We start from the raw sequence: 72089 nt of genomic DNA on the forward strand, positions 1-72089 counted from the left end.
GCGTGCTGGCGAGATTGGGAACGCCGACGTGTCCACCTCGACGCGTCGCGGCGAGGAGCGGAACGCCGACGCGTCCTCCTCGACTAGTGGCGGCGAGGAACGGAACGGCGACGCGTCGCGTCGCGGCGAGGAGCGGAACGCCGACGCGTCCTCCTCGACTAGTGGCGGCGAGGAACGGAACGGCGACGCGTCGCGTAGCGGCGAGGAGCGGAACACCGACGCGTCCTCCTCGACTAGTGGCGGCGAGGAACGGAACGGTGACGCGCGACCGTCCGCGTGGTGCAGCGAGGGGTCCTAGGGCTTGGGAGGGACGATGCCGTGGTGGTCGACGTGAGAGGGAGGGGGAGGAGATAGCGATGAACGTGAACGTGAGGGAGAGGAGATAGCGATGTCGTGGGAGGCGCAGTATTTATAGCGAGCAATGGCACACCTACGTAAGATATGGACTGAGCTGCGCTGACTTAACTGCAGGTCCAATTGCGTCACTGACATGTGGGCTAGACCCCTGTTGGGCCCATATGTCAGTGACCCAATGCACCTGCAGTTAAGTAACAGCTACGTGGGCATATTTGTTGGAGTAAATTACGGGGGAGCGAAGGGGTGGAAATATTGCTGGTCACAACGGATTGGACGAGCGTGGGGGGAGGAGAGTCATGCATGCAGATTTTTTCACACGGGGTGGAGTGGTGGGACCGCCGGAGGGAGAAGGAGAGTTTGGCAGGCATATTGTTTCCACACATGGAGAGGAAAAGATTTGGAGACGAACGGGCTTCCTGCAGGTATGGGGAACGGTGCATAATAAGTCATCTTGCATGCCGGGCTAGGTATAGTCTCAAGTCATTAAAAACATACACGCCCCACACATGTTCATATTTCAAGGTGCACTAAATTATTGCATGCGATGATTAAGGCTGGCCATAATGGTGGTATCTTAGCTGGTATCATGCACACGGGAATAGCAAACATGCTGATGTGGCAAAGAATTAAAGAAGAGAGGGGGGTTAGAGTAACTAGTGTTCATGCATGCATTGGTAAACACATTTTTTTGTGAAGAACGACATCACTAGTTGAGTACTTTTGCAAACTTCAAAAACTATTCCACCGCCTCTACTATCTTGCTAAGAGTAGGTGAAATTTTTGAATCGAGCCCTTTAAACTAGAAGGAGGTAGTGGTACTCTAAGGCCGGTCATAGTGGGGAGTAACTTAGACTAGTAACATGCATATGTTACTAGTCTATGTTACTACCTATATAGTGCATAGTATCCTAGATTAGTATCATAGGTGGTCTCATTTATTGCCATGCATGACACATAGTAGCATCACATTTATTATGTTATGGTATCTACCTATGTTACTATAACCATCTCTCTCTTCTTTAATTGCCTACCACATTAGCATGTTTGCGAGTCCCAAGTGCATGATACTACTTATGTTACCCCCACTATGGCCAGCCTAATAGCTAACCTTGTTGTGATGACAAGATAGGACATGGCACGCACCTGGACGGAGGAACTAGTCTGCATTGTGCATTTAAGTTTTGTCTGAAGTCAATGTACCTCTACTTTCACCAGACTTATAGAAAAATGTGTCAACATTCACAATGTCAAATCAATATTTTTACACTCATTATAAAACGTAGTTCTTATACTCATTATAATCAGTATTGTAGATATTGATATTTTTAGTATAAATTTGGCCGTGGGATTTCATTGATGCCTGTCAAAGCGTGGAGGAAGCGGAGCTTAGGGCTTGCATTGCCGGTCTCTACATAGGTATTTCTCTTCATAATCCTGTAATTTTAGAGACTGATTGCGCTTTTGTGGTAGCGTCTCTTGCATCGGGGGACTATGATAGGTCTGCTATGCGTGACCTGAAGATGAAAGCGTTGAGCATCTCGAAGTTGATCAACAATCTTCAATTGTCAAAGATTAGCCGTTCGGCCAATAAGGTGGCACACTTAATCGCTAAGTATAGCTTTGACAATAGATTAGATGGTATTCTTGTAAATAACGTACCGCCCTATGTGGTGAATATTGTATCGAATGAGTGTACTGGTGTGGCTGGTTAATTAATATAATGTGGTGTTCAAAAAAAGTATAAATTTGGTCAAACACTTTGCAAACGGTTGACGGGAGTAAAAGGACCAGAGGGAGTATCATGCATGCGGAGTAGGCAAAAAAAATTGCTTGTCTAAAAAAAGGCAAAAAAATTGCTCATTTATAGCCGGTCGAAGTCTCAAAGAGCGCGACCGCGCGAGGGAGGCGAAGGTCGTGGGAGGCGCGACGTTTGACGGAATTAAGTGAAGTTACATCCGCGCGCCGGCATGGCGTGCGAACAGGCAGAAGCTATAACGTCAGGCCTACGATATGGGTCTAGTAGACATGACATCTAGTGGGTCCCGCATAGTTCTCGAGAACTCTTTGGGGGCTTGCAGCCATTTATCCACCGGGCAAGCCAGCAACCCCACGCCGTTCGCACGCCCTACTCGTCCCCGTCTTCTACCTTACAATAGTTCGCTCCCAGTCATCCCGTTCTTTCACATTAGTTCGCTCCCAGTTTTTTTGCGGGGTACAACAGTTCAACTTCTCCTAACCCTCCTCCAAAATCCATGGCCTCCCAAATCTCCATGGTCGCCGCTGAGTACCAGGTTAGAGCCATCACCGGCGATCAGTTCATTGTCATCTACACACGTGGATCCGAGACGGTGAAAGCATGGCTTGCTCGCTTCCTACGCATGTTTAACAGTTCAACGGATGAGTGGGTCGCTGGGCTAGATGTTGAGTACACCACAGTCCTGGGACGAGAGAAGGATCTAAAGGACGAAGAGAGGAAGAAGCCCGCCGTGATCCAGGTTTGCATACATAACGTTTGCTTGGTCTACCACATATGCCATGCCGACGTTGAGTGCCAGGATTTAAGAACTTCCTCAAGGACAAAAGAGTGAAATTCGTTACTGTAGGCTTTAAGAACGACAGGGATGTCCTGCGTCGAATAGGTCTCGTTGTAGGCCAGCCCTTCGATCTCCAGAAGGCAAGCCTGGTGTCCTCCTCTCAACCTTCAATGCTGACCCTGGCAGCAGCCATGATTGATCCTTCATACGCTAAACTGAAGAAACCTCATCACGAGTTTCATCATGCATGGGAGTCGAAGACATTAGATGAAGATCACATCCTGTACGCAGCAATGGATGCCTACCTTTGTTTAAATATCTACAAGGGTTGGATGAAGAAGCAGAGCCCAGTGTCCGGTTCAAGCAAAGAAGCGTCGGCGAAGAGGAAGAGGAAGAGGCACGAGGACAAAGTCGAGGACGTGGACTCGGACTCCGAGTATGTGGCAGTGCCGTCGCTCATGCTGGTTCTACTACAGTGTCAAGCGGACTAGTTGCCTAGTTTATTTTCAAGGGTGTGTTGTGCTGAGGCCCCAGCAGAACTATGTTTATGTTCTTTCTCGTTATTTGAACTCTTTAGTACGTACAGTAGTACTAGTACTATGTCTTACTACTGTTCTTCTTGCAGTTGGTACTACTGCTCATATCTTCGTGTTCCTACTGTACTTAATACGTTCGTACTAGTAGTATAATTTGGGTCAGTCGATTTGTGAAAGAAGTTCGACGGAGCGAAGGAAGAAGACGGCAGAAGAGGTGGAAGAAGCCCTTCTAGCCATCCATGTTGCATCAAACGGCTCACATGAGTCGACTGACCCAAATTGCTCCTTCAGATTGCAGGATCCACGTGGCATTCAAGGTCTCGAAGGTAGATTCTGCGTCCGCACCCGGTTTGCGGGCTCGACGCGCGCGCGACCGGCTTCCGCCGCGACAGCCACCATGTGCGCCTCCTCCGCGCGGGCGAAGACGACAATGGCACGCTAGTTCCTCCTCGCCGGCGTGCTGGAGCACGCGCGCGTCCTCCTCTTCGTACGCTGCGTGCATAGACGCGGCTCCACCAACTGCTCGCGTGCTTGGCAGCGCGGCGGCATCGCGAGGAGGGACTGCAGATGACGTGAGCGGGCGAGCCTTCGGCTTCGTGGCACAGGGATGGCGGCGACACGGCGGTGATGGGCGAGAAATTGTTGGCCGGAGCAGGCGGGCACCGGCATGCGCAACGGCGGCGGCGGCATATCGATGAGTGCGCGTGTGGGAGCTTACTTTAGTTTTATATATAAGGTTGGTCAAACTTAAAAGAAAACCGTACTAGTACACGTAAACATTAGACTTAGGCAGTGCTTTTATTAGTTAGTACCACAGCCACGATACGGAATCCTGTGCAAGCGCGTGAACTGCGGCCGCGCGGTCGATCGAACGGTGCGTCACCGTGTCGCGCTCGAAGGACATCCACCGAACCTTTTTGTGTGTGTGAAAACAATTCTCGAATATTACTCAACTTTTTTTTTCCTGTGAAAGTTCTTGACGCTGCAATATTTCCATATATTTGAATTTAGCTCCAGTTCGTGTTTATTTGGATTTGGACGTTTTAGGTGCGCCCTAGTTTTTTAATACTGATTTTGTGTGTGTGACTGAGAGAACGTGTGTATGTGTCCATATGTGTGTTGTGGCGGAAGGGCAATGTGGAGACTGTGTGCGTGTGATACAGACATAGAAAGGTGTGAATGTGCAAATGATCATGCATGAGTGAGACATAGACAGGTGCCGATACGTTGTGTATACATGAGAGAACGGTATTCTAGTTTACTTGTGTGTGTGTGTGAGAGAGAGAGAGAGGGAGAGAGAGAGACAGAGAGAGGAGCATCCGTAACACAACAACCATCTCTCTCGATTCGTTCGTCCCTCACACGGTCGCATGCAACACATGCATCAACGCGCACATTTTGACACCCTCACCCGGCCCATGCCCACCTCAAGGCCCGCACAATCTCTTCGTGAATACCCATTTCTCTCCTTAGGTTTGTTTTCTCTCAATATCTGACACACACACACACAGAGACACACACACACACACTCCCCCGAGCACACAATTCATCCCCATCCAAGGTTATACGGCGACCACTCTCGCTTGTGCTTCTTTGCACCCCAACATGCACAACACCTCAATCTTCAAAGAGGGCATCGAGCAGATCAAAGACGGCGACCACACCGTGCTAGAGAATGCGGGGTCATTTGGAAGCAGGGTGATGTGACGACGGCTGACTGACTCCTCCCCCCACCCTCTCTCTCTTGCACAAAATTACCAATCCCTCTCTCCCCCGCACAAAATTGTCAATCCCTCAACCCACGAGATCCTTCCCCTCTCGTCCATGTTTTTCCAGCTCCCTCATCAAACATGTTGTCTCTTCTCCTTCCACGTACAGAATCCAGATGCACACGCATCTCATGTATATTACATGTATCCATCTTTCTCACAGACCTAACTTCTTCCTCTCTCTTTCTCTCTCTATCTCTCTCTCTCTGTCTCGTTAGGTTCGTCTCCTACTCTCTCGTCCACATACATACAATCTTTCCCGCCCTATCTGCTCCATCTTCAAAAGCTCTCTCTGCACGTTTCATTCACACATTGGGATATGTCAAAATGTTGCTTCTATAATGGCTGATGTAGAGTTATGGTTGTTTTTGTTGCATCCTACAAAGTAATAACTATGAAATGCATTTAGATTCTCATTTGACTGGGATTATGTGAGTTTGAGCATGTTGTGAAGTACTATAGACCTTGTATACATCTTGGGATTCGACAATGATTGTAACTATTGAATTGTATAGACCATTACATTCGAAGTCAATAGCCTAATATATTTATTTCACAATTTCAACAAATGATTAGTTCACTACAAACTAAGAAAACAAATGTGTACTCCCTCCGTTTTTATTTAAGTCCGCGTATTAGCATTGGTCAAAGTCAAGTTTTGTAAGCTCTCAGAAAGCTTATAACAAAAAATATTAACATATACAATAACAAATAAATACCATTAGATTCATTATTGAATGTACTTTCACATCATACATATTTGTTATGGTAAATGTTTATATTTTTCTATAAACTTGGTCAAACTTTAGGAAGTTTGACTTTGGTCAAACCTAATATGCAGAGTTTACTACTACTACTCACTAGTTGCTTAGCCGAATCACTCAACACGCCACACGGGGAGTCCAATGTCACAAAATTTTGAGGTCGGCGGGTAAATCTCCCGCGACCCTGATTCGAGCAGTGGGAAGTTACCATCATAGCCTTCGGAACAGGCCTACGGATGACGCTTGGTAGGGGGCTGTTTTCGTAACTTCAGGTTCACCCTACCCAGCCAACCCCACCCCGGCACCCAGAGTAGTACACCTGAATACTCCCCATTTTCTATCCCCACCGCAAAATAGACTTCTCCACGGCACCGCAGCCTTCGTGCTCCTCCCCTTTACATCGGCGCACTCATCCACCGCAGCGCATCTGCCTCATCGACGACCTCGTACGCCGCATTGGAGCCGGTCCACCGTCGTCGTCGTACACGGAGCCTCTTCCCCGGCATCGTCTTCCACGGTCTCGGATCTGCTTCCCGGAAGCTGACGCCAAGCGCAGAAGTACCACCGTTGTGGACAATGAACTGACTCCCGTTACCGACCATGACTCACAGAGGCCGCCGCGACCATCGTTCTCCTTCTCGATTGGTAATGTGTGTATTGAATCACTTAGCAGTACATGTGCAGTTCCAATTTTGTTCATACCTACCCTTCAAATTTCCTGGGTGCTATTGTTCCCGTAAAAGTAATTGGTTATAGCCTCCATTGTCCAACAGAATATCAGCTTGTAATTGTGCGTCGCTCCTGTATCGCGCTAGTAGAGAAGAGAGTAGAGATAGCAGAGACGTCGGGAAAGGATCGCGCGCGCGCGGGAAAAAGCGACCGGGCGTGCGCTAGTTTTGGCGCGCGGCGTCCGGCGCGCTTTATAAAATCCAACGCCCTCCCACCGCTCTGTGCCTTGACAACGCTCTCTCCCTGCTCTGTGCCTCGCCACCACTCTCTCCCCGCTCTTTTTCGCCTCGCCGCCGCCGCGCCACCATGCCGCCGCGTCGGCGGGAAACTTGGGGATACCGCGGCGTCCGCGCGCGCCCCTCCTGCGGCTTCTCCGCCGAGATCCGGTTCTGCGGGATGCGCCTCGGCCTCGGCAATTTCGACACCGCCAACGAGGCCGCCCGCGCGTACGACGCGGCGGTGTGGCGCCTCCGGTGGCCTCATAGAACATTGAACTTCCCCAACGTGCCGACGCGGGAGCGGGCGCAGGAGCTCGCGCCTCTGCCGCGGCTTAGGGCGCTATGGCGCCAACACTTCCCGCAGGACATCATCAACGAGCGCGAGTTCTATGCGCAAAGGAGGGTGAAGAGGGATAAGAGGAGGGCGGAGCGAGCCGCCTATCGCGAGGACAAGCGTAGGCGAAAAGCGGACGCTCAATTCAACATGAGGCTAGGAGCAGCGTCGCCCTGGGAATCCGACGATGATCGGTATCTTCACGCCTACAGTCAGACGTCGGAGGATGACATCACCGAGGAGGAGTCGGACGACGAGGAGTAGTTGAATTATCTTTTTTTTATCTATCTATGCTGAGAACTATCCTCTACTCTCTAGTATCTACTTCTCGATCTCAGCACTGTAAACGCTTTTTTAAAGCGCCGCGCGTTGCGATTCTGTTGGAGATGCTCTAACATGGCAGACGAGTGCTTTAATGTTGCCCACAAGATGCGCGAGTATTACTAGTAGTATATTTTTCTTGCCATGTTGAGATTTTAAAACCACGAGTGCGAACATGCAGAGGAGCAATGAAGACCAAACACGGGATATTCGGGACATCTTCAAGGAGCGTGGCAAGTTAAAGAGGAGCTGCACCGAACCTGTAAAACGAGCTTTGGTAAGTAACACCCTTTCAATTACTTTCGTGTAGCCTCGTGTTCTTCGATGTGTATATGTTGTAGTTTCTGTTTCTCTTAAGCGTGGTGTTCTTCGATGTGTAATAAGAAGAGTCTTAATCGTCCTAATGCTTTCGTTTTTAGCTTGATGTAGGAAGTGGGTGTGCTCAGCTTGTAGTCTGTTTTTATTTATTTTCCTTTTGAATTCACTTCTCCGAGTTTTGTTTATCTGGCTTCTACTAAATGGATCTAGGTTGCTCTGAGTATTGATCTAAAAAAGAAGTAACTTCATGTCAGGATGCAGTTCCTGCGAGGAGGGAAGTATGGTCAACCTCGAGATCATGTTTCCAAAATGAGGCTGGATTACACACAAGGTGCCAGTTCCCTAATGATGCTGGATTAGACACAAGGTGCAAATTCCCAGATGATGCTGGATTACACACAAGCCAGGTGGAGTCGTCAGCTGTTCGTGTCCTCATGGCATTCGTAAAGGCTGAAAGAAAGTGTGCAGCAGCCCTTGAGAATGTAGCTGAGTTCCTGAAGAATCGAAAAGAGCAATCACATGCTCTCTTCACCCAAGCCAAAGAAGAGATGGAAGAAGCCAGAAATAAGCTAGCAGAGTAGGCTAGGCGTCTCCTGCTATCTAAAACTGTTGTCAATACAAAATTTCCTTCATAATAGCTAGGTTCAAATGTTTATCCAGTTAGCATGCCTGTTGTGATGTCCGTGTATCTACTGATGTGGCACAAAATGTTTTTTTTGGGGTCATGTAATAACAGCAATTACTTTCCAAACAATAACAGACGAAGCATTGGACATGGTATAGTTCACGCGCAAGCCCGACATTCCAAGTTCAACTTCCACATCAAACTCATGTTCAGAGATATCTGCACATTCATACATAATGTCCACAACCATGATTCACCTCAAAGCCAAAAAAATGTGAGGAGGGTTATAAATAAAGAAAATCCTCTACTAGTTCCTGCTACCAGTGCGAGCACAACAAGTCAAGACCATGCGTAAATTAATTATATTTTAGTCATTTTTTGTGTTCAAAAATGCCTGTCGGCTCGCAGAAGGACGTGTTGCCGGCACACGCGCGGATTCAATGAAGGCAGGCGGGGCAATCTTAAGCTGGTTGCACGCGGCGAGGAGGCGTGCTCAGCCGGGCCTGCAGCGAGTGCGGCCCTCTTGGCCGGCGCGCCGGTTCAATGCCTGCGCTATGAGAGGTCGCGTCCGTGTCAGAGCAATCACTCCCTCCAATCCTTTTTTGTTTGGGTATAACAAAATCTCGTTTTCCATTCACATTTTACAAGTAAAATTCGTGGACAAACTTTGACCCAACGTACGATGGGGAGTAGTAAATCAGAATGGAGGTAGTAGTTTTTTAATCAAAGAAGGGTTTCCCCTTCTGATTTTCATTACTGAAAACCAGCATCTAAATCTAAACCATAGTATTTTCCCTAGAACTACCAGGTTCAACATCTCGCAACATAAACCCATACAACCTCCATCGCAAAAAAACCATACAACCATATGCCAAGGAGGTACGTAGTACTATGAATTCCATTTTCGCTCCATACCAATCGTTCTAAAAACTACTTACTACTTATAACGCACCATTGAAAATTGGAACTCTTAACCCCGCTAAAAAAACGATATTTTAAACGTGGCTACTCGATCTGTGGCAACTGGCGAGCCACCGCGCTCCAAGTCGTTCACCTGTGGTCCCGACCATCAACTCCTACGGATCAAATTATCACGCGAGCTGACTATTCCTACAAAGGTGCTCCACCACGTACCCGGTACCCGCGAATGTAGCAATCGTGCACCTAGGGTTTAGGGTTTATTTGTTAACGTCGCCTTTACGTAACACTCATGTGTGCGAGACAGCGAGAGGCCGACTGCGTGCGTGCGCCTCTTCTCTTCGTATATGTACTCCACCGTTTGTCTGGTGTCCAAAAAATTATAATAACTACTAGCAATGTGCCAATGCGTTGCCACATGATCAAAGTAGATTAATACATATTCACCGATTTGATAGAAAAAAGTCTAGTTTTGAAATACGTATATCACTAAAAATATGTTATGTTTCACTCAAAATATATTCCTTTGGCGGTTTTGATGAGATAAGGGAGGAATGTTGTTGGTTTCAAGATTCGAGAAGTGGTATATGTCTAATTTCTACTCTTACTAGCAAGATGCCCGTGCGTTGCATGGAACATCAAGATCTTGTGGGAGAAAAGGATGAACGAGGGAAGGCTTTATCTGCAAATGTGGTGAAGAGTGCGGGTAAATTGCCATATTTTCCTTCCTATCCGTCAGATATAGATCGGACGACCTACATTGCAGGATGGCAGGCCCATCATCATCACCAACTCTATTTTTTATCCCTACTCTTATAAAAAGCATTGTCGGTGATGATCATGTGCCTGCCATCCTGTAATATAGGCCGTCTGATCTATATGTGACGGATAGGAAGGAAACTATGGCAATTTTGCAAAAAGATACCCACACCCCTCTCCACATTTGCAAATAAGGCCTTCCCTCGTTCATCTTTTTCCCCCACAAGATAAACTACTCATACAAATGCATCTTGATGTTCCGTGCAACGCATGGGCATCTTGCTAGTTGTTGCAAAAAGCCCATGTGTGTGTGAGAGAGAGGGAGAGTGGAGGAGGATGGAGTGCATGTGTGACAAAGACACAAGGAGTGTGTGTGCGATAGGTATCAGCTTAAAATGAGGCGATAGTGTGTGTGTGCACGACCGAGAGGGCGTGTCTCAAGAAGGGAAGAAAAATCTACATAGATACAAGGAGCGGGAGAGAGACATGTATGCGATGGTGGAAGCACGAGTGTGTGGGTGTATAAACCTATCTAGAGGCTAGCTAGTCGATCAATGTTTGTGAGAGAAATGCGAGTCGGGGTGCGAAAGCGAGAGTTTTGTGTGTGTGAGAGAGAGACGGTAGTCGGGAAGGGGAGTGGAAGCAGGAGTTGTGTGTGTGTGTCTGTGAGAGAGAGAGAGGAGACGCTAGTCGGGGTTGTCTGATCGGTAAACAAATGAATAATGTCAGTCTGGGATGGAGACGAAAAGGAGACCACAACCAATATTGTGTCTACATGAGAGAGAGAGTAATTTTAGTGGTATGAGTCATATGTAGAGACATATAGGGTGTGTGAGAGAATCCCATAGAAAGAAAGACAAAGTGAAAGACGAGTGGAGACTGTGTGTGTGGCGGTGAAAAAGAAAGCTTAGGTACCGAGTGATACCAGAGAACAATAAAGATGTGAGAGATAATGAAAACCATGTAATGTATAATGATAGGGAGAGTGTGACACTTCTCAAGGGAGACGTCGAGAGACCATGTTTGCGAGGATAGGAGAAACATGAAGTGAGCGTGCGGGTGAGCTGGAGAAAAGAGAGTGATAGCTACCTGAAGGAGCATGCATGCGAGAGAGATGGGCGTGAAAGGAGTGAACAAAAAAGGGATTCAAATATTTGAATTCGAGATGATGATACATGTAATCCATACTCGAACCAAAATTGATCTATCAAACATGCATACTCATATGAATTCACGCACATCTATGTTATTTAATATGTAGATATTACTGATCCATACATTTTAGTAGATCATAATTTGGTTAAATTTTTTCGAATTCAACCTTAAGATTTCGAGATCGTTGTATTTGTAAATCATATTATACATATAAAGGAGCAGAATTCTTTGTTGTGCTTTTGAAAGTATATATAAAAAAATGATGTATATAGAATGTAATTCCAATTGAAAATGGATCCCGCCCGAAAAAAATAGAATACAAACGGGATTCGAATTGAGTTGGCACGGTAAACGTGCACTCTGCAAAATTTGAACGAAGCGGGGAAAGTCACAGTAACCGCCCGAAACCAAAATCTGCGAGATGGAAATCACTACTGCCTATCCCTGCCATGCAAAGCCTATCTGCTGGATTTCTATAGGTTTCGATAGGGGTAGGTTTGTAATTTCACCCAAACGTGACATAACCGCCTCTCACCCGGATTCATACACGGTGGGCGCCAAAACACAGTGTGTCCTCGGTTGAAATCGACTCCCTCCCCGATTCATATTCATACACGGTGGGCGCCAAAAACAAACTCTCGTCGGCAAATATTTGGTGTATGCGAGATTACCGTCCTATCCCCAACCGACTAATGTTGCTGTGATGTAGTAGAAATTTGAAACGGGGGCTAAGTTTGTAAATTTCCTCGCATTTCAGATAAGCGCGCCCTGAATACATGGTTCCTCCTTCCTCTCTACCTCCCTTTTCCCAATTCGTACTCCGTGGGCACCAAAACACCCTCTCCACCCCACCCTCCTCCGTCCGCCGCCGTCCGCCACCCCATCCACCGCCGTCCTCCTCCACCATGCCGGAGCTGATACCCCGACGCCGCCGTCCATTACAAGAGTTGACCTCTCTCATCCACGGCTTCGGACCGGGATCCTTGCATCCCGTCCTCTCGCTTCATCCCCGCCGTCGTCCACCTTGCCATCGCCGCTCCTACGACCGTCTCGTCCACCGCGCCCCGCCGCCACCGTCTACCCTCCTAGATCTGCTTCCATGCCGCCGATGGCCATCGCTACCGCAGCACCGTCAAATTCTCAGCAGATGCGTACACGGCGCCGCACCAGAGGCGGTACTCTTTCGTATCTTCTCAACTTAGTTATCGCAGCAAGAAAATAGATCGCCACTGCTTTACTCTGATTTCTTGTCTTGGTTGCGAAGTTGCCTTTGTCCGGTTTGCACCTTCAGATCCGCCATGGCACGCTCAACACTATACTCCCAATGCTCATGGTTTTCCCCTTTTATATTCCACACTAGTTAAATCACAGTAGACTAAATTTCAAAATTGGGTCAGTCGATTTTTCAGAGCTCGTCGGAGTTCGCCGGTGCGATCGAAGGGGCTCGGGTGGTTGTGGGGCCTCGCCGAACGAAGAAAACTCGACGCGGGTGGGGGTTGGGGCGGGGGTGGGGGTGGGGGGTGGGGTGGCGGAGGAACACAGGCGGTGGGGGCCGGTGGTCCGGCCGGCGGCCCGTGCGGTGTTCTGTATGGGAAGAATCAGAGACGAGGAAGAAGAAGGGTTAGGAGACGTAGGATCTTCATCCAACCGCCTGAAATGGTCGAGAGACAGTTGGGAGTTGCATTCATAATGCGCTCTGGTTCATCATGTGTGTGTTGGAAATATGCCCTAGAGGCAATAATAAAATGGTTATTATTGTATTTCCTTGTTCATGATAATTGTCTGTTGTTCATGCTATAATTGTATTAAATGGAAACCGTAATACACGTCTGAATACATAGACCACAACATATCCCTAGTGAGCCTCTAGTTGACTAGCTCGTTGATCAATAGATAGTCATGGTTTCCTGACTATGGACATTGGATGTCATTGATAACGGGATCACATCATTAGGAGAATGATGTGATGGACAAGACCCAATCCTAAGCATAACACAAGATCGTGTAGTTCGTTTGCTAGAGCTTTTCTAATGTCAAGTATCATTTCCTTAGACCATGAGATTGTGCAACTCCCGGATACCGTAGGAATGCTTTGGGTGTACCAAACGTCACAACGTAACTGGGTGGCTATAAAGGTGCACTACAGGTATCTCCGAAAGTGTCTGTTGGGTTGGCACGAATCGAGACTGGGATTTGTCACTCCGTATGACGGAGAGGTATCTCTGGGCCCACTCGGTAATGCATCATCATAATGAGCTCAATGTGACTAAGGAGTTAGCCATGGGATCTTGCGTTACGGTACGAGTAAAGTGACTTGCCGGTAACGAGATTGAACAAGGTATTGGGATACCGACGATCGAATCTCGGGCAAGTAACGTACCGATTGACAAAGGGAATTGTATACAGGATTGATTGAATCCTCGACATCGTGGTTCATCCGATGAGATCTTCGTGGAACATGTGGGAGCCAACATGGGTATCCAGATCCCGCTGTTGGTTATTGATCGGAGAGTCGTCTCGGTCATGTCTGCATGTCTCCCGAACACGTAGGGTCTACACACTTAAGGTTCGGTGACGCTAGAGTTGTAGAGATATTAGTATGCGGTTAACTGAAAGTTGTTCGGAGTCCCGGATGAGATCCCGGATGTCACGAGGAGTTCCGGAATGGTCCGGAGGTAAAGATTTATATATGGGAAGTCCTATTTTGGCCACCGGAAAATGTTCGGGATTTTTCGGTATTGTACCGGGAAGGTTCTAGAAGGTTCCGAAGTGGGGCCCACCTGCATGGGGGGACCCTCATGAACGTGGGTAGTGGGGGCAAGGCCCCACACCCCTGGTCAAGGCGCACCAAGATCCCACCTTAGAAGGAATAAGATCATATCCCGAAGGGATAAGATCAAGATCCCTAAAAAAGGGGGATAACAATCGGTGGGGAAGGGAAATGATGGGATTTCTTTCCCCCACCTTTGCCAATGCCCCAATGGACTTGGAGGGCAAGAAACCAGCCCCCTCCACCCCTATATATAGTGGGGAGGCGCATGGGAGCAGCACCCCAAGCCCTGGCGCCTCCCTCCCTCCCGTGACACCTCTTCCTCCCCGCTTGCGCTTGGCGACGCCCTGCCGGTATCCCGCTACTTCCACCACCACGCCGTCGTGCTGCTGGATCTCCATCAACTTCTCCTCCCCCTTGCTGGATCAAGAAGGAGGAGACGTCCCCGCTCCGTATGTGTGTTGAACGGGGAGGTGCCGTCTGTTCGGCGCTAGGATCATCGGTGATTTGGATCACGACGAGTACGACTCCATCAACCCCGTTCTCTTGAACGCTTCCGCGCGCGATCTACAAGGGTATGTAGATGCACTCCCCTCTCTCTCGTTGCTAGATGACTCCATAGATTGATCTTGGTGATACGTAGAAAATTTTAAATTTCTGCTACGTTCCCCAACAGTGGCATCATGAGCCAGGTCTATGCGTAGATTCTATGCACGAGTAGAACACAAAGTAGTTGTGGGCGATGATTTGTTCAATTTGCTTGCCGTTACTAGTCTTATCTTGATTCGGCGGCATTGTGGGATGAAGCGGCCCGGACCGACCTTACACGTACTCTTACGTGAGACAGGTTCCACCGACTGACATGCACTTGATGCATAAGGTGGCTAGCGGGTGTCTGTCTCTCCCACTTTAGTCGGATCGGATTCGATGAAGAGGGTCCTTATGAAGGGTAAATAGCAATTGGCATATCACCGTTGTGGCTTTTGCGTAGGTAAGAAACGTTCTTGCTAGAAACCCATAGCAGCCACGTAAAACATGCAACAACAATTAGAGGACGTCTAACTTGTTTTTGCAGGGTATGCTATGTGATGTGATATGGCCAAAAGGATGTGATGAATTATATATGTGATGTATGAGATTGATCATGTTCTTGTAATAGGAATCATGACTTGCATGTCGATGAGTATGACAACCGGCAGGAGCCATAGGAGTTGTCTTAATTTATTGTATGACCTGCGTGTCAATGAAAATTGCCATGTAATTACTTTACTTTATTGCTAACCGTTAGCCATAGTAGTAGAAGTAATAGTTGGCGAGACAACTTCATGAAGACACGATGATGGAGATCATGGTGTCATGCCGGTGACGAAGGTGATCATGCCGCGCCTCGAAGATGGTGATCAAAAGGCGCAAGATGATATTGGCCATATCATGTCACTTTATGGTTTGCATGTGATGTTTGTCATGTTTACATCTTATTTGCTTAGAACGACGGTAGCATAAATAAGATGATCCCTCACTAAAATTTCAAGAGATGTGTTCCCCCTAACTGTGCACCGTTGCGAAGGTTCGTTGTTTCGAAGCACCACGTGATGATCGGGTGTGATAGATTCTAACGTTCGCATACAACGGGTGTTGACGAGCCTAGCATGTACAGACATGGCCTCGGAACACAAGCAAAACACTTAGGTTGACTTGACGAGCCTAGCATGTACAGACATGGCCTCGGAACACAAGAGACCGAAAGGTCGAACATGAGTCGTATAGTAGATACGATCAACATGGAGATGTTCACCGATGATGACTAGTCCGTCTCACGTGATGATCGGACACGGCCTAGTCGATTCGGATCATGTATCACTTAGATGACTAGAGGGATGTCTATCTAAGTGGGAGTTCATTAAATAATCAGATGAACTTAATTATCATGAACATAGTCAAAAGGTCTTTGCAAATAATGTCGTAGCTTACGCTTTAGTTCTACTAAGATATGTTCCTAGAGAAAATTTAGTTGAAAGTTGATAGTAGCAATTATGCGGACTGGGTCCGTAAACTGAGGATTGTCCTCATTGCTGCACAGAAGGCTTATGTCCTTAATACACCGCTCGGTGTGCTGAACCTCGAGCGTCATCTGTAGATGTTACGAAACATCTGACATACACGTTTTGATGACTACGTGATAGTTCAGTGTGTGATGCTAACGGTTTAAAATTGTGGCACCAAAGACGGTTTTGAAACGTCGCAGAACATATGAGATGTTCCAAAGACTGAAATTGGGATTTCAGACTAATGACCACGTCAAGAGGTATGAGACCTCTGACAAGTTTCTTAAGCCTGCAAACTAAGGGAGAAAAGCTCAATCGTTGAGCATGTGCTCAGATTGTCTGAGTACTACAATCACTTGAATCGAGTGGGAGTTAATCTTCCAGATGAGATAGTGATGGTTCTCCATAGTCACTGCCACCAAGCTATTAGAGCTTCGTGATGAACTATAACATATCAGGGATAGACATGATGATCCTTGAGCAACTCGCGATGTTTGACACCGCGAAAGTAGAAATCAAGAAGGAGCATCAATTGTTGATGGTTAGTAAAACCACTAGTTTCTGGAAGGGCAAGGGCAAGAAGGGATACTTCATGAAACGGCAAATCAGTTGCTGCTCTAGTGAAGAAACCCAAGGTTGAACCCAAACCCGAGACTAAGTGCTTCTGAGATGAGGGGAACGGTCACTGAAGCAGAACTACCCTAGATACTTCGTAGATGAGAAGGCTGGCAAGGTCGACAGAAGTATATTGGATATACATTATATTAATGTGTACTTTACTAGTACTCCTAGTAGCACCAGGGTACTAGATACCGGTTCGGTTGCTAAGTGTTAGTAACTCAAAATAAAAACTGCGGAATAAACGGAGACTAGCTAAAGGTGAGATGACGATATGTGTTGGAAGTGTTTCCAAGGTTGATGTGATCAAGCATCGCATGCTCCCTCTACCATCGAGATTGGGGTTAAACCTAAATAATAATTATTTGGTGTTTGCGTTGAGCATAGACATGATTGGATTATGTTTATCGCAATACGGTTATTCATTAAAGGAGAATAATGGTTACTCTGTCTATTTGAATAATACCTTCAATGGTCTTGCACCTAAAATGAATGGTTTATTGAATCTCGATCGTAGTGATACACATGTTCATGCCAAAAGATATAAGATAGTAATGATAGTACCACATACTTGTGGCACTGCCACTTGAGTCATATTGGTATAAAATGCATGAAGAAGCTCCATGTTGATGGATCTTTGGACTCACTCATTTTTGAAAAGATTGAGACATGCGAACCATGTCTATTAGTATATATGCATGAAGAAAGTCCATACAGATGGATCATTTGGACTCACTTGATTTTGAATCACTTGAGACATGCAAAACATACCACATGGGCAAGATGACTGAAAGGCCTCGTTTTCAGTAAGATGGAACAAGAGAGCAACTTGTTGGAAGTAATACATTTGATGTGTGTAGTCCAATGAGTGCTGAGGCACGCAGTGGATATCGTTATGTTCTTACTTCACAGATGATTTGAGTAGATGCTGAGAATATTTACTTGATGAAACACAAGTCTGAATTATTGAAAGGTTCAAGTAATTTCAGAGTGAAGTTGAAGATCGTCGTGACAAGAGGATAAAATGTCTGTGATATGATCATAGAGATGAATATCTGAGTTACGAGTTTGGCACACAATTAAGAAATTGTGGAAATTGTTTCACGACTAATACCGCCTGGAACACCATATTGCGATGGTGTGTCCGAACATCATAACTGCACCCTATTGGATATGGTGCATACCATGATGTCTCTTATCGAATTACAACTATCGTTTATGGGTTAGGCATTAGAGACAACCGCATTCACTTTAAATAGGGCACCACAAAATTCCGTTGAGACGACACCGTATGAACTATGGTTTAGAGAAACCTAAGCTGTCGTTTCTTAAAAGTTTGGGGCTGCGATGCTTATGTGAAAAAGTTTCAGGCTGATAAGCTCGAACCCAAAGCGGATAAATGCATCTTCATAGAATACCCAAAAGAGTTGGGTATACCTCCTATTTCAGATCTGGAAGCAAAAGTGATTGTTTCTAGAAACGGGTCCTTTCTCGAGGAATAGTTCCTCTCGAAAGAATTGAGTGGGAGGATGGTGGAGACTTGATGAGGTCATTGAACCGTCACTTCAACTAATGTGTAGCAGGGCACAGGAAGTTGTTCCTGTGGCACCTGCACCAATTGAAGTGGAAGCTTATGATAGTGATCATGAAACTTTAGATCAAGTCACTACCAAACCTCATAGGACGACAAGGATGCGTACTACTTCAGAGTGGTACGTAATCCTGTCTTGGAAGTCATGTTTCTAGACAACAATGAACCTACGAGCTATGGAGAAGCGATGGTGGGCCCGGATTCCGACGAATGGCTCGAGGCCATAAAATCCGAGAGGATCCATGTATGAAAACAAAGTATAGACTTTGAAAGAACTACTTGATGGTCGTAAGGCTATTAGGTACAGATGGATTTTAAAGGGAAGACAGACAATGATGGTAAGTGTCACCATTAAGAAAGCTCGACTTGTCGTTAAGATGTTTTCCGGCAAGTTCAAGGAGTTGACTGCGATGAGACTTTCTCACTCGTAGCGATGCTAAGAGTCTGTTAGAATTATATTAGCAGTTACTGCATTATTTATGAAATCTTGCAGATAGGATGTCAAAACATTGTTTCCTCGACGATTTTCTTGAGGAAAGGTTGTATGTGATACAACCAGAAGGTTTTGTCAATCCTGAAAGATGCTAACAAGTATGCAAAGCTCTAGCAATCCTTCTAAGGATTGGAGTAAGCATCTCGGAGTTGGAATGAACGCTTTGATGAGATGATCAAAGATTTTGGGTTTATACAAAGTTCATGAGAAACTTGTATTTCCAAAGAAGTGAGTGGGAGCACTATAGAATTTTCGATGAGTATATGTTCTTAACATATTGTTGATCAGAAATGATGTAGAATTTCTGGAAAGCATCCAGGGTTATTTGAAAAGTGTTTTTAATGGAAAACCTGGATTAAGCTACTTGAACATTGAGCATCAAGATTTATAAGGATAGATCAAAAACGCTTAATAGTAATTTCAAATGAATACATACCGTGACAAGATTTTGAAGGAGTTCAAAATAGATCAGCAAAGAAGGAGTTCTTGGCTGTGTTACAAGGTGTGAGTATTGAGTAAGACTCAAGACCTGACCACGGCAGAAGAAAGAGAAAGGACGAAGGTCGTCCCCTATGCTTTAGACGTAGGCTCTACAATATGATATGTTGTGTACCGCACCTGAAGTGTGCCTTGCCATGAGTTAGTCAAGGGGTAAAATAGTGATCCAGAAGGGTTCACATGACAACGGTCGAACTTATCCTTAGTATCTAGTGGACTAAGGAATTTTCTCGATTATGGAGGTGGAAAGGGGGTTCGTCGTAAAGGGTTACGTCGATGCAAACTTTGACACTAATCCGGATGACTCTGAGTAGTGAACTGGATTCGTATAGTAGAGCAGTTATTTGGAATAGCTCCAAGTAGCGCGTGGTAGCTGCATCTACAAGATGACATAGAGATTTGTAAAGCACACACGGATCTGAATATTGCAGACCCGTTGACTAAAACCTCTCTCGTAAGCATAACATGATCAAACCCTAGAACTCATTGATTGTTAATCACATGGTGATGTGGACTAGATTATTGACTCTAGTAAACTCTTGGGTATTAGTCACATGGCGATGTGAACTTTGAGTGTTAATCACATGGTGATGTGAACTAGATTATTGACTCTAGTGCAAGTGGGAGACTGTTGGAAATATGCCCTAGAGGCAATAATAAAATGGTTATTATTGTATTTCCTTGTTCATGATAATTGTCTGTTGTTCATGCTATAATTGTATTAACTGGAAACCGTAATACATGTGTGAATACATAGACCACAACATGTCCCTAGTGAGCCTCTAGTTGACTAGCTCGTTGATCAACAGATAGTCATGGTTTCTTGACTATGGACATTGGATGTCATTGATAACGGGATCACATCATTAGGAGAATGATGTGATGGACAAGACCCAATCCTAAGCATAGCACAAGATCGTGTAGTTCGTTTGCTAGAGCTTTTCTAATGTCAAGTATCATTTCCTTAGACCATGAGATTGTGCAACTCCCGGATACCGTAGGAATGCTTTGGGTGTACCAAACGTCACAACGTAACTGGGTGGCTATAAAGGTGCACTACAGGTATCTCCGAAAGTGTTTGTTGGGTTGGCACGAATCGAGACTGGGATTTGTCACTCCGTATGACGGAGAGGTATCTCTGGGCCCACTCGGTAATGCATCATCATAATGAGCTCAATGTGACTAAGGAGTTAGCCACGGGATCATGTGTTACGGTACGAGTAAAGTGACTTGCCGGTAACGAGATTGAACAAGGTATTGGGATACCGACGATCGAATCTCGGGCAAGTAACGTACCGATTGACAAAGGGAATTGTATACGGGATTGATTGAATCCTCGACATCGTGGTTCATCCGATGAGATCATCGTGGAACATGTGGGAGCCAACATGGGTATCCATATCCCGCTGTTGGTTATTGACCGGAGAGTCGTCTCGGTCATGTCTGCATGTCTCCCGAACCCGTAGGGTCTACACGCTTAAGGTTCGGTGACGCTAGAGTTGTAGAGATATTAGTATGCGGTTAACCAAAAGTTGTTCGGAGTCCCGGATGAGATCCCGGACGTCACGAGGAGTTCCGGAATGGTCCGGAGGTAAAGATTTATATATGGGAAGTCCTATTTTGGCCACCGGAAAATGTTCGGGATTTTTCGGTATTGTACCGGGAAGGTTCTAGAAGGTTCCGAAGTGGGGCCCACCTGCATGGGGGGACCCACATGAACGTGGGTAGTGGGGGCAAGGCCCCACACCCCTGGTCAAGGCGCACCAAGATCCCACCTTAGAAGGAATAAGACCATATCCCGAAGGGATAAGATCAAGATCCCTAAAAAGGGGGATAACAATCGGTGGGGAAGGGAAATGATGGGATTTCTTTCCCCCACCTTTGCCAACTCCCCAATGGACTTGGAGGGCAAGAAACCAGCCCCCTCCACCCCTATATATAGTGGGAGGCGCATGGGAGCAGCACCCCAAGCCCTGGCGCCTCCCTCCCTCCCGTGACACCTCTTCCTCCCCGCTTGCGCTTGGCGAAGCCCTGCCGGGATCCCGCTACTTCCACCACCACGTCGTCGTGCTGCTGGATCTCCATCAACTTCTTCTCCCCCTTGCTGGATCAAGAAGGAGGAGACGTCCCCGCTCCGTACGTGTGTTGAACGTGGAGGTGCCGTCCGTTCGGCGCTAGGATCATCGGTGATTTGGATCACGACGAGTACGACTCCATCAACCCCGTTCTCTTGAACGCTTCCGCGCGCGATCTACAATGGTATGTAGATGCACTCCCCTCTCTCTCATTGCTAGATGACTCCATAGATTGATCTTGGTGATACGTAGAAAATTTTAAATTTCTGCTACGTTCCCCAACAGTGTGGGCACTGCGCAACCAACATTTTATTATCCAAAATCTGCTTGCTCTTCTTTACCATGTTCCTCTTCCGTTCTTCTTTAATATGTACTCTCTCCGTTCCCAAATACAAGTCTTTGTATAGATTCCACCATGGACTACATATGGAGCAAAATGAGTGAATCTACACTCTAAAATGTACCTGGATACATCTATATGTGATCCATAGTGGAAATCTCTACCAAGACTTATATTTTGGAACGGAGGGAGTATGATAGTAGTACAGTATGTTCCTTGTACTGAAGATGAGCAGGGACATTTGCAGTGTAGAGGTCTATACGGTCGGTTATGATGGACACTTTGAGCCTCTTTGATTCGTAGGATCTTGTAAACATAGGAATAGGATTTGTAGTGGCCTGCCCACTTGAATCCTATAAGAATAGCAAGGGAATGCGGGGAGCTGTGTCGCCTTTGAGAGTTACACTGATATTAACAGTACCGCACCTTCACTTGAAGAGAGCTGGTATCCGAAGCCTTTCTAGCCGTACCGGCAATACTAGCACATATATTCCAGCAAGTTCCACTTTTGCTGATTTTACTCTGATGCTTAAGGTTTTCCCGTTATATCTACACTATGATCTGTGTAGCTGCTTTGTGTCACACTAGCAGCAGTCCACTCTTGAAGCTAAACACTGCAATGACTGACAAAATTGGCACCAATGCATTGAGTGCCATTCTGGATGCAATGAAACTCATACGCTCCCCACCTGTTGATTCTTGTACAGAATATGATCCTAATGACTATTCTAACCTCGAGGAGTCAAAGGCAGATGGCCTGTCCTGTTCACCCATCAAGGTGCCTGTTCTAATTTGGCAATGTTTTATTGATTGCGGGTATCTTGCATATGTTGTCTTGCATTTCTTCTACTTTGTTGCACCGCCATCTGCTTAGTTTACTCATCATATATGTCGAGATGCCATGCCCATCCATTATCAATACATATTCCATCTGTCATCATACCATGTTTTTCCACTCAAATACTATTCTTGTGCATCAGACATCAAAAAGGAAGAGGGTGATTGCCGAACCTGAAGGAGCACCAACAAAGTCCTTGAAAAACGTGGTGGTGCCGGAGAAATCAGACAGCACCCCACTTATATTGGCTGTACAACTAGTGACACTAAACGTAGGACCGACTCCAGCAGACTGTACCCATACTTCACTGGCCACACCACTAGCCCCACCACACAGGACCTGCACTCCAGCAAAAGGTATACCGATTTCATTTGCCATAGCACCAGCTGTACCACAGAAAAATCCCGCTCCAGCAAAAAGTACAGCAAGTCCACCGGCCGAAGACCTATCCCAACTGCAGAGACGGCCAATTCCTGCAGATTGGAACCCCATTCCATTTATTCCCAGTTTAAAAGACAGTGCTTTCAATGTTGTTAGGGACTACGTGCATATATTCCCATCATGGGAAGATTATTGTGAAGACAAACACCATTTTCACATCTTCCTGTCCAACTTACGTGTAAGTGCTATTATTCATGGTTATTATTTTCCTGTTTTCTGCTGATTGAACACATCAATGATTTACATTACATTGTTGTAACTAGGCGAGGGTCAATCTGGATAGTCATGACGAGCAAAGCTTGCTTGTGCTTTTCAAGGAAGCATTGCAGCAGTATCGGTGTTACCTGAGGAAATCACACTTTGATGGCAAGTCTATAAACGAATTTCCGGTGAAGTCTCCTGTGCTAAATTTAGAAGACATTGAATGGAAAAACCTTGTTATGCACTGGTCTCGTTCCCAGGATGAGGTACTGTCTATGAAATCACATGACAATTTGAACTTCTACTTTTCCGCATGTGCCTTACGGATCTTTTTTGCAGGAAATCTGCTCAAAGAGGAATTCTGGTTTGACAAGAACGACATGATATCGCAAATATGCTGCCCGCTGCTTTGCTCTTGTTAGTACCTATTGTCCTGTATCACTGTACTTGCATACATACCTGGTTCATTATGTGACAGCAGTATGGATGATAGCTTGCTTATCAATTGTTCGCTCCAAATTATCTGATCTGTATGAATGATTACATTAGTGTAGAATATATCCAATGCCAATGTTTTTTTAGCTCTGCATTGTTCTTGTAAGTACATGCTGTCCTTTATCAGTGTACTTATAATGACAGGTAGTTGTTCATGTACCATCACTCTGCAACTTATTTTCCTTTGCCCTCCATTTTCTACACATCAGATCTATATTTACTCTTACCATAAGGTTGGTACTGAAGAAGTTTAGCTGTGCATTGCTCTTGGCTGTACCTTTTGCCTGTATCGCTGCACTTACATTTATAGCTACTTGGTTATGTAGCATCACTCTTCATCTTATCTTAAATATTCTCCATTTTTTCGTATATTATCACATCTATATTTACTCTTAACAAAATGTAGAATAAAGGCAATGCTTTTGAAGAAGATTCTGTGGTAAACTTCTTGAATTGCCCCCCCCCCATCAGCATGGACAAGGCCTTTATAGAGCCTGTCTTCACCAATAATGTAAGTTTGTCCATCTCAAGCCTTTAAACTTTGTTGTATATATTTGGTTAGGCATGACTGCAACAACTGTTTATTTTTGGTGTTTGCATCAAATTGCTTGTTTAAAGTTTATTATGTAGTTCATAAATAAAAGTTTGTCCTTTCTCAATTTAAGTTTTCAGTTGTACAACCAAGTTCCTTCTTCATACCATGTAAATTAAACTATACAGAGCAAGTGATCTTCTTTTGCACTGCATGTATGCTTCTGTTCTTCATCGGTAATCCAGTGGTGTGGTGAACCTACCCACTACAGCACAATGTCATATTCTGCAATGGCTTAACTATGAACAATGTCATATCATTCTACTATTATTTAAACCGTCTCTTTATTAGCCAATCTGAAATGGTATAAATTGACAGCACACTAACCATTGATACTTATGAGTTCTTGATCTGTAATCTAGTGGTGTCGTGAAGCTGCTAACTGCTTCACAATGTCATTTCCTGCCATGTCTTGACCTGAACAATACCATATTGTGTTAATGCAATTTGAAACTGTGTCACTTTATTCGTCAGTAAGAAATGTGATGAATTGTCAGCACTGATACTTTTATGTGCAAAACCTATCATCTGTCTGCTTGTTTATCTTTCAGAGTGAGGAAGATATAAGTGTTGAACAAGCGCAGTCTCATCATCTTGCTCAGCTGCTTGCACTGCAGCTCCCCAGCATGGCTAACCTTTCTTGAACTCTATTGAAGTGCTGTCGGTTTTGTATATTATTTTGTCGGCGTGTTTATTTGCACTGGTGGCGATCTTTGATGCCCAGTGCATGTAATCTGTTGTCTGCTTGTGCTTTATTATCATAGTGGAGAACTTTGATGCCCAGTGGATGTAATATGCCCTAATTTCTTTATTGTATAGTCTAGGTTTTTTCTTATTCACGATACTGCAGTTATTTTACTGTATATATATCCTGTCTTCGCAGTAAACCGGCCAAACCGTAAAATTACGGTACATAATCGGGCCGTCATGCAATCACGATGTAGGTTGGGCCTGAAACGTGCCGAACAGCTCACGGGCCGGCAGCAGCCCGAAATGAACCCCGGACCATGATTGTGCGAATCAAATCACGGGCTTTTAACAGGCCAAAATTGTCTCGGTCCTTGTTTGGCCTAATCAGATATCGGCTGCGAGCAGGGCAGATGCAAACCGGGCCGTAGTTAGGCCCAACTATATGACGGGCTTTTAACAGGCCGAAATTAATATAAGTCCGAAATGTTAAACGGGCCCTTAACAGGCCAAAACTAATATCAGGCCGAATTACTAAGTGGGCCTTTAGCAAGTGGGCCTTTAGCAAGTGGGCCCAAAAGCATAGTGTCCAGTTGACGGGCCGAATCTGATATGGGCCATAATTGAGCCCAAAGCCTCTTAAAGGGTCGGACCTGATCTGGGCCGTAATTTGGCCCAGAACATGGTAGGCTTTTAACGGGGCGGATCTCATATGGGCCACTATTAGGCCCGGAGCGTGGCAGGCCATTAATGGACCGGATCAAATATGGGCCAGCATTTGGCCCAAAACATGGCAGCCAGTTAATGGGCCGGCCTACTAGGGTCCTCAAAATCTTGTGGGCCTACAGCTGGGCCGGCCCATTAATGTCGGCGAAATCTCATGGGCCTTTAGCTGGGCCGGCCCATTATGATCCACAAGAATCTTGTGGGCCTTTACCTGGGCCGGCCCATTATGGCACACAAAAATCTTGTGGGCCTTTACCTGGGCCGGCCCATTATGGCCCGCAAAATCTTGTGGGCCTTTAGCTGGGCCGGCCCATTATGGTCCGCAGAAACTTGTGGGCCTTCAGTTGGGCCGGCCCATTTAAACTTGATGGGCCGGTCCACGTGTCAACATATTATAGGCGCATCTCGCCCATTGGATGAGTGACACCTGTGCCAACGCGGACCTGACACATGTCTCCTCCAACCAATGATGATTTTACACGTGGAAAATCCCCATTACTCGGGGCTGTTAACGGGTTATCGGATCCAAAACCCGACCCGATAGCTTAACGGCGTTCTGTTACGGTGGATGCCACGTGTCGGTCACCCTTGAGAAAGCACTTCTGTGATGCACGATTTATCGTCATGGAAGTGGACACTTCCGTGATGATAATTTTGGTAATGTCATGGAACACTTCTACGACAGCACAGGTATGACTATCTTGATTCTGTCATAAATTTGTCATGGATGTACATGCATGACAAAAAACGCGACCTACTGTGACAAACACGTATCATCACGGAAGTGTATTTTTTTGTAGTGCACTTTCATCCATGGGCATAGACCAACTTAGGCCAAAAGCCTAAGCTTGGGGGAGTACGTATTTCTCACCGACATTACATTCATGTTCACACACTCATTCTAGTTGACGTTGCTCATACTTTTCATTGTACTATCCATGCTAGTTTATTTTCCTTTTTCTTGTTTTCTTCTTGTGTGTTTGAAAAACCTTAAGAAAAACCAAAAAAAATTTAGTTGTAGCTTTTAGCTAGTTTACTTTCCATGCTTGTAGTAGTAATAATTAAAAGAAAATCCAAAAAGATTTCTCGTTCTTCTTTTGCTTGTTGGGAGCTTTCCCGTGTAAATAGTTCTATTTCTTTTCTTGTTCTTTGGGGGTCGAGAGGAGAAGACCATAATGAAAATGTTGAAGTGGCTCTTATATGCATTACTGTTAATTTAACCAAGAGCCCATATTACCTTGTCTTCTCCTTGTATTAGATGCTTGCAGATTCCAGCTTAGTCCAATTGCACATGCACCATTATTATTATCCACACCATTCGGTCGTTCAAGTGAAAGGCAATAACGACGATATATGATGGACTGATTGAGATGAGAGAAGCTAGTATGAACTCGACCTCTCTTGTTTTTGTAAATATGATTAGTTCATCGTTCCTGATTCAGCCTATTATGAATGAAACATGTTGGCAATGACAATTAGAGAATATAGTTGCTTATGCCATGCTTAATTAGCTAGGAGTTTATAATGCTTCACCTTGCGTGTCAACATGCTATTAAAATGGTTGTGATGTGGTATGATAGGGTGGTATCCTCCTTTGAATGATTCGAGTGGCTTGACTTGGCACAAGTTCACACATGTAGTTGAACAAAATCAACATAGCCTCCACGATATTTATGTTCATGGTGGATTATATCCTACTCATGCTTGCACTCAATGTTTATTAATTTTAATGCATGTTCATGACTGTTGTCACTCTCTAGTTGGTCGCTTCCCAGTCTTTTTCTAGCCTTCACTTGTACTAAGCGGGAATACTGCTTGTGCATCCACTTCCATAAACCCCAAAGTAATTCCACATGAGTCCACTATACCTTCCTATATGCGGTATCTACCTGCCGTTCCAAGTAAATTTGTATGTGCCAAACTCTAAACCTTCAAATGAAATTCTGTTTTGTATGCTCGAATAGCTCATGTATCAACTAGGGTTGTCTGTATCTTCCATGCTAGGCGGGTTATTCTCAAGAGGAGTGGACTCCGCTCCTCACTCACGAGAAAATGGCTGGTCACCGGGATGCCCAGTCCCATGCTCAAATCAAATCAAAATAATTGCAAACAAAACTCCCCGGGATTGTTGTTAGTTGGAGGCACCCATTGTTTCGGACAAGCCATGGATTGATGTTTGTTGGTGGTAGGGGGAGTATAAACTTTACCATTCTGTTTGGGAACCGCCTATAATGTGTGTAGCATGGAAGATATCGAGATCTCTCGGTTGTTAGGTTGACAATGAAAATATGCCACTCAAAATATTATTTATCTCTATTTCAAAAACCGAGCTCTGGCACCTCTACAAATCCCTGCTTTCCTCCGCGAAGGGCCTATCTATTCAATTTTATGTTGAGTCATCATCCTCTTATTAAAAAGCACCAGTTGGAGAGCACTGCTATCATTTGCATCCATTATTATTAATTTATATTGAGTATGACTATGACTGGATCTCTTTTACCATGAATTACAATGTTTAGTCAGTCCTTGATCTTCAGAGGTGCTCTGCATTTATGTTTTGCGGTCTCAGAAAGGGCTAGCGAGATAACATCTTATTATATCATATTATGATTGTTTTGAGAAAGTGTTGTCATCCGAGATTTATTATTATTGCTCGCTAGTTGATTATGCCATTGATATGAGTAAACATGAGACCTAAATGTTATTGTGAATATGGTTAATTCATAATCTTTGCTGAAAACTTGAATGCTGGCTTTACATATTTACAACAACAAGAGCAAACAGAGTTTGTCAAACTTTTTCTTTATCACTTTCAGTTTGTCAACTGAATTGCTTGAGGACAAGCAAAGGTTTAAGCTTGGGGGAGTTGATACGTCTCCATCGTATCTACTTTTCCAAACACTTTTGCCCTTGTTTTGGACTCTAACTTGCATGATTTGAATGGAACTAACCCGGACTGACGCTGTTTTCAGCAGAATTGCCATGGTGTTATTTTTGTGCAGAAATAAAAGTTCTCAGAATGACCTGAAACTTCACGGAGAATATTTTTGGAATTAATAAAAAATACTGGCGAAAGAATCAAGACCAGGGGGCCCACACCATGTCCACGAGGGTGGGGGGCGCGCCTGCCCCCTGGGCACGCCCCCCTGCCTCGCGGGCCCCCTGGTGCTCCACCGACCTCAACTCCAACTCTATATATTCATGTTCGGGGAGAAAAAAATCAAAGAGAAGGATTCATCGCGTTTTACGATACGGAGCCGCCGCCAAGCCCTAATCTCTCTCGGGAGGGCTGATCTGGAGTCCATTCGGGGCTCCGGAGAGGGGAATCCGTCGCCATCGTCGTCATCACCCATCCTCCATCACCAATTTCATGATGCTCACCGCCGTGCGTGAGTAATTCCATCGTAGGCTTGCTGGACGGTGATGGGTCGCTGGATGAGATTTATCATGTAATCGAGTTAGTTTTGTTAGGGTTTGATCCCTAGTATCCATTATGTTATGAGATTGATGTTGCTATGACTTTGCTATGCTTAATGCTTGTTACTAGGGCCCGAGTGCCATGATTTCAGATCTAAACCTATTATGTTTTCATGAATATATATGAGTTCTTGATCCTATCTTGCAAGTCTATAGTCACCTATTATGTGTTATGATCCGGCAACCCCGAAGTGACAATAATCGGGACCACTCCCGGTGATGACCGTAGTTTGAGCAGTTCATGTATTCACTAAGTGTTAATGCTTTGGTCCGGTACTCTATTAAAAGGAAGCCTTAATATCCCTTAGTTTTCAATAGGACCCCGCTGCCACGGGAGGGTAGGACAAAAGATGTCATGCAAGTTCTTTTCCATAAGCACGTATGACTATATTCGGAATACATGCCTATATTACATTGATGAACTGGAGCTAGTTCTGTGTCACCCTATGTTATAACTATTGCATGAGGAATCGCATCCGACAAAATTATTCATCATTGATCCAATGCCTACGAGCTTTTCATATATTGATCTTTGCTTAGTTACTTTTCCGTTGCCACTATTACAATTACTACAAAGCTGCTACTGTTATTTTTGCCACTGTTACCGTTACTTCTATACTACTTTGCTACTAAATACTTTGCTGCAGATATTAAGTTATCCAGGTGTGGTTGAATTGACAACTCAACTGGTAATACTTGAGAATATTCTTTGGCTCCTCTTGTGTCGAATCAATAAATTTGGGTTGAATACTCTACCGTCGAAAACTGTTGCGATCCCCTATACTTGTGGGTTATCACTCGCCAGCAGGCCGGCGAGGGCGGCGAGGACCATGACATGTTCCTCTTCCTGGACGTCGGCCTCGGCTTCCTCCTCCAGCAACGCGGCGAGCGCTTCCTCGTCGTCTGAGTCCATTGCCGAGGCAAGCAAATCGCCGAACACCTTGCGGGCACGGTGGGCGCGTACCCGCCGCTACACTACCCATCCACGGCGAAAACACCGGAAAAATCGCCCAGCTGGTGGTGGAGGGGCTGCCTCGGCGAAACCTCTGCTCTTTTTTCGGCGGGGATGGGCTATCTAGCGGTGGCGGGCGGTGGGCGGCGCCGGGATCAGCCGGTTGGCGGCCGAGCGCGCGGGGCGTGTGAGGCGAATCTGGAAGAAAGACTTGACTTTTCGCCTGACGGTGTGGGCCAAACGTGCTTTTCCCTTGCGCCGAAGCCCCCGAGCGCCCCCCAGTGCACCGGGTTCGGCCTGCGATCGCCGGGCCCAAAAACGGGCCGAGTCGGCGGATTTCGGCGTCCTGGGGGCGCGACTGGGGCGTTTTTTCGGCGCTAGCGCCGAAAATCGCCTGGGGGGCCTGTTGGGGACGCGGCTGGAGATGCTCTAAGTCATACAATCGTCAAAGATAGCAGATGTCGCGCCTGGGCAATCGACCTCCTTCTTTCATTGTTGAGATCGCCTCAGCATTGTCGGGGCTATGCTAAGGAGAGGACAAATAGAAGGCCAATGGCTTGAGCCGATATAACGTCAGGGCACCATTCAGATTCTATGTGTGGGCCTCATTCTAGTTTCTATCTACTTGTTCCCCACGGCGATCATCTCTCTATTGTTGCCATGTATCACAATTCTGACTGATGCATGTGATCGGTCTGCATCAAAGGTATCATCGACATTTAGCTTTACCTGGCACAAACATAGTCGATGCGAACTTCCGAATTTAGAAATAAGACAAGGGGAGAAAGAGGAGGTAATCTGTTGTCGTTAGAGCACGACTGAATACACAACTCTTTCAGTGTTCTAGGTTGGTTCACCATGAGTAAGTTTTCTTCTCTCCCACCAAATATACAAAGAACAAGATTGCGACGGTCTCATGGAAATGTCTGAGGCCAACAATGGAAACCTCCTGTTCCGGAATGTTCAGAAGAAGATGATCAAGAACTACTTCACCTTCCTCCAGTTCCGGAATGTATGGCATGATCTCTTTCGACTTTTTACAGTGTGGACGGTCGTGCGCTTCACAGCCTCCTCTCCTGGATCGCAGTTCGGACATGGAGGCGTCACTTTAATGTGTCTATTTGATTGAGAGAACAACATGGAAGTGTACGCCAGAGAAGAAAAAAAGGACAACGCTAACGCCCACACGTGCAGTGGGAGCTAAACCCGCCCACACGCCTTATAGCACACAGACTACGCCATGTCACCGCATGCATGCATGTGGAAATCTTTTTGGATTTTTTGTTTTTAAAATGTTTTATCTCTTAAATGAAAAATCCGATTGAAGATCCGTTTTCACCATTAAATCCCTCGCGACGAGATCTTCGAAACTAGATCTCATATCAATATATTTCGACGATTTTTTTTGTTAAAAGTTGCCGTGTCTATTGCACATGAATTGCCATGATGTTTACACTGAAGTTGCCATAATATGTTTCAGCTATTTTCTTCTACATTTAAAAGTTATTTTTGACATATTATAAAAAGGGGGAATTAAGAAACTAGACTTGCCATGCATCATAAATTAAAATTGCCATGATACATGCACTTAAAATTGTCATGGTTCATAAAAAAATATATTTTCATGGTCAAAGTACTGAAATTGCCATCATCGAAGAACTAAAATTGCCATGATCTACAAACTAAAATTGCCACATGGCAACTTGAGTTTAAGCACTATGGCAAATATTTTCATGGCAACTTTTGGGGAAAAAATTTGTCGAAACATATCAACATGGGGTCTAGTTTTGAAGATCTCGTCGAGACGGATTTAATGGTGAAAACGGATTTTTAATTCGCTTTTTTAATTAGGAGATAAAACATTTTTAAGACGAAAACCAAAAGATTTCTGCTGATGTCATCTGTTCATACATGGCAAAATGAGTGGTGATGGAGGCGTGTGGGCGATGTATAAACGCCCACACGTGTGGGCGTTAGCTTTTTTAAAAAAAAAATTTTTTTTGAGGGTACGGAAATTGCGTACCATAGCTTTATAGAAGGAGAGAAAATTAGTACATAACCTCTACCACTCACTGCGAACAACGAGCGTAGCACCACACCACATCCGACTATCTCAGGACAGCCACACACGACAACACAACTAGAACACGGAAAAACCTGCCCAAAAACCGAAACACCTCGCCGCGTCTTGATCGACACCGAACACCTCCGAAGAACAGCAACTCCAGCTTCCTTTGGATTCATCCGCGACGACCATACATAGCGCCGGAGGAGAGCGGTCAGGGCCACGACGAGCACCAGAGTAGCGACAACAGGAAACTCAGTCTCCTCGCACGATGCTCCCAACAGAGAAACGACGTCGCAGACGCCGACATCATGCCGCTCCAGAGGACCAAGGCTTTCGCCCGGAGACAACTGCCAACACCAAGCACGAGGGAGATGGCGACACACTCGACGTCGCCTCCAGAGAGGGGAATGACACCCGTGGGTGCCATCGACGCCGGCCGGCCAAAACCGGACAGGATTTTCATCCGTAATGTGCACATCTCCACTCCGACGAGGTACCGGCAGCACTGTTCCTGAAGCCTCGCACTGCCGTCACTGCAGCAAATCCATCGAAGCCGCGCAGCCGTGGTCCAACACCACCCGCCCTCGCTGTGCCCTCCGCTGTGCCTCCAACCACACCGCGAGTACCCGCGCCGTCCGTGAGAAGAAAGTCGTGGTCTTTCCACTGCCGCGCGGCGGAACCAACCCCACAGGCCCAGATCGAAACGGATCTGGACCTGACCGCACCTCCATCCACTGCTTCAGCGCCAACGCTTCCGGGGGCATCACCTCACGCCCACCGCATGGAGACGGCCGACCGCCCGCTGCCCGCCAGGATCTCCTTCCTGGCAGGGCCTCCTCAGCGCCGCCACCTCCATGGCAGAGTGCTCGCGCCGCCGCCGCCTACCAGCGCCAGCGCACCGCCTTCCTCCTCCTCCTCCGCACAACAGCCTCCTGACCTGGTTCCTTCGCACCACCGTGCTCTCCGCCGTGCTCCGGTGACCAGCAACAAGATCATGCCACTGGCCACCCCACCTCCAAGGCTGGCCCCGGGGAAGACCCGCTCCGCGCGAAGGGGCCTGTCATGGGGGCGTCACCAGCACCCTCCGCCTTTGGCGGCCGGGCGCGGCCGCCACTGCCGGCAGCGACAGCTGCCGGGGGAGGAGATCCGGCGGCTTCTGGTTTAGGGATTTGGGGGCCTCCGGAGCCGCACGCGCGTGCGACCCGGGAGGCAGTCTCGATGGTGGTCTTCGGTTCTGGCCAAAGGTCCGAAAAAAAAAGGTTGTTCCGTTCGCATCGACCAAGTTGTTCCGTTGCTTGGAAGTTACTAACAGGTTCCGACTCGTCTTCGAGACCGCGACCGACTCCAGCTCAGACTATGTGTAGCTGGCTCCACATATATGCGAACGCGCGTGCTACGTTCTTTCTCCACGCATTTCGTTCGTCGCGATTGATTGAAAAATCACGGATCTCTCTCTCGTTCTGGAATCAAGAACCAGCCATGGATATGGGCGCCAACTCGCTGCCGTCGCCGTCGTGCCCCGACGGCAGGAAGCGGCGCGTGTGCTACTACTACGACCCGGGCATCTCCAACGTCGACTACGGCGAGGGACACTCGATGGTGCCCCGCCGCGTCGCGATGGCCCACTCCCTCGTCGCCTCCTACGGCCTCCTCAACGACATGACTCGCCTCCGCACCAGGCCGGCCAGCCCGGAGGAGCTCCTGGCGTTCCACGACCAGAAATACGTCGACCTCCTCGGCAGGCTCACCCCCGCCGCGTACATGAGCGACGGCAATCTCCGGCGGACGGCCGAGGAGCATGGCATCGGCCCCATGCGCCGCCTGGACGGCGCCTGCACGAACGACAACCCCGTCATCGACGGCCTCATGGGGTACTGCCTGAGCTACGCCGGCGGGTCGCTGGCCGCGGCGCGCGCGCTATGCGGGGGCGACCACGACGTCGCCATCAACTGGTCCGGCGGCATGCACCACGCGTGCCGGGGCCACGCCAACGGCTTCTGCTACGTCAACGACATCGTGCTCGCCATCAAGCAGCTGCTCGGCCGCTTCCGGCGCGTGCTGTACGTGGACATCGACGGGCACCACGGGGACGGCGTGGAGAAGGCCTTCGCGGACTCCAACCAGGTGATGACGCTGTCCTTCCACCAGTACGAAAGCCAGTTCTTCCCCGGCACCGGGAGCATCGACGACGTCGGCGAGGGGGCCGGCAGGTACCACGCCCTCAACGTGCCGCTCAAGAAGGGCATGGACGACCAGGGGTACCATGAGCTGTTCAAGCCGATCGTGGGCAAGGCCATGCAGGTGTTCCAGCCGGACGCCGTGGTGCTGCAGTGCGGCGCCGACTCGCTCTCCGGCGACCGGCTCGCTGGCCTCGAGCTGTCGGTGGGCGGCCACGCGGAGTGCGTCAGGTACCTGCGGGGATTCAACGCGCCGCTGCTCCTCCTCGGCGGCGGCGGCTACACCATTAACCACGTCGCCTCCTGCTGGTGCTACGAGGTACGTACGCACATGCATGAACTCACTCGTGATTGAGCAAAGTAACACTAGCTAGCTCTATCTAATGGCAAACGACCACTCTGTAATTTAATTAATTTGTTGCGTTGTATCCACATTCCATACAGACGGCGGTGGCCGTGGGCAAGGAAGACGAGATCGCCCACGAGATACCACACCATCCGTATGATCACTACTACAGGAGCCAGGGTTACAGGCTGCAGTATCGCACGGAGGCGCCCGGCAGCCGCAGCAGCGGGGAGAATAAGGACGCGGCCGTCATTAGGGTGAAAGCCCTGGAGCACCTCTCGGCGATCAACTGCGCGCCGAGCATACAGTTCCACGAGCCATGCGGCGCGGCGGCCCAAGGCATGGACGTCGACGACCTGTGCCACCACGACGACGACGATGATGATGAAGAAGAAGCAGACCCTATGGAGAGGCTGCACCTGCTGTGCGACAACGCGGACCTCCGCGGGATTTTCATAGAATTGGGGCGGAAGAGACTATCGTCGCAAAAATGCTAGACGTACAAACAAATACCGGTTTTGCTATATCTCAGCTAGCTTAGAAATACTTCCTCCATAAATAAATATTATTTAGTGATCTAAACGCTTTTATATTTCTTTACAGAGGGAGTACTTTGATTTCATTCAATTCCTAGACTGTTCGATCAGAAAACTCTTCACCATTCATGAAGCAGCGCCGCGCTCAGCTTCTGTAGCGATGGCTAGTCCGGCTCGTTTCTCATTTTGTTTTTCTCGGTTGTCTAAAGGCCTGTGTCACGTGTTATGTTTTTTTGTTATCCAAACCCACTTATATTAGGCAAATCCTATTTGGTCCCTAAAAAAAGGCAAATCCTATTTGGCGCTGTAGGCGCCCGTTACTTTGTATTTTGCAAACGGGCGCCTGCAGCGCCCCAAGCTGGGCCGGCAGATATATTTTCCGCAAACTCGCAAAAAAAAAAGTTCTGCGATCGGCTTTCCAACCCGCGACCTCGTGTTTGAAGTGAACGGCACTAGCCATTCGGCCATCCCAACCGGTTGTGAAAAATATCCATTTTGCTGTTTTTATTTCCTTCTGCAATCGTGGTTTTTCTCATTCGTTTTTTCATTTCTTCCTTGGTTTTTCTTCAAAATCGATGAACCTTTTTCCAAAACTCATGAACTTTCGTTCAAATTCATGAACAATTTTTTAAAATTGATGAAATTTCAAAAAATGGATGAACTATTTTGCAATTTTGATGAATTTTTTCAAATTCAATAAACTTATTTAAAATTTAATGATTTTTTTTAAATTGATGACCCTTTTCAAATTCAATGAACTATTTTCAAATTGATCAATTTTTTTTTAAATTTTGATGAACTTTTTCCAAAATAGATGAATTGTCCTAATTTTTTTGTGAACTTCCTTAAAATGGATGAGCTTATTTCAAATTTTTTGTGAACATTTCTTAACAATTGATGAGCTTTTTTCAAAACCGATGAACTTTTCAAGTGATTTTTAAATTTAAGTTAACGTTTTATTAAAAGCAATAACTAGAACTGTTTTCTGTTAACAGACACCCAATACGTGCTTGGTCTAGTGCTTTGCTTTGTTAGTCTGTGGACGTGAGGTGGGGAGTTCGAACACCACGTTTTCCTTTTGTCAGCAGGTAATGAGCCAGATTTGAAACCGGCCCAATCAAGAACATGCAGGCGCCAAGTTGTTTAACCTGCGCTGAAGGCGCCGGCTAGGGGCTCCCTTCCCCACCCCCTCTTTGGACGGTTTTGTTTCCCCGTTGAAAAACTAAGCCCAAAACTAGACAAAAAAGAAACCTCTCAAGTGCAGCCCATAGCGCATATTTGGCCAACACAAGAGAAAAGAAACAACAAAAGAAAAGGAATTTGGCCCATCGCGCACCTAAGCAATCGATTTGAATATAAGACAAACATAACAACATAGATCTTGAAGCAACAATGATCTAACGGCCAGGGAGTCGAGTGAGTTTGAACAGTCCTGTATGAACCTAAACAGAGAAAAAATAAAATGAAAAATAAATAAATAATAAAAATAATGATAGAAAAAATAAAAAAGTCGAGGCCTATGAACTGCTACTAACTGAAGAACAAAAAGACACACATAAGTCACTTCACTCTACCTGTTCGTTCCCATCCTGTAGAAAACAATCAACCCCTCAAAAAAATCAAAAAGAAAAAAAGGAACGGACCTAAACCTTGTATAACAACCGGCAAAATAAAGTCTAACACACAAAGAAAAAGGACCTCCGCCCAGCCCACCACCTGAAGCCTGCCCCGACGAAAAAAACAAAGACAAAAAAACAGGCCTACCCCAGTTCGTTCCCTATCTGGGCTGATATACAAGAAACAACAGGGTTGCACAGATCCTAAAGCAACACAGAGATCTAAGGGTCAACAAATCGACGGAGACTTCACTAAAAATCAGTCGAGAACCCAAAGAAGGCAAAGGAGAGAGCCAGAGAGGCACACGGGTGAGCGGAGGAAGCTGTCGTCTTCTTCCTCCGATTACTCTTTGCCGCCGACGTGCGGGGAAGCTGCGGCGGGCCAGTAAGGTGAAGTCGTCTTGGAGCGAGAAGCTCCCCCTTCTGTTCCCGCTTTTCTTTAACGAGCCGTCCCGCTTCGTTCCAGTTGCCGCACCCGTAGGTCGTTGCTCCGCAGAACCTACGCCCGCCACCTGTTCGGCCAAATGTCTCACCGGCTCAAGACCACAAAAGCGTCGCCGTCGAGCACTGGAGACCACCTCAGCGCCCTCCCGGACTCCGTGCTGCAGCACGCGCTTGGCTTCCTTGAGGCACAGGAAGCCGTGCGGACGTGCGTGCTCGCCCGGCGCTGGCGCCACATCTGGAGGCTCATCCCTCGCCTGCGCATCACCGACGTCGACGCGTTTCGGAGTGTCGAGAAGCTGAACGAGTTTGTCGACCAGCTGACTCTGCCCCGAGACCGCGGCTCCACTATCGACGAGTGCGAGTTCGATCTCCGTGGGTTATTGCAACTTGAGGACGCACATGTTGACCTCTGGATTCGGCGTGTTTTGAAGTGCCATACCGGGCTGCTACAAGTCCATCTCTACGCTAATCTACCAGCCACTCAGGGACCATTAATCGTCAGACTGGACAATCGACCTCTCTTCTCCCCGCACCTGTGGCGATTAGAGCTCAATGGTGTCTTCTTGGAAGATAGCTTGCTTGATTTTTCAAGCTGCTCGGTGTTGAACGATCTAGAGATCACTAATTGTGTCATCGATACTGATCATATCTTGTCCCAATCCTTGAAAAAACTTAGCATCATGGGCTGTGAGCTTTGTTGGCGACTTCACCCAACTCTCATATCTGCTCCAAGTCTTATTTCACTGCAGCTAAATGATTATATTGGTGTGACTCCAGTCCTTGAAAGCATGCCGTTACTAGAAACAGCAACTGTGAATCTTGGCCACCAGAATGAGCAATACTGTGATTTCTGTGATAAAGGTGGCTTTGGAGATTGTGAATGTGGGATGTGTTATATGTATCCAGACAATGATTATACACCCGATGTCTCTGTGCATCTTGTGGGTCTGTCCAGCGTTACATGTTTGGAATTGATAGCTTCCTCTAAAATGGTATGCTTGCAGTTCATTCGAGCTTACATGTTCAAATTTCATATCCACTGCATTATCATTCCATCTTGTATGAACATTACATATTATTGTTCTTACTTCTTTGTGCTTTCCACAGGTTACATTCAAAAGGGATCTTCAATACTGCCCTGCATTCAGTAAGCTAAAATCTTTGTTACTCAGTGACTGGTGTTTAGTTGCTGACTTACAAACACTACTACACTTTCTCCATTACGCACCAGTTCTAGAGAAACTCACTCTTCAAGTCTGTAAGGTATATATATCTTCTAAGTAAGTATGATGTGTATTGCCTTTATGGAACTATGATCCATGATTGATCTTTAAATGTACTTTATTTCCTATAGAAACCCAAATCAGATATGGAATTGGAAGGCAATGACTTTTTGGAACAATCCCTTGTGCTGAAGTACCTTAAGATAGTGGAAGTTAAATGTCAAATGATTGACGAGCAGATTCATAATCTTTTGAAGACCTTGAGCTTCAGCAGCAAATCCCTGGAGAAAATTAATGTCCAAAAGCTGTAGCAAGTATGATTTTACTGTAAATAACTTCACTCTTCATTCTGTTTAAGTTATACAAAAGCAAACAATGAAAACCTGTCTTGATAGTTTGATAAGTGTTAGTTACAGACATCCCAATTTTGTTCCATGGTAGAACCCCAGCACTTTGTGATAAACTTATTTGTGGGCCGGTATTGTCATGCAACAAAAATATGATCGGTAAGATGATGTACAGCTGTTTGATTTGCATTATGACATGCATTATTTATTTATTCTCATGGGATGCAACAGGCAAATTTGGTAGATGTGTCATCATATTTATTTCTGTGTTTTGAGTCATAGCATTATTTTGTACCAGTTAGTACTATATAAGCTAGTAGTACCGTAGTCAATAGTACTGCATGTTGTGTTGTGTAGAACATACTGGAGGATCTCTAGAAGCTCCATATTAGTAATAAGAGAAAAAAAAAATCAGTTCAGCATAAGAGGCAGGATTGCTTTACTAGGGACATTTTTTTTATAACTAAAGACCAGTTTAATACATGTCCAAGTCCAACTGTGCAATACAAGTTCAAGTTGATTGTTTGTTAGTCCGGTTGAAGTTCCATTTCACTTGCCTTAACACGCTACATTCATTTGTCCTGGTTTTGATACCAGCCGAATGAAATTTCACATTTTTCACAATGCTATTCCTTTTGAACACTGAACTTATACAGTATAATATTTGTAATTTTTTGGCAGGTTTCAGTTTTGAGAGACGAGGTTAACAAGATCAGGGCTGCTGATGGACCAACTACTTCTTGATCGCCGAGAAATCTTCCACTTGGACTTGAGTTTGTAGCAGTGTTTGCCTTCTATGTGTTTGGATATTACTACCTAGATGTAGCTGGATCGCATAATTATTCCTGTGTAGTTTGCAGGATGACTTATGTTGTGTTAACTGATAACCTAAGATGTTATCTTGGGGGGAAGCCCAAGTAAGTCTCTCTATTCTCCTTCGACTATTCGGGGATATAGCAGGACTCATTCCTTGAGTTAAGACTGATTTTTAGGAAGAAATATGGCTTTTTCAGCTGCCGCTGCCAGCTGCTCCCTTGCATCATATGTGTGCACATGAGGCCTAAGTCAGAGTGCGGCGAGGCCTCGAGCCAGATGTAGGGAAGTTGTTTGTAATCTGAATTTGAATACATGGGACGCATGTGTAGTCTATATGTTCAGTTTTGTTGGAAGGGTCTATATGTTAAATCATTGTTTGTAGACGATTGGTATCATCACAAGATCATGCCGCGATTGCTTTATGTTGCAAAATTTGCAAGTTATGGGGTAATCTCACCATCACAATAAAAAAGGTTCACCACGACTCCTTTTTTCGCCACTCATCCCTCAAACCTAAAAATAAAGGCCATCTCTAACCACTTGACATCTCTCCCAACCAAACAGAAAATGTCAGTATCCTTAGCCAGATGGTTGAGGATACCTACTACAACTTAAACTTGTCCTGCAAACCAAACACACCCTTTAGAGACGCGAAGCGATGATAGGTGCAGACCCCGGCATTATATCGCACGATGCACGAACCCATCCGATTCGCGCTCTCTCATTGTCATATACCACGAGATGATTCTGCATTGTAATGTCTGCAAAACAGAATATCAATGGGAAAACCATTACAAACTGATGAATGCTATCCTAGTTTCGGAAAGAAGAATTGCTTGATAGAACTTCAAACCTCCAATTATGTTCAATTCCCCCATCCCGTGTTCTGAACCATTGTGGATGCCCAAGCACACATTTCCTCTTTCCTGCGATCGATAAAAAAGAGTAATAAACATATTAGCTAAAGATCTTCTGATATTCATTTCTCGTAGTCGCTAGAGTCACCGAGCCAAGCCAAGGTTTACCGTGACAACAATATAATTTTCAGGAGGGATGTCCAGAGTGACCTGGCTAGCGCCATGGGTAAAGGTCAATTCGAGTGGTTCGAATTCATGCTTGACATCGTCGACAGATTGGATTGGTTGGTTGTATCTCCAGCATTGAGTCAGTTCAGGATCGTCAGGCACCTTCTGAAGTGTTGAATCCTGGAGAGTGACATCCACCTGCAAGACCCAAAATTGGTGACATGTCTAGTTAGGTAGTGACTGTGTTCAAACTGATGTATGCATGGGAGTCGACATGCGCTGTGATGTGAAACCTACCGCCTGAATAAGCAGCTCGTATGTGTCCTTATGCACATATGAGTAGGCGCTACCACTGTCAAAGACAGCAACCCTCGGCGTTTTGCTTAACTCGTATTTCAGTAGTACGTCGAGGTTCCATGTTACTTTGCCAGGTGAGTAGTAAATCCTGAAAGACAAAAAAAACAAGGACAACATTGTCATCATGTCATGTGATGTGTGCAACCAAATGAGAAGGAAAGAAACATCCCAACTCTAAGTTCACATGCACGTTGTACATACATTGATATGTACTCCCTCCGTTCCTAAATATAAGTTTTTTTTAGAGATTTCACTACGGACGGCATATGGATGTATATAGACATATTTTAGAGTGTACACTCATTTTACTTCGTATGTAGTCCGTAGTGGAATCTCTAAAAAGACTTATATTTAGGAACGGGGATAGTATGATGCTATCTTACGTGTACTCTTGAACCATGGGAAGCCAGGTTACACCAGTAGAGGGCACGTCGCCCCCAAAGAAGAGGTAGCCCCCTCCATGGCTGCTGAGGCAATGGCCAACCACATTCTCGGTGATCAACCCTTGTTGCTTGAGCTGCGAGACGAGGTCTCCCGTTCCCCTACCGATCCCGAGGATGCCGTCCACCTCCAGCTCTTCTTTTTCACCTTGCTGGTCATATCCGCAGCTGCATGCATGCGCACGCAAATGAACAACGAACTGCATCGGTTCCATGCAATGCAATGCAATGTGTTTGGGCGAGTTTGTATGTACCCGAAGGCAAGGTTGGGGCGGTCGTTGCGCATGGGGAGGGAGAACTTGTCGGTTAAGAGCACGCCCATGGATGAGTAGCCGTCCTTGTAATTTATGTCGTAGTCGCATTGGTCTGGATGCTCGGTGCAGTCGTGCACGGTGCCCAGGTCCTTGTGCATCACGGCACAACGTCGTCCTCGCATGGCACCCTGTTGCTCGATCGTGGTCTGTACACCTCATGTGGCACCTGTAACAAGAATTACCCACCATCGAGTCGATTTCATGACTCAATTCATCGCCACGCATTTGATACAATAGTAATAACCGCATGAAACTACCACTTGGGAGTTGGGACACACGAAAGATATGCAAGAGCCACATGCATGCATAACAGATGATAAGCCCTCATAGCTAAGACTCTAAAGCAAAAATGAAGTAGCCGTGGGTGTACCTTGTGGAAGCTCTGGCGAGGGGCGTCGCACTCCAGCCACGTGAGGCCGCTACCGGTGTCAACATGGAGGAATTAGGGCTTTACTGGCTCCCCGATTCTCATGGTAACGAAGAACTGGCTGTAGTTACACAGGCAGAAAAGGCGTGTCAAATGTAGCACTAATACAAGTTGATGCACACAGATTGCCCTGCGTTTGCATGTTTAGTGATCTAAACGCTCTTATATTCCTTTACGGAGGGAGTACTACCGAACTCCAGTGTAATGAACAAATAATCAGAGGAACAGAGAACAGCAGGATCGAGTTACAGGACAAGACACTTACATACGAATTCAGTTAGGAAATTAATTTGAAAGATGCAATGAAATTCAGTGCAGCTTCCTACCTGAAAGAAAAATCATGCAAGTTATCTACAAGGATAAAATCACAGCATTTTCCGCACATCAATACATTAGAGACCAACAGTTTCTTCCATTATGTAGAGAAAAGATACAAGAGTAGCTTCCATCATAAAAAAGAGTTGGAATCTGTACCCAATAGGATAGACGTTGCCCCGGAGCTCGAACACCATGGAACTGGAGGAGGACAACCGTGCGAGCCGGAGAAATAGAAGAAGGATGGCGATGACCTTTGCGCACATGGCAGCCATGTGGGAAGAAGAAGACAGAGAGCCCTGGAGGAAGCAGGTAGTGTCAACTCTCGGGTTTCCCTTCTGAGTTCACCTATTTCTGTGGTGTGTTGGTAGGGCGCCGAGGTACTTATAGCACTCTCGTCTCCGGGAGCCTTATTCTCTTCACGTTTTGCATAATTCTGGTTCCAACTTAATTATCTTGCCAACGGATGTACAGAATATACTGTATCTCCAATATTTATCTCTATACCAAAAACAGACACATTATATTAACGACACGCCTTCAATATGTACATTACATTTTTCTATTAAGAATTATATGTCCATGCCATTTTTAATAAACGAGGACTAGAGGATTCATGGAATTAAGCCTGGTGGGATGAGTAAGAGCGAATAGATTTTTTCGCGAATACACAAAGTTTGTGTATGTTTCATTGATAGGTACGAGAGAACAACAATAATATAGATTTTTTTTGGGGGGGGGGGGGGGGTGGGGGTTGGGAGGGATACAACACACCATAAACTCCTAGACCGTGTCATAACCAATGCGAGGCACCTTCGTCGTGCGGCCATAACTCCATGACAAACCAAATAAACGTGTCCCTCACCTTAAACGCCTAGAGGAGTCGGCAAGTGGGTTGCAAGATCCGGCTGGGCGGGAGGAAGAAGCCATGGAGGAAACACTCAGAAGGTCGTACATTGTGTCCTGAATGACCACTCCCTGAGAAGCAGCCAAAAACCAAGCATGGCATCCAACATCGTCAATTCCAACACTAGAGACACCATGAGCAACCAAGACCACACCTTCATGAAGGGTACGATGTCAGGATGCCGCCGCCGTCTGATCCGGTGAACCGGACCTAGGGTTTCCCCTAGTGCTCGAAGAGAGACACGAACAAAAGGCCATGGTAGTGCCTCCAAGAAGGAGACGACACACGCAGGTGTCGCCACTACCAGTATTGGCAAAGTTGAGGAGGGATTTTGCGTTGGCCTTTGGCCGAACGATCCCGAATGCTGCCGGATCAGGATTTGAAGACGAGGAAACCACATCGCTTGGGCAAAACCTCCACCGTAGGAAGGAGATTTTTGAAAATTTCGGCCGAAATTTGGCCATCTCGGCCTGGGACGAAAAAAATCTCAAACCGAAAATCAAAGTGTATGTCGTAGGTGGTGATTCCGGCGGCGCCAAGCGACCGAACGATCCCGAATGTTGCAGGCACCCGAGCCGCCACCATCTGCCACAGGCTAGGGGAGGCCCAGAACCGCCGCCACCAGCAACAGGCCAACTCGATAGGAGACGAAGCATGGAGGAGCCACTTGGAGGAGCAACTGTTGAGTCTATATTTTGTGTTGCATGTATTATGTGTTGTGGCCCACCTTCTAGTCATGTATAGTTGAGGTTGTGGCCTACCCTGTACTTATATATACGTGCACCAGCACCCCATCAATACAACATCTATTGTATTGCAAACTCTCCATCTATATGGTATCATCTTGTTCGGTCCTCCCCTAGGGCTTGCCGCCGCCGCCGCCGCACCCCCACCGCTGCACTGCGCCGTCGCCGCGCCGCCGCCGCCGCACCCCCACCGCTGCACTGCGCCGCCGCCGCGCCGCCGCCGCCGCACCCCCACCGCTGCACTGCGCCGCCGCCGCGCCCCTCCTTCTCCTACCCCACGCCGCTGCCGCCCGTGCACACGCTTCCGCCCGCCCCCTCGGGCGCCCCTCGCAGTAGCCGCCGCGCCTCTCCATTCGCGCTGCCGCCACTGCCCCGCGCCACTCCCTGCCGCGTCGCGCTGCTGCTTCTCCCCGACCCGCAGCTGCGCCCTCCTCCCGCTACAGCCGCCGCCGCACCCCCTGCTGCCGCGGTTCCCCTCCTCCTCTCTACACAAAAAAACCCTAACCCTAGCTGCGTCGCCATGTCTTCCCCCGGCTCCTCCACGACCCGCTCGTCGAATCCCTTCGCCGGCCCCGAGCCCTCCGCCGCCGCCATCCATGACCTCAACATAGAGGTCCGGGTCCCTATCCGCCTCATCAGCTCCAGTACGTCCTACTACGCTAGGAAGACCTACTTCAACCTCATCTTCCGCGAGTACTACCTCACCGAGCACATCGATGTTCTGTGGATAGCGAGTACATGTGGGGCGATCCGAAGTGGTCCGCCATTGAGGCCACGATCATCCGTTGGTTCTACCAGACGGTCTCGAAGGACATCTTCCACACCGTTGTCGCCGAGGACGATGACGCCTGTGTCGTGTGAGCCAAGATCAACGCGCTCTTCACCGACAACAAACATCAGCGCCTTGTTTTCTTGCAGCAGGAGTTCTTCGGCTGTCACCAGGACAACTCCACCATCAATGAGTACTGCATGAGGCTCAAGATGCTCGCCGACGAGCTTCGCGACATCGGCGCTAAGGTCTCTGACGATCTCATGCTGAGCACCCTCACCGCCGGCCTTAACGAGGACTTCGGCAACGCGGCGTCCAACCTCACCCTGCTGCCGCAGCCCACTTTCCAGTGCGTCATCGCGTACCTCAAACTTGAGGAGCGCCGGATGACGAAGCTGAAGCAGCGGGTTCAGCACACCGCCCTCGCTGCCGGCACCACTCGCGGTGGCCCTGCTCCTCCGACCACACCCCGTCCGCTCGCGCCAGCCGGCTACTACACCCTGCCGCCCGCTCCGCCGGCGCCCCCCCACGCGCCTCCCCAGCAGCCGCAAGGTGGCGGGGGCCTGCGCAACAGGCGGGGCGGCGGGGGCTGCCGCCAGCAGCAGGCGCAGGGTGCGGGTGAAGGAAATATGCCCTAGAGGCAATAATAAAGTTGTTATTTATATTTCCTTATATCATGATAAATGTTTATTATTCATGCTAGAATTGTATTAACCGGAAACTTAGTACATGTGTGAATACATAGACAAACAGAGTGTCACTAGTATGCCTCTACTTGACTAGCTCGTTGAATCAAAGATGGTTAAGTTTCCAAGCCATAGACATGAGTTGTCATTTGATTAACGGGATCACATCATTAGAGAATGATGCGATTGACTTGACCCATTCTGTTAGCTTAGCACTTGATCGTTTAGTATATTGCTATTGCTTTCTTCATGACTTATACATGTTCCTATGACTATGAGATTATGCAACTCCCGAATACCGGAGGAACACTTTGTGTGCTACCAAACGTCACAACGTAACTGGGTGATTATAAAGGTGCTCTACAGGTGTCTCCGATGGTACTTGTTGAGTTGGCATAGATCGAGATTAGGATTTGTCACTCCGATTGTCGGAGAGGTATCTCTGGGCCCTCTCAGTGATGCACATCACTATAAGCCTTGCAAGCAATGTGAGTAATGAGTTAGTTGCGGGATGATGCATTACGGTGTTGGAAATATGCCCTAGAGGCAATAATAAAATGGTTATTATTTTATTTCCTTGTTCATGATAATTGTCTGTTGTTCATGCTATAATTGTATTAACTGGAAACCGTAATACATGTGTGAATACATAGACCACAACATGTCCCTAGTAAGCCTCTAGTTGACTAGCTCGTTGATCAATAGATGGTCATGGTTTCCTGACTATGGACATTGGATGTCATTGATAACGGGATCACATCATTAGGAGAATGATGTGATGGACAAGACCCAATCCTAAGCATAGCACAAGATCGTGTAGTTCGTTTGCTAGAGCTTTTCTAATGTCAAGTATCATTTCCTTAGACCATGAGATTGTGCAACTCCCGGATACCGTAGGAATGCTTTGGGTGTACCAAACGTCACAACGTAACTGGGTGGCTATAAAGGTGCACTACAGGTATCTCCGAAAGTGTCTGTTGGGTTGGCACGAATCGAGACTGGGATTTGTCACTCCGTATGACGGAGAGGTATCTCTGGGCCCACTCGGTAATGCATCATCATAATGAGCTCAATGTGACTAAGGAGTTAGCCACGGGATCATGCGTTACGGTACGAGTAAAGTGACTTGCCGGTAACGAGATTGAACAAGGTATTGGGATACCGACGATCGAATCTCGGGCAAGTAACGTACCGATTGACAAAGGGAATTGTATACGGGATGGATTGAATCCTCGACATCGTGGTTCATCCGATGAGATCATCGTGGAACATGTGGGAGCCAACATGGGTATCCATATCCCGCTGTTGGTTATTGACCGGAGAGTTGTCTCGGTCATGTCTGCATGTCTCCCGAACCCGTAGGGTCTACACACTTAAGGTTCGGTGACGCTAGGGTTGTAGAGATATTAGTATGTGGAAATCCGAAAGTCGTTCGGAGTCCCGGATGAGATCCCGGACGTCACGAGGAGTTCCGGAATGGTCCGGAGGTAAAGATTTATATATGGGAAGTCCTATTTTGGCCACCGGAAAATGTTCGGGATTTTTTGGTATTGTACCGGGAAGGTTCTAGAAGGTTCCGAAGTGGGGCCCACCTGCATGGGGGGACCCACATGAACGTGGGTAGTGGGGGAAAGTCCCCACACCCCTGGTCAAGGCGCACCAAGATCCCACCTTAGAAGGAATAAGATCATATCCCGAAGGGATAAGATCAAGATCCCTAAAAAAGGGGGTTAACAATCGGTGGGGAAGGGAAATGATGGGATTTCTTTCCCCCACCTTTGCCAACGCCCCAATGGACTTGGAGGGCAAGAAACCAGCCCCCTCCACCCCTATATATAGTGGGGAGGCGCATGGGAGCAGCACCCCAAGCCCTGGCGCCTCCCTCCCTCCCGTGACACCTCTTCCTCCCCGCTTGCGCTTGGCGAAGCCCTGCCGGGATCCCGCTACTTCCACCACCACGCCGTCGTGCTGCTGGATCTCCATCAAATTCTCCTCCCCCCTTGCTGGATCAAGAAGGAGGAGACGTCCCCGCTCCGTACGTGTGTTGAACGCGGAGGTGCCGTTCGTTCGGCGCTAGGATCATCGGTGATTTGGATCACGACGAATACGACTCCATCAACCCCGTTCTCTTGAACGCTTCCGCTCGCGATCTACAAGGGTATGTAGATGCACTCCTCCCCTCTCGTTGCTAGCATCTCCTAGATTGATCTTGGTGACACGTAGGAAAATTTTGAATTTCTGCTACGTTCCCCAACATACGGAACGAGTAAAGAGACTTGTCGGTAACGAGATTGAACTAGGTATTGAGATACCGACGATCGAATCTCGGGCAAGTAACATACCGATGACAAAGGGAACAACGTATGTTGTTATGCGGTTTGACCGATAAAGATCTTCGTAGAATATGTGGGAGCCAATATGAACATCCAGGTTCCGCTATTCGTTATTGACCGGAGACGTGTCTCGGTCATGTCTACATAGTTCTCGAACCCGTAGGGTCCGCACGCTTAACGTTCGTTGACGATCGGTATTATGAGTTTATGTGTTTTGATGTACCGAAGATAGTTCGGAGTCCCGGATGTGATCACGGACATGACGAGAAGTCTCGAAATGGTCGAGACATAAAGATTGATATATTGGATGACTATATTCGGACACCGGATGAGTCCCGGGGGTCACCGGATAATTATCGGAGTGCCAGGGGGTTATCGGAACCCCCGGGGGAACTAATGGGCCAACATGGGCCTTGTGAGAGAGAGGAGGGGCCATAGGGTCGCCCCCCCCTTGGGAGTCCGAATTGGACAAGGAGGGGGGGGGGGGGTCGGCGCCCCCTCTTTCCCTCCCTCTCTCTCTCTCCTTCCTTCCCCCTTCCTCCTCCTAGTTGGACTAGGAAAGGGGGAGTCCTACTCCTACTAGGAGGAGGACTCCTCCCCTCCTTGGCGTGCCCCAAGGGCCGACCGGCCTCTCCCTTGCTCCTTTATATGCGGGGGCAGGGGCACCCTAGAACACACAAGTTGATCATTGATCTCTTAGGCGTGTGCGGTGCCCCCTCCACCATAATCCACCTCGGTCATATCGTTGCAGTGCTTAGGCGAAGCCCCGCGCCGGTAGCATCATCATCACCGTCATCATGCTGTCGTGCTGACGAAGCTCTCCCTCGACACTCTGCTGGATCATGAGTTCGTGGGACGTCACCGAGCTAAACGTGTGCAGACCACGGAGGTGCCGTACTTTCGGTACTAGGATCGGTCGATCGTGAAGACGTACGACTACATCAACCGCGTTGTCATAACGTGCTACCTCTTAAGCATGCGTTGGTTTTCCCTTGAAGATGAAAGGGTGATGCAGCAAAGTAGCGTAAGTATTTCCCTCAGTTTTTGAGAACCAAGGTATCAATCCAGTAGGAGATAATACAGAAGTCCCTAGTACCTGCACAAACAATCAAGAACCTTGCAACCAACGCGATAAAGGGGTTGTCAATCCCTTGATGGCCACTTGCAAAAGTGAGATCTGATAGAGATAATAAGATAAATATTTTTGGTATTTTTGTTGTATAGATTGGAAAGTAAAGATTGCAAAAATAAACGGCGACAGAAATAACTAGTTGACGGGAGATTAATATGATGGAAAATAGACCCGGGGTCATAGGTTTCACTAGTGGCTTCTCTCAAGATAGCAAATTCTACGGTGGGTGAACAAATTACTGTCGAGCAATTTATAGAAAAGCGCATAGTTATGAGAATATCTAGGCATGATCATGTATATAGGCATCACGTCCGTGACAAGTAGACCGAAATGATTCTGCATCTACTACTATTACTCCACACATCGACCGCTATCCAGCATGCATCTAGAGTATTAAGTTCATAAGAACAGAGTAACGCATTAAGCAAGATGACATGATGTAGAGGGATAAACTCAAGCAATATGATATAAACCCCGTCTGTTTATCCTCGATGGCAACAATACAATACGTGCCTTGTTGCCCCTGCTGTCACTGGGAAAGGACACCGCAAGATTGAACCCAAAGCTAAGCACTTCTCCCATTGCAAGAAAGATCAATCTAGTAGGCCAAACCAAACTTATAATTCGAAGAGACTTGCAAAGATATTAAATCATGCATAAAAGAATTCAGAGAAGAATCAAATATTGTTCATAGATAATCTTGATCATAAACCCACAATTCATCGGATCTCGACAAACACACCGCAAAAAGAATTACATCGAATAGATCTCCAAGAAAATCGAGGAGAACTTTGTATTGAGATCCAAAGAGAGAGAAGAAGCCATCTAGCTAATAACTATGGACCCGAAGGTCTGTGGTAAACTACTCACACATCATCGGAGAGGCCATGGTGTTGATGTAGAAGCCCTCCGTGATCGATTCCCCCTCCGGCGGAGCGCCGGAAAAGGCCCCAAGATGGGATCTCACGGGTACAGAAGGTTGCGGCGGTGGAAATAGGGTTCCGTGGTGCTCCTGGATGTTTTCGGGGTATATGAGTATATATAGGCGAAAGAAGTAGGTCGGTGGAGCCACGAGGGGCCCACGAGGGTGGGGGGCGCACCTACCCCCCTAGGCGCGCCCTCCTACCTCGTGGCCGCCTTGTTGCTTCCTTGACGTCCACTCCAAGTCTCCTGGATTGTGTTTGTTCCAAAAACGATCCTCGCGAAGGTTTCATTCCGTTTGATATTCCTTTTGTGCGAAACACTGAAACAGGCAAAAAAACAGAAGTTTGCACTGGGCCTTTGGTTAGTAGGTTAGTCCCAAAAATAATATAAAAGTGCATAATAAAGCCCATTAAACATCCAAAATAGATAATATAATAGCATGGAAGAATCAAAAATTATAGATACGCTGGAGACGTATCAAGCATCCCCAAGCTTAATTCCTGCTCGTCCTCGAGTAGGTAAATGATAAAAACAGAATTTTTGATGTGGAATGCTACCTAACATAATTTTCTATGTAATTCTCTTTATTGTGGCATGAATGTTCAGATACGAAAGATTCAAGATAAAAGTTTAATATTGACATAAAAATAATAATACTTCAAGCATACTAACTAAGCAATCATGTCTTCTCAAAATAACATGGCCAAAGAAAGCTCATCCCTACAAAATCATATAGTTTGGTCATGCTTCATTTTCGTCATACAAAAATGCTCTCATCATGCACAACTCCGATGACAAGCCAAGCAATTGTTTCATACTTTAGTATTTCTCAAACTTTTTCAACTTTCACGCAATACATGAGCGTGAGCCATGGACATAGCACTATGGGTGGAATAGAATATAATGATGGGGGTTGTGTGGAGAAGACAAAAAAGGAGAAAGTCTCACATTGGCGTGGCTAATCAACCGGCTAGGGAGATGCCCATCAATTGATGTCAATGCAAGGAGTAGGGATTTCCATGCAACGGATGCACTAGAGCTATAAATGTATGAAAGCTCAACAAAAGAAACTAAGTGGGTGTGCATCCAACTTGCTTGCTCACGAAGACCTAGGGCATTTGAGGAAGCCCATTGTTGGAATATACAAGCCAAGTTCTATAATGAAAAATTCCCACTAGTATATGAAAGTGACAAAATAAGAGACTCTATCATAAAGATCATGGTACTACTTTGAAGCACAAGTGTGCAAAAGAAGGATAGTAGCATTGTCCCTTTTATTTCTTTATTTTTATTTTTTGGGCCTTTTTTATTTGACCTTTCTCTTTTTATATTTTTTTCATGGGACAATGCTCTATTAATGATGATCATCACACTTCTATTTATTTACAACTCAATGATTACAACTCGATACTAGAACAAAGTATGACTCTATATAGATGCCTCCGACGGTGTAGCGGGATGGGCAATGAATCAAGAGTGACATGTATGATAAATTATGCATGGTGGATTTGCCACAAATACGATGTCAATTACATGATCATGCAAGCCAATATGACAATGATGAAGCGTGTCATAATAAATGAAACAGTTGCATGGCAATATATCTCGGAATGGCTATGGAAATGCCATAATAGGTAGGTATGGTGGCCATTTTGAGGAAGATATAAGGAGGTTTATGTGTGTTAGAGCGTATCATATCACGGGGTTTGGATGCACCGGCGAAGTTTGCACCAACTCTCAAGGTGAGAAAGGGCAATGCACGGTACCAAAGAGGCTAGCAATGATGGAAAGGTGAGAGTGCGTATAATCCATGGACTTCAATATTAGTCATAAAGAACTCACATACTTATTGCAAAAATCTACAAGTCATCAAAAACCAAGCATTACGCGCATGCTCCTAGGGGGATAGATTGGTAGGAAAAGACCATCGCTCATCCCCAACCGCCACTCATAAGGAAAGCAATCAAAGAAACACCTCATGCTTCAAATTTGTCACACAACGGTTACCATACGTGCATGCTACGGGACTTGCAAACTTCAACACAAGTATTTCTCAAATTCACAATTACTCCACTAGCACAACTTTAATATTACCATCTTCATATCTCAAAACAATCATCAAGTATCAAACTTCTCATAGAATTCAATGCGCTATATATGAAAGTTTTTATTATACCCATCTTGGATGCCTATCATATTAGGACTAATTTTATAGCCAAAGCAAATTACCATGCTGTTCTAAAGGACTCTCAAAATAATATAAGTAAAGCATGAGAGATCAATAATTTCTATAAAATAAAACCACCACCGTGCTCTAAAAGATATAAGCGAAGCACTAGAGCAAAATTATCTAGCTCAAAAGATATAAGTGAAGCACATAGAGTATTCTAATAAATTCCGAATCATGTGTGTCTCTCCAAAAGGTGTGTACAGCAAGGATGATTGTGGTAAACTAAAAAGCAAAGACTCAAATCATACAAGACGCTCCAAGCAAAACACATATCATGTGGTGAATAAAAATATAGCCTCAAGTAAAGTTACTGATAGACGAAGACGAAAGAGGGGATGCCTTCCGGGGCATCCCCAAGCTTAGGCTCTTGCCACTCTTTATTCCATAATCCATCAAATCTTTACCCAAAAACTTGTAAACTTCACAACACAAAACTCAACAGAAAATCTCATGAGCTCCGTTAGTATAAGAAAACAAACCACCACCTTAAGGTACTGTAATGAAATCATTCTTTATTTATATTTGTGTTAAACCTACTGTATTCCAACTTCTCTATGGTTCATACCCCCCGATACTAGTCATAGATTCATCAAAATAAGCAAACAACGCACGAAAAACAGAATCTGTCAAAAACAGAATAGTCTGTAGTAATCTGTATCAAACGCAAACTTCTGGAACTCCAAAAATTCTGCCAAAATAGGGAGACTTAGATAATTTTATTATTGATCTTCTGCAATTGGAATCAGTATTTTATCACTTTCTGGTGATTTTTAACAATTGTTTTCGTGGGAAGAAAGTTTCTGTTTTTTTCAGCAAGATCAAATAATTATCACCCAAGAAGATCCTATAGGCTTTACTTGGTACAAACACTAAAAAAAAAGATAAAACCACATCTAACCAGAGGCTAGATGAATTATTTATTACTAAACAGGAACAAAAAGAAAAAAAATGGGTTGCCTCCCAACAAGCGCTATCGTTTAACGCCCCTAGCTAGGCATAAAAACAAGGATAGATCTAGGTATTATCATCTTTGGTATGCAAATCATAAGTGGCCCTCATAATAGATTCATAAGGTAATTTAATTTTCTTCTTAGGAAAGTGTTCCATACCTTTCCTTAATGGAAATTGGAATCTAATATTTCCTTCCTTCATATCAATAATTGCACCAATTGTTCTAAGGAAAGGTCTACCAAGAATAATAGGACATGTAGGATTGCAATCTATATCAAGAATAATGAAATCTATGGGAACATAATTCCTATTTGCAATAATAAGAACATCATTAATCCTTCCCATAGGTTTCTTAATGGTGGAATCCGCAAGATGCAAGTTTAAAGAACAATCACCAAATTCACGGAAACCTAACACATCACACAAAGTTTTTGGAATCGTGGAAACACTAGCACCCAAATCACATAAAGCATAGCATTCATGATCTTTAATCTTATTTTAATAGTAGGTTCCCACTCATCATAGAGTTTTCTAGGGATAGAAACTTATAATTCAAGCTTTTCTTCATAGGATTGCATTAAAGCATCAACGATATGTTTGGTAAAGGCTTTATTTTGACTATAAGCATGAGGAGAATTTAACACGGATTGCAACAAGGAAATACAATCTATTAAAGAATAATTATCATAATTAAATTCCTTGAAATCCAAAATAGTGGGTTCATTGCTATGTAAAGTTTTTACCTCTTCAATCCCACTTTTACCAATTTTTGCATCAAGATCTAAAAACTCCGAATCATTGGGACGCCTTTTAACTAAAGTTGACTCATCTCCAGTCCCATCATTATCAAGATTCATATTAGAAAACAAAGATTTAATAGGGGACACATCAATCACTTTTAGATCTTCATCTTTATTATCATGAAAACTAGAAGAACACGCTTTCACAAAGCAATCTTTTTTAGCACGCATCCTAGCGGTTCTTTCTTTGCACTCATCAATGGAAATTCTCATGGCTTTGAGAGACTCATTGATATCATGCTTAGGTGGAATAGATCTAAGTTTCAAGGAATCAACATCAAGAGAATTCTATCCATGTTCCTAGCCAACTCATCCATCTTAGGCAATTTTTCTTCAAGCAAAGCATTGAAATTCTTTTGCGAAATCATAAATTCTTTAACACTAGTCTCAAAATAAAAGGGAATCTTATTAAAATTTCCATAAGAGTTGTTGTAGGAATTACCATAATTATTAGAGGAATTACTAGGGAACGGCCTAGAATTAAAGTTTCCTCTATATGCGTTGTTACCAAAATTGTTCCTACCAACAAAATTCACATCCATAGATTCATTATTATTCTCAATCAAAGTGGACAAAGGCATATCATTAGGATCAGAAGAAATACTCTTATTAGCAAACAATTTCATAAGTTCATCCATCTTTCCACTCAAAACATTAATCTCTTCAATCGCATGAACCTTTTTACCAGTGGATCTTTCAGTGTGCCATTGAGAATAATTAACCATAATATTATCTAGGAGTTTAGTAGCTTCTCCTAAAGTGATTTCCATAAAAGTGCCTCCCGCGGCCGAATCTAAAAGATTTCTAGAAGCAAAATTCAATCCAGCATAAATTTTTTGTATAATTATCCATAAATTCAAACCATGTGTAGGGCAATTACGTATCATTAATTTCATCCTCTCCCAAGCTTGTGCAACATGCTCATGATCAAGTTGCTTAAAATTCATGATATCGTTTCTAAGAGACATGATCTTAGCGGGAGGAAAATACTTAGAGATAAAAGCATCTTTGCACTTATTCCATGAATCAATACTATTTTTAGGCAAAGAAGAAAACCAAGTTTTAGCACGATCTCTAAGCGAAAACGGAAATAGCTTCAATTTAACAATATCATTATCCACGTCTTTCTTCTTTTGCATATCACACAAATCAACGAAGTTGTTTAGATGAGTAGCGGCATCTTCACTAGGAAGGCCAGAGAATTGATCTTTCATGACAAGGTTCAACAAAGCAGCATTTTCACAAGATTCAACATCTGTAATAGGAGCAATCGGAGTGCTAATAAAATCATTGTTGTTGGTATTGGGAAAATCACACAATTTAGTATTGTCTTGAGCCATTGTGACAAACAATCCAACACACAAGCACACAAGAAGCAAGCGAAAAGAGGCGAACGGAAAAGGGGCGAATAAAACGGCAAAGATGAAGTGGGGGAGAGGAAAACGAGAGGCAAATGGCAAATAATGTAATGCGAGGGATAAGAGTTTGTGATGGGTACTTGGTATGTCTTGACTTGTGCGTAGATCTCCCCGACAACGGCGCCAGAAATTGGCTAGTTGCTGGGAGATCAACTCTTGACTTGACTTGGTGCAAATCTCCCCGGCAACGGCGCCAAAAATTGGCTAGTTGCTAGGAGATGAACTCTTGACTTGACTTGGTGCAAATCTCCCCGGCAACGGCGCCAAAAATCCTTCTTGCTACCTCTTGAGCATGCGTTGGTTCTCCCTTGAAGAGGAAAGGGTGATGCAGCAAAGTAGCGTAAGTATTTCCCTCAGTTTTTGAGAACCAAGGTATCAATCCAGTAGGAGATAACATGCAAGTCCCTAGTACCTGCACAAACAATCAAGAACCTTGCAACCAACGTGATAAAGGGGTTGTCAATCCCTTCACAGCCACTTGCAAAAGTGAGATCTCATAGAGATAATAAGATAAATATTTTTGGTATCTTTGTTGTATATATTGGAAAGTAAAGATTGCAAAATAAACGACGACAGAAATAACTAGTTGACGGGAGATTAATATGATGGAAAATAGACCCGTGGCCATAGGTTTCACTAGTGGCTTCTCTCAAGATAGCAAATTCTACGGTGGGTGAACAAATTACTGTCGAGCAATTGATAGAAAAGCGCATACTTATGAGAATATCTAGGCATGATCATGTATATAAGCATCACGTCTGTGACAAGTAGACCGAAACGATTCTACATCTACTACTATTACTCCACACATCGACTGCTATCCAGCATGCATCTAGAGTATTAAGTGAATAAGAACGGAGTAACGCATTAAGCAAGATGCCATGATGTAGAGGGATAAACTCAAGCAATATGAGATAAACCCCATCTTTTTATCCTCGATGGCAACAATACAAGACGTGCCTTGCTGCCCCTACTATCACTGGGAAAGGACACCGCAATATTGAACCCAAAGCTAAGCTCTTCTCCCATTGCAAGAAAGATCAATCTAGTAGGCCAAACCAAACTGATAATTCGAAGAGACTTGCAAAGATATTAAATCATGCATAAAAGAATTCAGAGAAGAATCAAATATTGTTCATAGATAATCTTGATCATAAACCCACAATTCATCGGATCTCGACAAACACACCGCAAAAAGAATTACATCGAATAGATCTCCAAGAGAATCGAGGAGAACTTTGTATTGAGATCCAAAGAGAGAGAAGAAGCCATCTAGCTAATAACTATGGGCCCGAAGGTCTGTGGTAAACTACTCACACATCATTGGAGAGGCCATGGTGTTGATGTAGAAGCCCTCCGTGATCGATTCCCCCTCCGGCGGAGCGCCGGAAAAGGCCCCAAGATGGGATCTCACGGGTACAGAAGGTTGCGGCGGTGGAAATAGGGTTTCGTGGTACTCCTGGATGTTTTCGGGGTATATGAGCATATATAGGCGAACTAAGTAGGTCGCTGGAGCCACGAGGGGCCCACGAGGGTGGGGGGCGCGCCCTCCTACCTCGTGGCCGCCTCGTTGCTTCCTTGACATCCACTCCAAGTCTCCTGGATTGCGTTTGTTCCAAAAACGATCCTCGCGAAGGTTTTATTCCGCTTGGATTCCGTTTGATATTTCTTTTCTGCGAAACACTGAAATAGGAAAAAAAACATCAATTTGCACTGGGCCTTTGGTTAGTAGGTTAGTCCCAAAAATAATATAAAAGTGCATAATAAAGCCCATTAAACATCCAGAACAGATATATAATAGCATGGAATAATAAAAAATTATAGATACGTTGGAGACGTATCATAACGCTTCCGCTTACGGTCTACGAGGGTACGTCGACAACACTCTCCCCTCTCGTTGTTATGCATCACCATGATCTTGCGTGTGCGTAGGATTTTTTTTGAAATTACTACGTTCCCCAACAGCAGGGTGGGCGGGGGGCGCTATGATGACCCACAAGTATAGGGGATCTATTGTAGTCCTTTCGATAAGTAAGAGTGTCGAACCCAACGAGGAGCAGAAGGAAATGATAAGCGGTTTTCAGCAAGGTATTCTCTGCAAGCACTGAAATTATAGGTAACAGATAGTTTTGTGATAAGAAAATTTGTAACGAGCAACAAGTAACAAAAGTAAATAAAGTGCAGCAAGGTGGCCCAATCCTTTTTGTAGCAAAGGACAAGCCTGGACAAACTCTTATATAGAGAAAAGCGCTCCCGAGGACACATGGGAATTATCGTCAAGCTAGTTTTCATCACGTTCATATGATTTGTGTTCGGTACTTTGATAATTTGATATGTGGGTTGACCGGTGCTTGGGTGCTGCCCTTACTTGGACAAGCATCCCTCTTATGATTAACCTCTATTGCAAGCATCCGCAACTACGACAAAAGTATTAAGGTAAACCTAACCATAGCATGGAACATATGGATCCAAATCAGCCCCTTACGAAGCAACGCATAAACTAGGGTTTAAGCTTCTGTCACTCTAGCAACCCATCATCTACTTATTACTTCCCAATGCCTTCCTCTAGGCGCAAATAATGGTGAAGTGTTATGTAGTCGACGTTCACATAACACCACTAGAGGATAGACAACATACATCTCATCAAAATATCGAACGAATACCAAATTCACATGACTACTAATAGCAAGACTTTTCCCATGTCCTCAGGAACAAACGTAACTACTCACAAAGCGTATTTATGTTCATAATCAGAGGAGTATTAATATGCATATAGGATCTGAACATATGATCTTCCACCAAATAAACCAACTAGCATCGACTACAAGGAGTAATCAACACTACTAGCAACCTACAGGTACCAATCCCAGACTATTGGACAAGAATTGGATACAACAGATGAACTAGGGTTTTAGAGGAGATGGTGCTGGTGAAGATGTTGATGGAGATTGCCCTCTCCCGATGAGAGGAGCGTTGGTGATGACGATGGCGATGATTTCCCCCTCCCGGAGGGAAGTGTCCCCGGCAGAACAGCTCTGCCGGAGCCCTAGATTGGTTCCGCCAAGGTTCCGCCTCGTGGCGGCGGAGTCTCGTCCCGAAAGCTTGCTTCTGATTTTTCTTCGGACGAAAGACTTCATATAGCAGAAGATGGCCACCGGAGGGCCAACAGGGGGCCCACGAGGCAGGGGGCGCGCCCCCCACCCTCGTGGCCAGGTGGAGGCCCCTCTGACGTATTTCTTCCGCTCAATATTTTTTATTATTTCCAAAAATAACTTTCGTGGAGTTTCAGGACTTTTGGAGTTGTGCAGAATAGGTCTCTAATATTTGCTCCTTTTCCAGCCCAGAATTCCAGCTGCCGGCGTTCTTCCTCCTTATGTAAACCTTGTAAAATAAGAGAGAATAGGCATAAGTATTGTGACATAATGTGTAATAACAGCCCATAATGCAATAAATATTGACATAAAAGCATGATGCAAAATGGACGTATCAACTCCCCCAAGCTTAGACCTCGCTTGTCCTCAAGCGAAAGCCGATAATGATAAATATGTCCACATGTTTAGAGGTAGAGGTGTCGATAAAATAAAATACGGACATGAGGGCATCATGATTATTCTCATAATAGCAACATATATGGATATTGTCATATGATTTCTTATGCTCAAGTAATAATCTATTCACAATGCAAAGTATGAATCAGAAACTTTATTGAGAACCAACAAACTATAATCTCAGTCATTGAAGCAATTGCAATTTATCATAACATCAGAAAGAGTCTATGTCAGAGCTTTCTAGCAAGTCCACATACTCAACTATCATTTAGTCTTTCATAATTGCTAACACTCACGCAATACTTGTGGTTACGGAGTTTTAATCGGACATAGAGAAAGATAGGGGCTTATAGCTTCGCCTCCCAACCTTTTACCTCAAGGGTAATGTCAACAATAATAATTCATGCTAACTTACATCCAGTTAGATATATCTATCAGGATCTTTCCAGCACACTGTGCTTGCCAAAGGATAAAATATAAAAAGGAAAGGTGAAGATCACCATGACTCTTGCATAAGGTAGAAGATAATAGTAAAAGATAGGCCCTTCATAGAGGGAAGCAGAGGTTGCCATGCGCTTTCAGGGTTGGATGCACAAAATCTTAATGCGAAAGAACGTCACTTTATATTGCCACTTGTGATATGGACCTTTATTATGCAGTCCGTCGCTTTTATTTCTTCCACATCACAAGATCGTACAAAGCTTATTTCCTCCACACCAATCAATCATACATATTTAAAGAGCAATTTTTATTGCTTGCACCGATGACAACTTACTTGAAGGATCTTACTCAATCCATAGGTAGATATGGTGGACTCTCATGGCAGAACTGGTTTAAAGGTATTTGGAAGCACAAGTAGTATCTCTACTTGGTGCAAAGAATTTGGCTAGCATGAGGGGGAAAGGCAAGCTCAACATGTTGGATGATCCATGACAATATACTTTATCTCAGATATAAGAAAACATAACCCATTACGTTGTCTTCCTTGTCCAACATCAACTCTTTAGCATGTCATATTTTAATGAGTGCTACCAATCATAAAAGATGTCCAAGATAGTATATTTATATGTGAAACCTCTCTTTCTTTATTACTTCCTATAAATTGCAACGATGACCAAAGCTATGTTTGTCAACTCTCAACAATTTTTAATCATCATACTCTTTCTATGTGAAGTCATTACTCTTCATAAGATCAATATGATCTCTTTTTTTATTTCTTTTAATTCTTTTTCTATTCTTTTATTCACTCAAGATCATGGCAAAATAATCAAGCCCTTGACTCAACACTAATCTTTATTATATAGCTCACAGACTCGATTACATAGAGAGATCATAAAGCAAAACTCAAAACTAGATCATACCAAAACTTTATTCTACTAGATCAAGATACTACTAATAGGATCGAACTAAGAAAAACGGTAAAGATAGGAGATGTGGTGGTGATACGATATCGGGGCACCTCCCCCAAGCTTGGAAGTTGCCAAGGGGAGTGCCCATACCCATGTGATTATGTCTCCTTTGCTGGTGAAGAAGGTGGAGTTGTTGATGATGGGTAATCGCACATCGAGCGTAAGAGATCCTCCAACTTGCGGATAATGCCCTTGAGTGCGACAATATGCTCCTTCAATAAAATATTTTCACGGGTGAGATACTTGTTTTGTATACGAGCTAACTCAATCATCTTGAAAGCTTCGATCTTAGTTGGGGTAAGAAGATTGTGATCAGGTTGAAGGGTGTCTCCTGCAGCTGGAACTTGGTCCTCCATGGCCTTCTTGATCCGTTCATCCTTGTTGATCTCCACGGGTTCCTCCCTCTTCAGCTCTATCTTCATTAGCCAAGCATCGTTGTCACCATTGTTGGAGGAGGGAGACGACATGATGATCTAGATCTGTCAGGAAAACAACTCGAAACAAGAACAGAGGATATTTGCGTGATACAGGAGTCAAAACCTTCGGGAGAATATATAATGAATTTTTGCCGACCAAAATACGTATCGTGCAAGAAAACGGAGTCCGGCGAGCACACGAGGTGCCCACGAGGTAGGGGGCGCGCCCAGTAGGGTAGGGCGCGCCCTCCACCCTCGTGGAGCCCTCGTGTCCTTCCCGGACTGCTTCTTATTTTTCTATTTTTCTAAATATTCCAAAACGGAGAAATATTGCCATAAAAACTGTTTTGGACTCGATTTACTTACCGTACCACATACCTATTCCTTTTCGGAGTTTGACATGTTCCGGAAAGTGTCCCTTATGTATTCCTCCGGGGTCACGGTTTCAATAACATTGGTTTCAACATTTATGGGATTACCTGAGATATAATGTTTGATTCTTTGACCGTTCACCACCTTCGGTTTTGTGCCCTCAAAGTTGTTGATTTTTATGGCACCAGAATGATAGACCTCCTCGATGACGTAAGGGCCTTCCCATTTAGAGAGAAGTTTTCCTGCGAAAAATCTTAAACGAGAGTTGTATAGCAATACATAATCACCTACATTAAACTCACGCTTTTGTATTCTTTTGTCATGCCATCTTTTAACTTTTTCTTTGAACAATTTGGCATTCTCATAAGCTTGGGTTCTCCATTCATCAAGTGAGCTAATGTCAAATAACCTCTTCTCACCGGCAAGTTTGAAATCATAGTTGAGCTCTTTAATAGCCTAATATGCCTTATGTTCAACTTCGAGAGGTAAGTGACATGCTTTTCCATAAACCATTTTATACGGAGACATACCCATAGGATTCTTATATGCAGTTCTGTAGGCCCATAATGCATCATCAAGTTTCTTGGACCAATTCTTTCTAGATCTATTAACAGTCTTTTGCAAAATTAACTTGAGCTCTCTATTACTCAATTCTACTTGACCACTAGACTGTGGGTGATAAGGAGATGCAATTCTATGATTAACATCATACTTAGCAAGCATTTTACGAAAAGCACCATGGATAAAATGTGAACTACCATCAGTCATTAAACATCTAGGGACTCCAAACCACGGAAAAATAACTTCTTTAAGCATCTTAATAGAAGTGTTATGATTAGCACTACTAGTTGGAATAGCTTCTACCCACTTAGTAACATAATCAACAGCAACTAAAATATGTGTATATCCATTAGAGGCAGGAAAAGGTCCCATATAATCAAAGACCCAAACATCAAATGGTTCAATAACAAGTGAATAATTCATAGGAATTTCTTGACGTCTACTAATATTACCAATTCTTTGACATTCATCACAAGACAAGACAAACTTACGGGCATCCTTGAAGAGAGTAGGCCAATAAAAACCGGATTGCAATACCTTATGTGCAGTTCTATCTCCAGCGTGGTGTCCTCCATAAGCCTCGGAGTGACACTTGCGTAGGATCTGTTCCTGTTCATGCTCAGGTACACAATGTCTAATAACACCATCTACTCCTTCTTTATAAAGATGTGGGTCATCCCAAAAGTAATGTCTCAAATCATAGAAAAACTTTTTCTTTTGCTGGTATGTGAAACTAGGTGGTATGAATTTAGCAACAATGTAATTAGCATAATCAGCATACCACGGAGTACTACGAGAAGCATTTATGACATTTAGTTGTTCGTCCGGAAAGCTATCATCAATAGGTAGTGGGTCATCAAGAACATTTTCTAACCTAGACAAGTTGTCTGCAACGGGGTTCTCAGCTCCCTTTCTATCAACAATATGCAAATCAAATTCTTGTAGCAAGAGAACCCATCTAATAAGTCTAGGTTTAGCATCTTTCTTTTCCATAAGATATTTAATAGCATCATGATCAGTGTGAATAGTTACTTTAGAATCAACAATATAAGGTCAGAACTTATCACAAGCAAATACAACTGCTAAGAATTCTTTTTTGGTAGTAGCATAAATTATTTGAGCATTGTCTAGAGTTTTACTAGCATATTGGACAACATTTAATTTCTTATCAACTCTTTTCCCTAGAACAGCACCTACAGCATAATCAGTAGCATCACACATAATTTCAAAAGGTAAATTCCAATCAGGTGGCTGGACAATAGGTGCAGAGATCATTGCTTTCTTAAGTATTTCAAATGCTTCTACACAATCATCATAAAAAATAAATGGTATATCTTTTTGTAATAAATTATTCAGAGGCCGAGAAATTTTAGAGAAGTCCTTAATGAACCTCCTATAAAAACAGGCATGACCAAGGAAACTTCTTATACCTTTGATGTCCTTGGGACATGGCATCTTTTCAATAGCATCAACCTTGGCTTTATTACCTTCAATACCTCTTTCAGAAACTTTATGCCCCAAGACAATACCTTCATTAACCATAAAGTGGCACTTTTCCCAATTCAAGACAAGATTAGTTTCTTCACATCTCTGCAAAACTCGGTCAAGGTTGCTTAAGCAATCATCAAAAGAGGATCCATAGAGGAGAAGTCGTCCATGAAAACCTCACAAATCTTTTCACAAAAGTCAGAGAATATAGCCATCATGCATCTTTGAAAGGTAGCAGGTGCATTACATAAACCAAAAGGCATACGTCTATAAGCAAAAGTACCAAAAGGGCAAGTAAAAGTGGTCTTTGATTGATCATCGGCGGACACAGGTATTTGAGAGACCAGAATAACCATCTAGAAAGCAAAAATGTGTATGTTTGGATAAGCTTTCTAGCATTTGATCAATAAAAGGTAAGGGGTAATGATCCTTTTTAGTAGCCTTATTTAATTTACGGAAATCAATTACCATCCTATAACCTGTAATAATTCTTTGCGGGATCAATTCATCTTTCTCATTAGGAACGACGGTAATACCTCCCTTCTTAGGGACACAATGGACATGACTTACCCACTGACTATCAGCAACGGGATAAATTATACCTGCCTCAAGGAGCTTTAGTATTTCCTTTCTTACCACTTCTTTCATCTTAGGATTCAGCCGTCGTTGGTGATCACGAACTAGTTTGGCATCTTTCTCCAAATTTATTTTGTGTTGACATAGAGTGGGACTAATGCCCTTAAGATCATCAAGAGTATATCCAATAGCAGCACGGTGCTTCTTCAGAGTTTTCAATAATCTCTCTTCTTCACGCTCTGAAAGGTTAGCACTAATAATAACATGATATATCTTTTTCTCATCAAGATAAGCATATTTAAGAGTATCAGGCAACGGTTTAAGCTCAAACACGGGATCACCCTTGGGTGGAGGAGGATCCCCTAGGATTTCAACAGGCAAATTGTGTTTCAGGATAGGTTCCTGTTTAAAGAATACTTCATCTATTTCCCTTCTTTCATTCATAAACATATCATTTTCATGGTCTAGCAAATATTGTTCTAAAGGATCACTAGGAGGTACGGCTATAGAAGCAAGACCAATAATTTCATCCTTACTAGGTAATTCCTCTTCACGGTGTTGTCTACGAAATTTAGAAAAGTTGAACTCATGAGACATATCACCCAAAGCAATAGTAACAACATCCTTTTTGCAGTCTATCTTAGCATTAACAGTGTTCAAGAAGGGTCTACCAAATATAATGGGACAAAAGCTATCTTGTGGGGAACCAAGAATAAGAAAATCAGCAGGATATTTAGTTTTCCCACACAAGACTTCAACATCTCTAACAATTCCAATGGGTGATATTGTATCTCTATTGGCAAGCTTAATGGTAACATCAATATCTTCTATCTCAGCAGGTGCAATATCATGCATAATTTCTTTGTATAAGTCATGAGGTATAGCACTAGCACTGGCACCCATATCACATAAGCCATGATAACAATGATCTCCTATTTTAACAAAAATAACAGGCATGCCTACCACTGGTCTATGTTTATCTTTAGCACAAGGTTTGGCAATTCTAGCAGTTTCATCACAGAAATGGATAACATGCCCATCGATATTATCAGACAAGAGATCTTTAACAATAGCAATATTAGGTTCAACTTTAATTTGCTCAGGAGGTGTATAAGTTCTAATATTGCTTTTATGGACCACAGTTGAAGCTTTAGCATGATCCTTTATCCTAACAGGGAAAGGTGGTTTCTCAACATAAGAAGTAGGAACAATAGGATCATTATAAGTGATAGTCTTTTCTTCAACTTTAATAGGTGCAGCTACTTTTACTTCTATGGGAGGACGATATTTAAACCACTTCTCCTTAGGGAGATCAATATGAGCAGCAAAAGATTCACAGAAAGAAGCTACTATCTCAGAGTCAAGTCCATATTTAGTGCTAAACTTACAGAAAACATCGGTATCCATAAAAGATTTAACCCAATCAAACTTAGGTGTCATACCTGACTCCTTACCTTCGTCGAGATCCCAATCTTCAGAGTTGCGTTTAATTCTATCCAATAAATCCCATTTGAATTCAATAGTCTTCATCATAAAAGAGCCAACACAAGAAGTATCGAGCATGGTGCGATTGTTATCAGAAAGCCGAGCATAAAAACTTTGAATAATTATTTCTCTTGGGAGCTCATGATTGGGGCATGAATATAACATTGATTTAAGCCTCCCCCAAGCTGGAGCGATGCTTTCTCCTTCGCGAGGCCAAAAATTATATATATAATTGCGATCACGATGAACAAGATACATAGGATAAAATTTCTGATGCAATTCCAATTCCAATCGTTTGTAGTTCCATGATCCCGTATCATCACATAGCCTATACCATGTCAATGCATCTCCCTTCAAAGATAAAGGGAAGACCTTCTTCTTAATAAAATCACCGGGTATACCTGCAAGCTTAAATAATCCACAAACTTCATCCACTTATATTAGGTGCTCATCAGGATGCTTTGTTCCATCTCCTGCAAAAGGATTAGCTAGCAGTTTTTCTAACATACCCGAAGGAATCTCAAAGTGGACATTTTCATCTTTAGTAGGTTCAGTAGGTTGAGGAGCAACTCTTTGCTCTACTGGTCGGGGTGAAGATACCCCGAACAAGCCCCTCATAGGATTACTTTCCATAGTAACAAGTGACAGTAAATTTCAGCACACTATATAAATTTTTTCCTTACAAAATTCCACCTACCAAAGGCGCTTCACTCCCCGGCAACGGCGCCAGAAAAGAGTCTTGATGACCCACAAGTATAGGGGATCTATCGTAGTCCTTTCGATAAGTAAGAGTGTCGAACCCAACGAGGAGCAGAAGGAAATGATAAGCGGTTTTCAGCAAGGTATTCTCTGCAAGCACTGAAATTATAGGTAACATATAGTTTTGTGATAAGATAATTTGTAACGAGCAACAAGTAACAAAAGTAAATAAAGTGCAGCAAGGTGGCCCAATCCTTTTTGTAGCAAAGGACAAGCCTGGAGAAACTCTTATATAGAGAAAAGCGCTCCCGAGGACACATGGGAATTATCATCAAGCTAGTTTTCATCACGTTCATATGATTCGCATTCGGTACTTTGATAATTTGATATGTGGGTGGACCGGTGCTTGGGTGCTGCCCTTACTTGGACAAGCATCCCACTTATGATTAACCTCTATTGCAAGCATCCGCAACAACAACAAAAGTATTAAGGTAAACCTAACCATAGCATGGAACATATGGATCCAAATCAGCCCCTTACGAAGCAACGCATAAACTAGGGTTTAAGCTTCTGTCACTCTAGCAACCCATCATCTACTTATTACTTCCCAATGCCTTCCTCTAGGCCCAAATAATGGTGAAGTGTTATGTAGTCGACGTTCACATAACACCACTAGAGGATAGACAACATACATCTCATCAAAATATCGAACGAATACCAAATTCACATGACTACTAATAGCAAGACTTTTCCCATGTCCTCAGGAACAAACGTAACTACACACAAAGCATATTTATGTTCATAATCAGAGGAGTATTAATATGCATATAGGATCTGAACATATGATCTTCCACCAAATAAACCAACTAGCATCAACTACAAGGAGTAATCAACACTACTAGCAACCTACAGGTACCAATCCCAGACTATTGGACAAGAATTGGATACAAGAGATGAACTAGGGTTTTAGAGGAGATGGTGCTGGTGAAGATGTTGATGGAGATTGCCCTCTCACGATGAGAGGAGCGCTGGTGATGACGATGGCGATGATTTCCCCCACTCGGAGGGAAGTGTCCCCAGCAGAACAGCTCTGCCGGAGCCCTAGATTGGTTCCGCCTCGTGGCGGCGGAGTCTCATCCCGAAAGCTTGCTTCTGATTTTTCTTCGGACGAAAGACTTCATATAGCAGAAGATGGCCACCGGAGGGCCAACAGGGGGCCCACGAGGCATGGGGCGCGCCCCCACCCTCGTGGCCAGGTGGAGGCCCCCCTGACGTATTTCTTGTGCTCAATATTTTTTATTATTTCCAGAAATAACATTCGTGGAGTTTCAGGACTTTTGGAGTTGTGCAGAATCTAATATTTGCTCCATTTCTAGCCCAGAATTATAGCTGCCGGCATTCTTCCTCCTTATGTAAACCTTGTAAAATAAGAGAGAATAGGCATAAGTATTGTGACATAATGTGTAATAACAGCCCATAATGCAATAAATATCGATATAAAAGCATGATGCAAAATGGACGTATCACGCTACCAGCGGCCGCCCCCGCCGTGGGCCGCCGGGAAGAACCCGTGGACGAGCGTCGTCCACGCCTATCACATGCCCGTCCCATGGGCTCCTACACCGGGTCTTCTTGGTCCTCGCCCCGCGGGCCACCAGGCATTCTTCGGCGCCCCCCACCAGCCGTACGGTGCTCCCCTCGCGCCGCCACCCCTTGGTGGCTATGGCGCGCACGCTCAGGCGCCACCCTACGGAGGCCAGCCGCCGCCGCCGGTACCTGCACCGTGGGACCCCGCCCTCCTGGCCGCCCTTCACTCTGCGCCATCACCGAGTAACTCTGGCGGTGGAGGCGACTGGTACATGGACTCGGGTGCTACTGCGCACATGACAGCTCATCTCGGTAACCTATCCTCTTCCACTCTCGTTAACACTCCCACTCGCATCACCGTTGGCAACGGTTCTTCCTTACCTATCACTCATGTCGGTAGTACTTTTTTCCCTCTAGTTCCACACCTATTACTATGTCTAATGTCCTTGTCTCACCTGACTTAGTCAGTAGCTTAGTTTCAGTTCGTCATCTTACTCGTGAGAATCCACTTACTGTTGAATTTGACGGCGTTGGTTTTTTTGTGAAGAACGCCTGTACTCGGATGGTGCTTCACTGATGTGATAGCCCTGACGAGCTCTACCCCGTGCACGCCGGCGCCTCCACCTCCACACCCGTCGCCCTCGCCGCCGGCGTCGATCTTTTGCATGCTCGCTTGGGCCACTCCAACCCCGCCATTTTACGTCAGATTCTCAGGAGTTTTTCTTTCTCATGTAATAAGCTCAACGAGCATACTTGTGAGGCTTGTCGTTTGGGCAAGCACGTCTGTATTCCTTTTAGTGCGTCTACTACAGTTACCACTTTTCCATTTCAATTACGTCATAGTGATGTTTGGACGTCTCCCGTTGCGAGTAACATGGGCTATCTATACTATTTGGTGATTTTAGATGATTATTCTCATTATGTGGACTTTTCCGCTTCGTCGTGAATCCGATGCTTTAGCCACACTCACCGCCTTTTATTCCTATGTCACCACTCAGTTCGGTCACCCCATACTTGCACTCCAAACCGATAACGGAAAAGAGTTTGACAATGTCGCTCTCCGCACACTTCTCGCCTCTCACGGCACCACCTTCCATCTGACTTGCCCCTACACCTCACAGCAGAACAGTCGTGCCGAGCGTATCCTTTGCACTCTTAATGACTGCGTTCGCACGTTACTCTTTCACTCTAACGTGCCCGCTCAGTTCTGGCCCGATGCTCTCGCCACCGCCACTCTCTTAGTTAACATCCGTCCGTGTCGCCCTCGGTGGAACTACGCCCCTCACCACCTTCTCTTTGGTACACCACCATCCTATGACGGTCTCCGCATTTTTGGGTGTCTTTGTTATCCTAGCACCACGTCCACCACGCCACACAAACTCGCCCCACGTTTTGTCCCATGCGTCTTCCTTGGCTACCCTCCTAACACCAAAGGTTACCGGTGCTATGATCCTGTCACTCATTGTGTGTACACCTCGAGGCACGTGTACTTTGTCGAGATGGTGTTCCCTTTTTTCCAGGTTTCTCCGGCTTCGGCTCCTTCGACGCCGACCCCCGCACCCTCTTCCTGGAGTGATGCGTGGAGGCTCCCCCATAGGCCCCCCCGGTACGGCACCTTCTGCCGCCACCGCCCGGTTTTTCGACTCCCTCCCCTGAGGTCGAGTCCGATCGGGCCCCCGGGTCATCGTCTCCCTCCTATGAGGTTGAGCCGGCGGGCACCATGCCCGCCACCCCGGCGACAGGCTCGACTTCCTCCTCACCCGTCGCCCCCTTGGCCGCAGGCTTGGATGGCGCCGCCGCCGCCGCGGCCCCAGTCGCCGCCCCCGGTGCCTCCACGGTGCCGGGGCTGTCGGTGTCAAAACCGGCGGATCTCGGGTAGGGGGTCCCAAACTGTGCATCTAAGGCGGATGGTAACAGGAGGCGGGGGACACGATGTTTACCCAGGTTCGGGCCCTCTCGATGGAGGTAATACCCTACTTCCTGCTTGATTGATCTTGATGATATGAGTATTACAAGAGTTGATCTACCACGAGATCGTAGAGGCTAAACCCTAGAAGCTAGCCTATGGTATGATTGTTTCTCTACGGACTAAACCCTCTGGTTTATATAGACACCGGAGGGGGCTAGGGTTACACAGAGTCAGTTACAAGGGAGGAGATCTACATATCCGTTTTGCCAAGCTTGCCTTCCACGCCAAGGAGAGTCCCATCCGGACACGGGTCGAAGTCTTCAATCTTGTATCTTCATAGTCCAATAGTCCGGCCAGAGGATATAGTCCGGCTGTCCGAGGACCCCCTAATCCAGGACTCCCTCAGTAGCCCCTGAACCAGGCTTCAATGACGATGAGTCCGGCGCGCGGATTGTCTTCGGCATTACAAGGCGGGTTCTTCCTCCGAATACTCCATAGAAGATTTTGAACACAAGGATAGTGTCCGGCTCTGCAAAACTAATTCCACATACCACCGTAGAGAGAATAATATTTCCACAAATCTAATCTGCTGACAGTTTTTCATAACGTGACGTAATGCCGTGGTCTGGTCATGACGAACGGTTTTTCCGAGCCTGCCACTGCACGTGTTGCGAGGCGGTTTTATTGGCACGTCTTGTCGAAGCGGAGATCGTGTCCCTCTTTTCACGGGATTCTCATCAAAACGGGTGTGGGTAACCCAATCGTGCATGTTGGTATGACTCCTCGATTTTAGGCAAGTTCCAAACGGCGACACGGAGGACGCTTGATATTCACCCTCTTTATAAAGGGGCCAAGGCCTGTCCTTTTCTTCTCGCACTCAATCAAATCCTTCCCCCACCTCGAGTTCCAACACCCAAGGCTCAAGCAAGGCGCTTTGGACCTTCAGTCATGTCCGGATCCAACCTTCAAGGTCGGTGGATGCCCTCCTCTGTCATAGAGGAGGACATCAAGAAGCTAAGAGAAGCCAGGTATCTGACCGCCGAAATCTCGCACAGGCTGCCTGCTCGAGGGCAGGTCATTCCCACTCCCGAACCCGGCGAGAGCGTCGTATTCGTCTCCCACTTCCTCCGAGGGCTAGGCTTTAGTCTAGATCCCTTTGTTAGAGGGCTCATGTTCTATTACGGGCTTGATTTCCATGATCTGGCCCCAGATTCCATTATTCACATCTCGTCATTCATCGACGTGTGTGAAGCCTTCCTCCGCATCACCCCACACTTCGGCTTATGGCTCAAGACCTTTAATGTGAAGCCAAAGATGATTAATGGGCGACACGCAGAATGCGGAGGTGCCGTAATCAGCAAAGGCGCCGATGTTCCATGGCCAAAGGGTTCCTTCCCGGAGGTGTCCAGCTTATGGCAACGGGAGTGGTTTTACATCACAGCTCCCCGGGGTACTAAGTGGGTAGCCGCCCCTGCATTCCGCTCGGCCCCCCCGCCACAAATGACGTCATGGGTCAACAAGGGGCTGGACTGGGGGCCAGTAAATGATGTGCCAATATTGCAGAGTCGCATCCGAGACCTCCTCGAGAGAGATGTCAGCCTTGTCAAGGTAATGCAAGTCATGCTAGTTCGTCGAGTCCTGCCTTGCAAATGTCGACCTCTCCGTATGTGGGAGTTCAACCCGGAAGGACCGCGAACTATTCGGCACTTCTTCGGCGTGACGCTTGAAGAGATGTACAGATTGTTCTTCGGATCACAAATAGAGTGTCCGGACACCACCAAGGATGCGGGTCTGAACTGCAATCGTCCAGACACCCAAGTAAGTAATTCCGTGGCCGAACACGTTGTCTTTTAATTTATCACAACATCATTCTGAAAAGTCACCTTTTGACCAGGACTGGATAAAAAAGGCGAAGATGATCAGGTGTCCGGCCCCCCTTCCCGAAGGCTCACCGGATCCTGTACTAGCCAGGATGCTTGAGCTTGCACCTTATCAAGCGCCATCAGGGGAAGATAAAGGGAGGAACATGTTGGGGAACGTAGCAGAAATTCAAAATTTTCCTACGTGTCACCAAGATCAATCTAGGAGATGCTAGCAACGAGAGGGGAGGAGTGCATCTACATACCCTTGTAGATCGCAAGCGGAAGCGTTCAAGAGAACGGGGTTGATGGAGTCGTACTCGTCGTGATCCAAATCACCGATGATCCTAGCGCCGAACGGACGGAACCTCCGCGTTCAACACACGTACGGAGCGGGTACGTCTCCTCCTTCTTGATCCAGCAAGGGGGGAGGAGAAGTTGATGGAGATCCAGTAGCACGACGGCGTGGTGGTGGAAGTAGCGGGATCTCGGCAGGGCTTCGCCAAGCGCAAGCGGGGAGGAAGAGGTGTCACGGGAGGGAGGGAGGCGCCAGGGCTTGGGGTGCTGCTCCCATGCGCCTCCCCACTATATATAGGGGTGGAGGGGGCTGGTTTCTTGCCCTCCAAGTCCATTAGGGCGTTGGCAAAGGTGGGGGAA

General features: G+C 45.5%; 3 protein-coding genes across 4 annotated transcripts; 2 read left to right on the forward strand and 1 right to left on the reverse strand.

Moving 5' to 3' along the window:
• The first annotated feature begins 33723 nt into the window (after positions 1-33723).
• LOC109785724 (histone deacetylase 3-like) lies at positions 33724-35264 on the forward strand. Its single transcript, XM_020344318.1, has 2 exons — positions 33724-34740; positions 34866-35264. The coding sequence occupies exons 1-2, from the start codon at positions 33724-33726 to the stop codon at positions 35262-35264; spliced, it is 1416 nt and encodes a 471-aa protein (XP_020199907.1).
• A 1900-nt stretch (positions 35265-37164) lies between these two features.
• LOC109785725 (F-box protein At5g03100) lies at positions 37165-40130 on the forward strand. 2 transcript variants are annotated; one of them, XM_020344320.4, is made up of 5 exons: positions 37165-37309; positions 37386-38355; positions 38471-38626; positions 38718-38900; positions 39615-40130. In XM_020344320.4, the coding sequence occupies exons 2-4, from the start codon at positions 37444-37446 to the stop codon at positions 38895-38897; spliced, it is 1248 nt and encodes a 415-aa protein (XP_020199909.1). In that variant the 5' UTR covers positions 37165-37309; positions 37386-37443; the 3' UTR covers positions 38898-38900; positions 39615-40130. The 2 variants fall into 2 exon arrangements, with proteins under 2 accessions (XP_020199909.1, XP_045083368.1); XM_045227433.2 differs by having other exon boundaries at positions 37167-38355.
• Positions 40131-40219: 89 nt separating this feature from the next.
• On the reverse strand, positions 40220-41983 carry LOC109785723 (aspartic proteinase Asp1-like). The gene is made up of 6 exons (XM_073496312.1): positions 41826-41983; positions 41515-41739; positions 41072-41219; positions 40775-40972; positions 40603-40675; positions 40220-40510 (listed from the first exon to the last, which is right to left on the reverse strand). Exons 1-6 carry the CDS (start codon positions 41981-41983, stop codon positions 40392-40394), a joined length of 921 nt encoding a protein of 306 aa, XP_073352413.1. The 3' UTR covers positions 40220-40391.
• Between the last annotated feature and the right edge of the window lie 30106 nt (positions 41984-72089).

Source organism: Aegilops tauschii, chromosome 4 (genome assembly GCF_002575655.3).
Source record: "Aegilops tauschii subsp. strangulata cultivar AL8/78 chromosome 4, Aet v6.0, whole genome shotgun sequence".
Lineage (NCBI taxonomy): Eukaryota > Viridiplantae > Streptophyta > Magnoliopsida > Poales > Poaceae > Aegilops > Aegilops tauschii.

What these genes read in the sequence shown, in the direction of transcription:
- LOC109785723 (XM_073496312.1), bottom strand. Translation starts at nt 41,983, where the DNA reads ATGCACAAGGACCTGGGCACCGTGCACGACTGCACCGAGCATCCAGAC. An exon ending in CGCCCCAACCTTGCCTTCGG is followed by an intron (nt 41,740 to 41,825) that starts GTACATACAAAC and finishes GCATGCATGCAG; the next exon opens with CTGCGGATATGACCAGCAAG. An exon ending in GGAATTGAACATAATTGGAG is followed by an intron (nt 40,511 to 40,602) that starts GTTTGAAGTTCT and finishes TCTGTTTTGCAG; the next exon opens with ACATTACAATGCAGAATCAT.
- LOC109785724 (XM_020344318.1), top strand. Translation starts at nt 33,724, where the DNA reads ATGGATATGGGCGCCAACTCGCTGCCGTCGCCGTCGTGCCCCGACGGC. An exon ending in CCTCCTGCTGGTGCTACGAG is followed by an intron (nt 34,741 to 34,865) that starts GTACGTACGCAC and finishes CATTCCATACAG; the next exon opens with ACGGCGGTGGCCGTGGGCAA.
- LOC109785725 (XM_020344320.4), top strand. Translation starts at nt 37,444, where the DNA reads ATGTCTCACCGGCTCAAGACCACAAAAGCGTCGCCGTCGAGCACTGGA. An exon ending in TGATAGCTTCCTCTAAAATG is followed by an intron (nt 38,356 to 38,470) that starts GTATGCTTGCAG and finishes TGCTTTCCACAG; the next exon opens with GTTACATTCAAAAGGGATCT. An exon ending in TCACTCTTCAAGTCTGTAAG is followed by an intron (nt 38,627 to 38,717) that starts GTATATATATCT and finishes TATTTCCTATAG; the next exon opens with AAACCCAAATCAGATATGGA.